General features: G+C 43.5%; 2 protein-coding genes and 1 non-coding gene across 3 annotated transcripts; 2 read left to right on the forward strand and 1 right to left on the reverse strand.

The window, feature by feature from the left end:
• Positions 1-12,695: 12,695 nt before the first annotated feature.
• LOC136149255 (C-C motif chemokine 2-like) lies at positions 12,696-14,575 on the forward strand. The gene is made up of 3 exons (XM_065909379.1): positions 12,696-12,853; positions 13,591-13,708; positions 14,046-14,575. The coding sequence occupies exons 1-3, from the start codon at positions 12,778-12,780 to the stop codon at positions 14,149-14,151; spliced, it is 300 nt and encodes a 99-aa protein (XP_065765451.1). The 5' UTR covers positions 12,696-12,777; the 3' UTR covers positions 14,152-14,575.
• Positions 14,576-41,567: 26,992 nt separating this feature from the next.
• Positions 41,568-43,650, forward strand: LOC136149812 (eotaxin). The gene is made up of 3 exons (XM_065910397.1): positions 41,568-41,691; positions 42,898-43,009; positions 43,398-43,650. The coding sequence occupies exons 1-3, from the start codon at positions 41,616-41,618 to the stop codon at positions 43,501-43,503; spliced, it is 294 nt and encodes a 97-aa protein (XP_065766469.1). The 5' UTR covers positions 41,568-41,615; the 3' UTR covers positions 43,504-43,650.
• A 126-nt stretch (positions 43,651-43,776) lies between these two features.
• On the reverse strand, positions 43,777-43,848 carry TRNAY-GUA (transfer RNA tyrosine (anticodon GUA)). The gene has a single exon. It is a non-coding gene; the product is annotated as a tRNA-Tyr (tRNA).
• Positions 43,849-72,089: the final 28,241 nt, after the last annotated feature.

Raw genomic sequence — 72,089 nt, forward strand, 5'->3', positions numbered from 1 at the left:
GATACATCTTCAGACAGGTCAGGGATGTACACACAGCATTCGTGCAAGTCCCTACTTGGGCTGCTGTGAGTATGTCTAATGCCATCCTATTTTGAATTACTGCCTTCCTTATCTGAATTTATTCTTCGTTCAAAGCTTGAATGGCTTTTGTACTGTCTAAGAGGGCCTGTTTAGTGAAATTAGTTAAGGCCTCCACCTTAACCATGATATCCATTGTCCCTACAGAGGGTACAAACAAGGCAGCAAGATAGTCATACCATTGGAACACAGATCGTGTCCATCTTGCATGCAGATAAGGCAGGTTTACTGGAGGCTGGTGTAGGCTACGCTTAATTCTGCCATAGGCAAAAGCAAATCCTAATGTGCAACGCCCCACCCAGCCAACTGGTAACCATGGCCATAAGTTAAGCCCACAGAGCCGCTGGGTCCCATTGGGGGCTACCCAGCGGATTCCAGGCCAGTCGGAACCGGGCCACTGAGCAGACTGATTGGGGTGATAGGTAACTTCCAAGATTTGTTTACATTGTTCAGGGCACAAATAACAATTCTTTTGGGTCTAGGGGACGGTCTCCAAATCCAACTCTCTGTTCTTTTTGTTCCCAGCAAATAGTAGCAGGGGCAATCAACTGTCCTTTCTCAGGAGTCATCCAGAAATATTCATCCCAGACCTGGTAGCATTGCTCAAGGTACCGGGAGGCCTGTCCCCCTTTTGTAAGGGAGCCCTTTTCCTCTTTAATTCTCATATATGAGGTATAAGCCTTTGTTATCTCCATAAGGCTGGTGTTCATGTTAAATGTAACCCTATGTCCCTGGCCTATTGATGGCTTCTTCTTACACCAGGAGAGCAAAGAAAGGTTATGGTTGGTGAGAGAGAGGCCTTTCTGTTGTTAAAGTCCCCATAATGGAGTGGCGATACCCACCAGGGGAGTCTGTCTATTACTGACAGGGGCATAGCCCCACATACCCAAGTTCAGAATTGCATTGGTGAGGCCGAGCAGCAGGAGTCGTTTACCCAGCTCCATCCTGTAGAGGCCTCGTCCGGGACCTTGTTTTCTTCTTCCTCCTCAGAATGATCTTGGTTTCCCGTGGGTCGGTGGGGTCCTTCTGGGTGGTCCACTCGGCGTCCATGTGGTATGCCTTCTTTGCTCTGGTGTGATGGATCAAGGGACAGTACCTGCAACTTTAACTGCAGTAGGGGTAGTTAGAATAACATAAGGGCCCTTTTACCAAAGGGCTAGCAAATCATGTTTCCAATCTTTGACCCATACTTGGTCACCAAGTGTAAACTCATGAATCTGTTCCCCAAGGGGGAACGGCACCCTTTCTTGTACAAACTTAAAGGCCTCCCATACACAATTTTGTTTGGAGAATAGCCTTGGGACTGTGGGGTCATCCTGAGTCTGAGCAGAGCCATTGGCAGCAAGTCCACTCAGGAGCAGTCAGTCTCTCTGATCCACTTGGAGAGTCTCTTTAAGTGTCTGGTTGGTTCATTCCACCATCTCAGAACTCTGGGCCTATATGCAGTGTGCAGTTTAAAGTTTTGCTTACGTGTTGTACTAAATCAGCTACAAAAGCCGGGCCACTGCCTGATCCAATGCTGGTAGGAAATACTGTCCTGTCCCTGGGCCAGATGAGGTTTTCCGGTGGGCCCGAGATAGACTTTCCCAGAGCAGCAGCTTGCACTGTAAGTCTCTTGTCTGTTCTCTTTCGTTCCCTCCGGCTCTCTGGCAGAGCGTAGTCTCTGCTTAATTCCAACGTCTCCCTCCCCTTCTTGTCAGTACTCACCGGGAGAGGCAGGTATAGCTTGGGCGGTTCGGTTGGAGCCAGATCCTGGAAGTGTTGGCCAGAGGCTTCTGTCACCGGGATCGGAGCCTGCCCAAACGGCGGCTCTGCGAACTCCGGGAGAGCTGGCAGCGGAGCAGCGGCTACTGCAGAAACTTCACCTGGCCCTGGATCGGGCATTAAGGCAGCCTCTGGTCCTGGTGAAGCACTGGGAGGCAGGCGTGTCATTATCCAGCATGGGGGAGGGGTCAGGTCATCCCCGTCCAAACCCTGTAGAATTTCTTTTTTTTATCATCAGTCAATTTTTCTGCCATTAATATTTTTCCCTTTCCCTTCTGGATACAGAACCTTGTCCAAGTAGGAGGGTCTCGAGCTAACCCTAGCCATGAGTCAATAGATGGATATTGATCCAGGTGTCCTGGCTCTCCTGTGACTACTGTATAGATTGAAGTTCACGGTGTTCTCTGGTGGCCATCCTGCTCCCAAAGGGGTCCATTCGACCTCACAGAGTATGTGGAGGCAGTTAGGCTTCATCTTCACCCCATAGTCTCCTCCTAATCCTTTCTTTAAATTTTTCACTCCAATACAGTTGCCTTAGATTCACTTCCCCCCATCTTGCTTACCTTCTCAGACCTTCTTCTACTTTTCCTTTTAGTTCTGTCTACGAAGTTCTCAGTACCCCATGTACTTCTGATATTTCCACTCAGTGACACTTAAATTGCCATTCTGTCTCCTTCCTAATTGGGGTGAGAAGAGCCTTACCTGCCAGACCCCAGAGGGAGAAGAGGGATTGGCGTGTCTTCACCTGCAGGTCAGCACAGCTGAACCAGAACATCACATGGTCCAAGACTGTTTCTCCCTTGAAGTCCATTCTGCCTTGGTGGGCTTGAAAACACAGGTGGGTTAAATATCCCATGTCCCAGGCCATCTCTGGAAAAGCCAATTCATACTCACTTCTGTATCCCCCTCCTTCTAGCCTAACAATTCCGAGGGGGTCAAGAATTTCACAGCAGACAGGACACCTCCTGGGGGAGGGCAGAATACGAGCATACAAGGACTAGTTTCCTATTCTAAAAATCCCCTGGTGATCACTTGGTAATAATTTTCCCCGAGACGCCGTGGACACACCTCCTAAATGACCTTCACAAATTTCCTTCCTAAACCCTAGCACGCTTGTCGACCTGTGTACCAAGCAATCGCCGCCTGCCTATTCCAGGCTCCTATGGGTCCCCGCTCCTTCTAGTCCCTCCCAGGGGGGTGGTCAGGTCCCCTCTTCCACCTTGCTGGGTGGGTTCCTCCTCACCTGAGCGCTCAGTTCCCCTGCTGCCATCCACTACTTGCTGACATGAAAGGTCCGGGCGTTGAAAAGCAGAATCCTTCCAGAAGGGCGAGGCGCCTTCCCCCCTCTAGGAGATTCAAGCTACAAAACCTCGGGGTGGCCTCAAATGAGACCTGTCTACTCAAAGTGAGGAGTTTCCCGGCCAACGCACCAAATGTTGTAGCCATGCTTTCCGGGAAACAAACTCACTCAGAAGGACAATGCAGATAGTGGAGTGAAGTTTATTACACCGGCGGGCCCAAGGCAGAGTCTCCTCTTAGCCAAAGACCCTGACCAGCTTTTGTGAAAATCTTTTATACCCCATGCGTACGTGTCCAAACCCACCAGCCCAAATCCCTTGAGGCTTACAAAGGAAGGGTAAATACAATCACAATAACCCCATCATTCACGTGTTATGTGTTCAAACAGTTAATAATCAATAACCCTGTGGTTACATTCTGATAGATACTGTCCGGAGGCAGGGGTGATTAGTGTCTGTTTTCTGTTAGGCAATGAGTAACCTGGATGTGATCTTCAAGATTCTCCTACCCAGAGGGGGTCTTATCCTTTCATTGTCATTCCCACAGGCACTAAGCACAGAGTTCAGAGTCCATTGGAGAGGCGGCCTAGCACGATCAGCATGGACAGGCCTGAGATGGAGTCCAGGCCCTATGAATTCCTTCTTCATTCCAACAACACAGGAGAAGACTCTACTCATGGACATCACCAGATGATCAACACTGAAATCAGATTGATTATATTCTTTTCAACCAAAGATGGAGAAGCTCTACACAGTCAGCAAAAACAACACCGGGAGCTGACTGTGGCTCTGATCATGAACTCCTTATTTCCAAATTCAGACTGAAATTGAAGAAAGTGGAGAAAACCACTAGACCATTCAGGTATGACCTAAATCAAATCCCTTATGACTATACAGTGGAAGTGAGAAATAGATTTAAGGGACTAGATCTGGCAGACAGAGTGCCTGTTGAACTGTGGACAGAGGTTTGTGACATTGTACAGGAGACAGGAATCAAGACCATCCCCAAGAAAAAGAAATTCAAAAAAGCAAAGTGGCTGTCTGAGGAGGCCTTACAAATAGCTGTGAAAAGAAGGGAAGGGAAAGGCAAAGGAGAAAAGGAAAGATATACCCATTTGAATGCAGAGTTCCAAAGAATACCAAGGAGAGATAAGAAAACCTTCCTCAGTGATCAATGCAAAGAAATAGAGGAAAACAACAGAATGGGAAAGACTAGTGATCTCTTCAAGAAAATTAGAGATACCAAGGCAACATTTCATGCAAAGATGGGCTCAGTAAAGGACAGAAATGGTATGGACCAACAGAAGCAGAATATATTAAGAAGAGGTGGCAAGAATTCACAGAATAACTGTACAAAAAAGATCTTCATGACCCAGATAATGGTCATCACACGATGGTGTGATCACTCACATAGAGTCAGACATCCTGGAATGTGAAGTCAAGTGGGCCTTAGGAAGGATCACTGAGACAAAGCTAGTGGAGGTGATGGAATTGCAGTTGAGTTATTTCAAATCCTGGAAGATGATGCCATGAAAGTGCTGCACTCAATATGCCAGCAAATTTGGGAAACTCAGCATTGGCCCCAGGACTGGAAAAGGTCAGTTTTCATTCCAATCCCAAAGAAAGGCAATGCCAAAGAATGCTCAAACTACTACACAATTGCAGTCATTTCACACGCTAGTAAAGTGATGCTCAAAATTCTCCAAGCCAGGCTTCCGTAATACATGAACTGTGAACTTCCAGATGTTCAAGCTGGTTTAAGAAAAGACAGAGGAACAAGAGATCAAACTGCCAACATCTATTGGATCATCAAAAAAGCAAAGGAGTTGCAGAAAAACATCTATTTCTGCTTTATTGCCTATGCCAAAGCCTTTGACTGTGTGGATCACAATAAACTGTGGAAAATTCTGAAAGAGATGATAATAACAGACCGCCTGACCTGCCTCTTGAGAAATCTGTATGCAGGTCAGGAAGCAACAGTTAGAACTGGACATGGAACAACAGACTGGTTCCAAATAGGAAAAGGAGTATGTCAAGGCTGTATATTGTCACCCTGCTTATTTAATTTATATAGAGTACATCATGAGAAATGCTGGGCTGGACGAAGCACAAGCTGGAATCAAGATTACCGGGAGAAACATCAATAACCTCAGATATGCAGATGACACCACCCTTAAGGCAGAAAGTGAAGAACTAAAGAGCCTCTTGATGAAAGTGAAAGAGGACAGTGAAAAAGTTGGCTTAAAGTTCAACATTCAGAAAACTAAGAACATGGCATCCAGTCCCATCACTTCATGACAAATAGATGGGGAAACCGTGGAAACAATGGCTGACTTTATTTTTCTGGGCTCCAAAATCACTGCAGATGGTGACTGCAGTCATGAAATTAAAAGATGCTTACTCCTTGAAAGGAAAGTTATGACCAACCTAGACAGCATATTAAAAGCAGAGACATTACTTTGTCCACAAAGGTCCATCTAGCCAAGGCTATGGTTTTTTCAGTGGTCATGTATGGATGTGAAAGTTGGACTATAAAGAAAGCTGAGAGCTGAAGAATTGATGCTTTTGAACTGTGGTGTTGGAGAAGACTCTTGAGAGTCCCTTGGACTACAAGGAGATCCAACCAGTCCATCTTAAAGGAGATCAGTCCTGAGTGTTCAATGAAGGACTGATGTTGAAGCTGAAACCCCAATACTTTGGCCACCTCATGCAAAGAGCTGATTCATTGGAAAAGACCCTGATGTTGGTAGGGATTGAAGGCAGGAGGAGAAGGGGACGACAGAGGAAGAGATGTCTGGATAGCATAACCAACTCAATGGACACGGGTTTGGGTAGACTCCTGGAGTTGGTGATGGACAGGGAGGCCTGGTGTTCTGTGGTCATGGGGTCACAAGGAGTTGGACACGACTGAGTGACTGAACTGAACTGAACTGAGGGCTGGCCCTGAAGGCAGTGTAAGGGACAAACCCCCAACCACCCTCTGGTCTTGCCTGAGATCCCACTCCCTCCCCCAGCCACCCTGGGTTGGGCCACTGCAGGAGGATTTTTCCCTTTTGTTCCCATAAGCTATCTCCTCCTGACCCCCTCCCAAACATCCTTGGTTCTTTCATGCATATAAACCTTGGACAGTTCCGCCAAGCACACAGGAAAAGTCTGGATGCTGAACCTTGGGGTGAACACTGCTTTGTTTTATTTTCATACCCAGCCCACCATACCATGGATGCTCAGTCATCTCTTCTGGAAAGCAGGTTGTATATTGGGTTCACTTTTCCCATCTTCCACCCCCAGCCCACTACCTGGTGCTCTGCATAGAATAGATGCTAACTGTTTGCATGTCCTAACAAGGAGCCAGTACGGCATCTGAGAGGGGGTGCTATGTTGAGAGCCCAGATGTGGACAAATCTCCACAAACTCTGCCATTCGTTTACCATGTCCCTTTGGGCCTGTCACAGCCACTTTCTTGGCCTCAGTTTCTCCATTTGTGAAATGGGAAGATTATCTGTAAGATTCTGCTTTTATCTGACATTCTGTAAAAGAATAAAGAATGGGGACTTCCACGGTAGTCCTGCAGCTAAGACTCTGTGCTCACACTGCAGGGGGCCTGGGGTTCAATCCTTGGTCAGGGAACTAGATCCCACATGCTGCAACTAAGACCTGGCACAGCCAAATAAATAAATATTTCAACAAAGAGTAAAGAATGAATTTCTCATCCTTGAAAGGCAAGGGATCTCAGAGTTGGGGTCCCAGTAAAATAAGCACTGATCTCCCTAAAGCTCAGAGCTAATGTGGAGCAGCTAAAGAAGCCTGGGGAGGGGTCTAGAGAGTACATAAGGGGCACAAAGATTCCTGTACATCTCACTCAAAGGCCTGAGCTGGAGGAGCGTTGCAAGCAGAGGGAAGTGTGCCCTTGCTAGGGGCAGAGGGGAAGCAAGCAAACGGGAGAAGGGACCAAGACAAGAGTTAGATGCTGGCTTCAGATATTTCTAGAAAGCTCACTCTTTATTCCTCTTTCCTTTACCCCTGACCCTGAGTGGGAGTCTGAGCTGATGATCAAGGTCCACTCGGAGGATCCCTGGTGGGAGGTGGGGGTGTCAGCCCACTGGGAGGAAGGAAGGAAGGATTATTCATCGTGAGGAACTTTTCCATTCCTCATCTGTACGTTGTTGAGGAGGGGGTCCCAGGGGTACTGGGGATTCTGGAGAACAGCAGAACCTTGGCTCTGCCTCCTCTCCACACACACCCCTCCCCGGCCTTTCCCTTGCATGCCCCCAAGCAGGGGCCCAAGCCAGACCTTGCGCTGGGATATTTCCAGCACAGCCCCACGTGAGATGTCTCTGGATGGCTTCAAGCCCAGCATCTGGAATGCAGGCTCTGGCCAAGTTTTTTCTCCAAGGAATCTGGGAACTTCCAAAGCTATCTCAGAGTGGAAATTTTCACTCATTTCTCCCGCACGGTGACTGGCCCTTCAGCTGGGAAGAACAGCTATTCTTGACAGAGCAGAAGTGAGAGGGAGATGGCTACCACCTTCCAGAAGACTTTCTCTTCTGACTCATAATTTCACCTTTGATCCTGCTTATCGCCTGACACTTGCAGTGACCCAGTCACTTTCCAAAAATGGTGATGCCTTCCTGAAGCAGTGACACAGGTTTAAATACTCAGAAATCTGTCTGAAAACTCAGGGGAAAAAAAACAGAAAACTTCTCTGAGTGACCATGTGCAAACAGAGGCCAGCTTGACCTGTTTCTGCCTGTAGCAAGAATCTGATCTCCTTACACAAAATGAGGAGATTTACTACAGAATGTCTACAGGGCCTTTGGTTAGGGAACAAGGCATGATAATAGCCTGGCAGAATCAGGAGAAAGCAGTCTCAAGATCTCAACACCTTTATTTATTTATTGAGCTATCATAGTCCAATTCAGCTTTAAAAAAAACTCTTTATTTTATATTGGAGTAGAGCCTTGGTTTCTAAGGCAAACCACTCAACATCACAGTAATCCAAGTCTATGCCCCAACTGTTAATGCCAAAGAAGCTGAAGCTGACCAGTTTTATGAAGACCTAGAAGACCTTCTAGTGTGTGTAATTGTTAGTCACTCACTCATGTCTGACTCTTTGCAACCCCATGGACTGTAGCCCGCCAGGCTCCTCTCTCCGTGGAATTCTCCAGGCAAGAATACTGGAATGGGTTTCCATTCTCTTCTCCAGGGGTCTTCCAGACCCAGGGATCAAACCCAGGTCTCCTGCACTGCGGGCAGATTCTTTACTGTCTGAGCTAGCAGGGAAGACTGACCTTTTAGAACGAACACCAGGAAAAAGATGTCCTTTTCATAACAGGGGATTAGAGTGAAAAACTAGGAAGTCAAAAGATACTTGGAGTAACAGGCAAGTTTGGCCTTGGGGTACAAAATAAAGCAGGGCAAAGGCAAAGAGAATTTTGTCAAGAGAACACATTGATCATAGCAAACATCCTTTTCCAACCACACAAGAAGTGACTATACACATGGACAGCAACAGAAGGTCAATACCAAAATCAAACTGATTATATTCTTTACAGCCAAAGATGGAGAAGATCTATAGTCAGAAACACAAGACCTGGAGCTGACCATGGCTTACATCATAAGCTCTTTATTGCAAAATTCAGGCTTAAATTAAAGAAAGTAGGTTAGGTCACTAGGCCATATGGGTATGATCTGAATCAAATACCTTATGTTTATACAGTGTAGGTGAAGAACAGATTCAGGGAATTAGATCTGAGTGCCTGAAGAACTACGGACAGAAGTTCATAACACTGTACAGGAGGGGATGACCAAAACCATCATCAAGGAAAACAAAAGCAAGAAAGCAAAGTGGTTGTCCGAGGTGGCTTAACAAATAGTTGAGCAAAGAAGAGAAGTGAAAGACAAGAGAGAAAGAGACACCTGATTGAAAGCAGGGTGACAGAGAGCAGCAAGGAGAGATAAGAAGACCTTCCTAAAAGAACAATGTAAAGAAACAGGAAAACAATACAATGGGAAAGACTAGAGATCTCTTCAAGAAAATTGCAGATATCAAGGGAATATTTCATGCGAGGATGGGCACGATAAAGGACAGAAATGGTATGGACCGAACAGAAGCAGACATTAGGAAGAGGTGGCAAGAAAACGCTGTACAAAAAGGTCTTAGTGACCAGGATAACCACAACGGTACGGTCACTCACCTAGAGCCAGACATCCTGGAGTGTGAAGTCAAGTGGGCCTTAGGAAGCATTACTATGAGCAAAGCTAGTGGAGGTGATGGAATTCCAGCTGAGCTATTTCAAATCCTAAAAGATGATGCTGTGAAAGTGCCGCACTCAATTATGTCAGCAAATTTAGAAAACTCAGCAGTGGCCACAGTACTGGAAAAGGTCAGTTTTCTTTCCAATCCCAAAGAAGTACAGTGCCAAAGAATGTTCAATGTACCGCACAATTTTGCTCATTAAACATGCTAGTAAATTTATGCTCAAAATTCTTCAAGCTAGGCTTCAGCAGTATGTGAACTGAGAACTTTCAGATTTACAAGCTGGATTTAGAAAAGGCAGAGGAATCAGAGATCAAATTGCCAACATCCATTGGATCATAGACAAAGCAAAAGAGTTCCAGAAAAGCATCTACTTCTGCTTCATTGACTACACTAAAGTCTTTGGCTGTGGATCACAACAAACTGTGGATAATTCTTAAAGAGATAGGAATACCACCTCACCTGTCTCCTGAGAAACCTGTATGCAGGTCAAGAAGCAATAGTTAGAACTGGACATGGAACAACAGACAGATTCCAAATTGGAAAAGGGATATATTAAGGTTGTATATTGTCACCCTGCTTATTTAACTTATATGCAGAGTATATCATGCAGAATGCTGGGCTGGATGAAGGACAAGCTGGACTCAAGATTTCCAGGAGAAATATCAACAAGCTCAGATACACTAATGATACCACTCTAATGGCAGAAAGTGAAGAGGAACTAAAGAACCTCTTGATGAGGCTGAAAAAGAAGAGTGAAAAAGCTGGCTTGAAGCTCAACATTAAAAAATGAAAATCCTGACATCCAGTCCCCATAGAAGGGGAAAATATGAAAACAGTGACAGGTTTCATTTTCTTGGGCTCCAAAATCACTGAGGATGGTGACTACATCCATGAAATTAGAAGACACTTGCTCCTTGGAAGGAAAGTTTTGATGAACCTAGACAGTATATTAAAATCAGAGAGGCCATTCCAGATTCTTGGGTGTAATTCCAAAAGGCAGGACAAAGAGAACAGATTAACTTGTGCACTTCTTTGCTTCCACTCTTCTTGGAGCCCTATTTGCCTTCTGTCTGACTCTTTCTAACTTCCTCCCACTGCGCCCCCAACTTAGGTTGAAATCTCTGTTTGGCTCAGTGCTCTGCCAATGACTCAGTCCACTCTTACTGAACGAATCAAGAGTTTTCAGGAATGGAGACTATGCGTAACTTCAGGCATGTATTCCCAGACCATCTCTTAGATTCTCCAGGAAATCAATATCCATCCTGACACATTAAGCCTTGTGCCAGGAAGTATCTGGTATCCAAGTGTCCTGGATGAGAATCTCAGCCCCACCTGCTACTACCTGTGAGATCCTAGACAAAGCTAGTTAACTTCCATTTCAACATAAGGCAAGTTGGGTTGTTTGGAGGACCAATGAGACAAGGTCGCCAGTCACCCCAGCACAGGGTCTGGCTCCTGGGAAACACTCGATGATGTCAGCTACTCCTCTTTGCCATTACTGACCATTAACGAGGGACCAGACACAGTCATTTGTTCAATAGAATCTATTTCTTATTAGAAATACAGTGATCCTCTGCTATATTTACTAGATGGATAACCAACAAGGACCTTCTGAATAGCACAGGGGACTCTGCTCATTGTTATGGGGCAACCTGGATGGGAGGGGAGTTTGGGGGAGAATGGATACATGTGTCTGTATGACTGAGTCTCCTTGCTGTCCACCTGAAACTACCACAACATTGTGAATCAGCGATACTCCAATATAAAACAAAAAGTTTAAAAAATAAACAGAAAAAAATGCAGTGATTGGCAGACAGTTCTTCCCAAAAGTTCCATATGTTTCAAAGACATTGTCTTAAAGACTCTTCGAGAAAGAAGGATCAGCAGGGCCTTCCATGCCCACTGGGCAAAGCCAAGCAAACTCAGAATCACAAGGCAGTGGAATCAGGAGAGTTGAAGCCTGAATCTGAGGCTTGGCTCAGCCACCAGCATGCCTCAAGGAATTCCATCATATTTGTGAAAGAAAAGAGTTCAATGAAATAAACACTACGGATTCTGGGGTTTCTGAGGAAGTCTAAGGTGGAGTTGCAGCATGAAGGCAGCCGTTCTAATGCAGGAAGACTGTTCTTTGGCTCACGCCTTCTCCTTGGGAATCCTAAAGAAGCTGGGATAACAGTTGCCATAGCCGAGGACACGCCTCTTACTTTGTCTTGTCTGCCTGCCATGCTAACCACAGGTTCCAGATTCCTGTAATAACTTAACCGCAAGGAATGTCCTCAACTCCCTTTCAGATGTCTGCTGATTGGCAGAGATTGAGGCCAGAGGGCATCCAGATATATGATCAGGCAGCCAGCTAGAGAATGTGCCCCTTCATCTCGAAGTATGTCCTAGCCGTGACAGCCCAGACACTGGGTTTTGTTTGGGGGAACTTGAACAGGTTCCTTAACTCCTCTGTACTTGGGCTTTCTGACTATAAAATGGAAATGAACAATACCTATGGATGGGGTTGGAGTACTGAATATTCCCAGTGCAGAGTTAAGTACTGCATGAGTATTATATCTGCATGATCTAGATGGCTTCTTCCACATCTTAAATCTGATGATCTTATTAATAGAATTCAGTTTTATAGTTTAAAAAAACCCTATAGTTCTACTAAGCTTCACTTGTACCACCATCCTACATTTTAAAGAGCAAAAGGATTTCATACGCTATTAGGGGTGCCTGCCAAGACTTTAGGACTCCTCCTTGGCTTGAAGGTCCCTGGACTGTTGTTTGAGGGTGGACCAGTCATTTGCTCAATAGAACCCGTTTCTTACTATGCACATAAGTGATTCACTGCTATATTTATTAAATGGATAACCGACAAGGACCTTCTGAATAGCACAGGGAACTCTGCTAAATGTGATGTGGCAGCCTGGCTGGGAGGGGAGTTTGGCGGAGAATGCTTTCTTTCAGCATCCTTGTGACTTCTACCTCCCTGGCTTCCTTTCTTTTCTGCAGTTTTCACTTCAGAAAAGGGGAATCTTAAGAATAAACCATTTGGTTTACGTCTGCGGTCTCAGGATGTAACTGCACCCTGCCCCTCCCCCTTTCTTTTGATCTCAGCTGCAAATGGAAAATTGCCCAGTCCTGACCCACCGCTTGCCTCTCCTACTTCCTGGAAATGTCCTGGCTGCTTCACTTGCTCAGCACATTTAAGATTCCACTTCGTCATTCATTGAGGAGGATGCCGCCAGGGGCCAGCCTCACTCTCTCAGGGACTCCACCCTCTTGGTTGTTCAATAAAAGGCAGGCAGAGCCACTGGAGGAGCAGAGAGGCTGAGACCAATCCAGAGACCCACAGCTCCCACGCTGAAGCTTGAATCCTCTCGCTGCAACATGAAGGTCTCCGCCGCCCTCCTGTGCCTGCTGCTCGCAGTAGATGCCTTCAGCACCGAGGTGCTCGCTCAGCCAGGTGAGCCTCCTTCTTCCCTCTGAAGCCCATCGCCCCCTCTCTGGGCCACGATGGGCCAGCAGAGCAGAAGGGTATCTGCATTCTCACTTTAACTACAAGATCAGGAAAGTCCGAGAGGCGTAGGGGTGAGCTTGATCACACAACTTCTCTTGGACGGTGCCTGGATGAGAATTCCAGCTGTGGACCTCAAATCCCGCTCCTTCCAGGATTCCGGCTCTGGAAACCTGAGCCCAGCGCAGTTACTGCCCTGGCTCCTTCCAGCAGCATGTGGGGGCTGGGATACAAGGAGAGGGGGTCTCCGGCAGGGTATATCCAGATACTACAGAGGCCAGAGGAGAAGATCCGAAATCTGGACTCCAGAGACTCAGTTTTGTGGGTATCAGGGAAACTCACAACCAAGCACCCATTTCTTCTTACCTAAAGAGGACCCTTAGCTCACTTTGATAACTTGGATTATTTGCTCCTACTAATAGAATTTACCAAAATTATCTAGTTTTAACAAAGCTCCCTTCCTTCAGTTCATTGTCAGTGCTACATGCCCATTTTAGGGCTTAGGAAACTGAGTCCATCTGATACCGTAGCTTTGAAGCACAAGCTGAAATATTAGGATTGAAAGGGTTCTCCCTGCACCCCTGATGCCATTTTGCCTTCTCTTTACTCCTCTTTTCTGCTCTGATTGAGATCGGAAAGAACCTAGTCCATTCTAAAATGTTTTTTCCTTGTGGTTCTATTTCCAGATGCAATTAACTCCCAAGTCACCTGCTGCTATACATTCACCAGTAAGAAGATCCCCACACAGAGGCTGACGAGCTACAGAACAGCCACCAGCAGCAAGTGTCCCAAAGAAGCTGTGATGTAAGTTGAGGACACCAGTCCTCCGGGTGTCCAGTTCTTCCTCAGGGTGTAAGGGGCAAGGTTCACACAAACGTGACATCAGAGAGTTACATCATCTAATCCAATATTCAAAAGTGCCCCCAACATCACACTCCCTCTGGCCATCCCAGTTTCTTTAGCCTGAAGTCAGGATGGTTTCAACTGGGACATCTATATGATCAACCTGCCATGGGCTCCCTCCTTCCACCTGCTTTCCTCCTTGAGTTCCCATGGCAGCTTTGGGGCAAATGGGCTACATTTGTAGGCTGAGATTTCAATGGAACTCCATCTAATCTTACCCTCTCTCTCTCCTCTGCAGTTTCAAGACCATCCTGGGCAAGGAGATATGTGCAGACCCCAAGCAGAAATGGGTCCAGGACTCCATAAACCGTCTCAACAAGAAAAACCAAACTCTGAAGCTTTGAGCACTCACTCCACAACCCAAGAATCTGAAGATACTTTGTGTTCTTCTGGCTTTCCCTAACTGCCCTCTGATATTACCTTATTATAATTTTAAAGAGTATGAACTTTATTGATATGAAACATGATGCCTTAAGTAATGTTAATCTTATTTAAGTTATTGATGCTTTAAGTTTATCTTCCATGACTACTAGTGTTTTTTTGTTTTTGTCTTCTTTTTGGTTGTTTGTTTGTTTTTATGGAGATTTGGGCAAATTGCTTTCCTCTGTGAATCTCAATTCTACCCCTGGGATGGTGGAAGAGACCTCACAAGAATGATTAATGCAAGAACTTTTGGTTTTACATTCTATGTCATTGCTAAAACTGCTATTGTGGAAATATATATTATGTAACTATTGAAAAAATACACATATATATTTTTGTACAAAACCTGACTGTTGGCCTTTTCTTGAAGGAAACTTAAAAAATGAGTATAATCTTGGTTGATGGGGGAGGAGCAGGGTTTCAAAGTTTGAGGCTCATGTTTGGGAAGAATAAGAAAGTGAACTGGCTGTGGTCTGTTTCACCAGGTGAGCTCATGTGAGTTCCTACAGAAGAATTTTTAAGGCAGGACGCAATCAGGCATTTCATCACTGTCATGCCAGCATCATCTGCCCCAATCCCAGTGACTCTTGTTCCCTGTGTAGCAGCAGCCTACTCAGCACCACTGTTGTCTTCACAGCCCTCACCCTCTCTCACAATCTACTGCAACTTCCCCCTAACTCGGTTACTTTCCCTTAATTTCTGCCCCCCCTCCCCAATTAATCCTCCAACTTGGAGTGATACACACACTGGAGACATTGGCAAATGACCATTGCTAAGATTAATTAAGTAGATATGACTCAGACTTTGCCATCCAATGCACGGGCTGCAAGTTCAATCCTTAGTTGGGGAGCTAATACCCCACACACCTCAAGGCCAAAAAAAAAAAAATTAAAAAAACAGAAACAATGTTGTATCAAATTCAATAAAGACTTTAAAAATGGTCCACTTCAAAAAATCTTTAAAATAAAGGAAGACATGACTTGAACTTATCTTTGATGATTGAATGAGACTTTTCTAGAGAAATTTCCAGATCATGAAGAAAAAGAGAGGGAATTCCCTAGTGGTTCAGGCATTAGGAGCCCATGCTCTCACTGCTGAGGGCCTGGGTTCAATCCCTGGTGGGGAAATGAAAATCCCACAAGCTACGTGGGGTGAAAAGAAATAGAAAAAAAGGAAAAGGAAAAGAGTGAGAGCAAATACCTAGAGGTAAAAGTGATGTTGACGTGTCCATCAAAGAGGGAGAAAAACAATTAGATGGGAATTGAGGTCCATGCCTTTCAAGTGATGGATAAGATGAGAAATAAAGCTTGAGAAGAGAGTTTTAAATATCAAGGTGGCAAGTTAATACCCAACTTCGTAGGTTAAAAGGAGATGTTGGGAATGATTGGTCCAGTGAGAAAGGACATGCTCAGAGGTTCAGACATAAGTTTCAGTAAATGTACCTCATGGGCTTCATGCAGACCTGGATAAGTAGCGACAAGAGAGAAGTTACTGCTGTGGTCCAGGCAGAAAATGGCAAATGTCTGAATATGCAGTCTAAGAGGTAACACTGGAAGAATGAGCTGGGCAGAGTGAAAGGCTGGGTGTTTTAGATGGAGCAGAAGGACCGTGGCTTAAGAGGAAGTCCCTTCTATAACCCACATTTTAAGGGGACAGCTTGTCTGAAACCAGAATGCATTGCTCCCCACCACTATGTCCCAGTCCCAACTCCAGGAACCTGCAAACATCCAGTTAGATGGATGAGCCTCTTTTTCCTGAGTGTCCACCTAAGGTGTCTATTCTCTTGCATGGCATTTGATCTCCTTGTGAGGCATTCGATCCACATAGACACAGACAGCTCCTCCACTAAAGAAAGTGGATATCTTGCCCTATTGAATAAACTCTGCATGGTGAAATTGCAGATTCCCAGGCCACTCTGGTGGGGAGATGGGTGGTGTATCAAGTTAGATCAGGCAGTGCCTTTGGCAGCAGGGAGACCATTGACTGACAGAAGGACACTGGGGTCCTAATCCCAGAACTGGCACTGACTCTCACCTAGGGCAGGTTGAATATTCTGAGTCTCCATCAATAAAATGGGGATAATGGTGGACTGCTTCCCCAGTGGCTCCGTGGTAAAGAATCTGCCTGCCAATGGAGGAGATGCTTGTTCAATCCCTGGGTCAGAAAGATCCCCTGGAGAAGGAAATGGCAACCCACTGCAGTACTCTTGCTTGGAGAATCCCCTGAACAGAGGAGCCTGGTGGGCTACAGTCCATGGGGTCACAAGAGTCAGACACGACTTAGTGACTAAACAACAAAACAACAATGATGTGTTACAAATAGAAACTCAGCAGAACCTCGGTTTTGAGATCAAGTAGTGTGTCTTTTGGAAAGCTTTCATTTCTACCACCTAGAGCGGAAAAGGAAGAGGGGATTCTGCTTTCCGACTCCTGAGCTTGTCCCGGAGACCTTGATTCTGGCTGAGGGATTCCATCAAAGCCCCAAGGAATGCTCCCCAAGTGCCCTGTGAGTCTATCAGTCAACAGACAATTCATTGGCAGCTATTAAAGGCACTCGTTGACCCTTGTGCCAGGTCCGACAGTCTCCCTTGCCCCTCCTTCCCTCCTCCAATCCTCAGCCTTGATCACTCGACTTCCAGTGGATGCCAGGAGGCAAAAACAGAGTGAGTGCAAACAGAGGGGGCATCATCATTTGCTTACAGGGCATCAGATCTTCTAATGTCAGGCAGATTTGAAATGGAGGGTCTGCAACCACGGGAGGCTAAGAGAGAGGCCATGCATGTGCTCAAGTTCCCAAAATAATCTGTTCACATTTCCTTTTCAAGGCATATCTATTCACTTTCAGAAAACCTTGGGTCCATCTGTTTCAGTGCCAGCTAAGCATGGGATTCCTTGCTCCTTGCACAATGAATCTCTGGGCACAAAGCTCTGGCAAGAGGCCCTGTTTTAGGAGGGAATGCCAAGTGTAGTGAATTCATATCCTGTAGCAGCCAGGAGTCTGTTCCAGGAAACCTAGGCTTTTCTTACCATTCTCAAAATTCTTCCAACCTCTTCTCACTGCCCCATTCTAAAGCCACTGCTATATTGTCCCGTGTTTGCTCTAGCAGCACCCCTGGCTACCCAGGTGGCGTAGTGGTAAAGAACCTGCCTGCCAACGCAGATGTAAGACACTTGGGTTTGATCCCTGAGTCGGGAAGATCCCCTGGAGGGCACATGAACCCCCTCCAGTATTCTTGCCTGGAGAATCCCCTTGGACAGAGGAGCCTGGTGGGCTATAGTGTTGCAAAGAATTGGACAGGACTGAAGCAACTTAGCATACACGATTGCCTAGCAGCACCCCGGTTCCAGGTACCAAAATCTGTACATATTTCTTATCGCCACTTAATAAACTAACATAAACTTCATGCCTTAAAACAACACAAATGCATTATCTTACAGTGCTGGAGATCAGACATTTAAAGTAGGTCCGGAGGGCTTCTAGAGGGCTTCCTTCTGAGGCTCTAGGGGACAATCGGCTTTCGCACCTTTTCCAACTTCTAATACTTATTTATTTTTACTTAGGTATTAGGCAGCTCTGTCTTAGTTGTCACAGCTGGGATCTTCAGTTGCAGCACCTTTTCTAACTTCTAGAGGTTTTCTGCATCCCTTAGCTTCCGACCCCGCTTCCTCCATTCATAGCAACTTTAAGCAGGGGTAAGGATGGAGTGCTATATGTCAAAGTTCACATCTACTGTTGTAATTGTTGTTTAGTTGCTAGGTCACGTCCAACTTTTTTGCGACCTCATGAACTGCAGCCCGCCAGACTCTTCTGTCCATGGGATTTCCCAGACAAGAATACTGGAGTGGGTTGCTAGGTCCTTCCCGAGGGGATCTTCCCGACCCGGGGATGAAGCTCGTGTCTACTGCCTTGGCAGGTGGGTTCTTTACCACTGAGCACCTGGGAAAACCAGTATTGAAATTAGGATGGTGTTAACCTGAGCTAGGTGCTTACAGATGACAGTAATAACAGCAATCTTTGTTGTGCCCACTAAGACAATAACTCAAAAATATATAATAAAAGATAAAAGGAAATGAAATAGTACACCAGCAACTATGTAGCCCACAAAAGCAGTTTTAAAAGTAATGGAAAGAAGACTGAAGTCAGGAAGATGGCCAAAGAAGATGTCCCTTGCTCACATATCCCCGTCAATGACTTTTGCACCCAGCCATGGACAAAAGTGCCTTTTTGGAGCTGTGAGATCCAGCACCATATGCCAAGTGACCTGGGAGGAGTCCTGCCCACCCATTCACCCATGCTAGGTCAAAAGCACACAGATCATGGTCTTGACTGTGAGATCTGCGGTAGCCGGTGAATTGGCACCTCATCTGTGGTTTGGAAGCCCTTGGAGAACAGTGTCTTAGACAATCACCCATAGATGAGAGAGCCTTTGTGGAAGCCAGGTTTGTAGTGGCGAAGTCCAGGTTTGCACACCACACAGTTGGAACAAAATATTCAAGTGTGGATGCATTGGAGACAGTAGGAGGCCCAGTTTCACATGACGTGCATCACCCTTCCCCCAAAGCGGCACAGCTCAGCGCCAAGAGAAACCTTCTTGGCTGGTGTGATTATTCCTCCTGGGAGGTTGGTGACTGGGGGGTGGGAGGGAGGAGCGGGAGTGTGATCTTCTCCAGTTTCCCAGCTATGTGGACACTGCTATGGAGACCCACTTCTTTCCCGCTCCACACAGAGTACTGAGTCCTGAACTGCATGACCAGGGTTTAAGAAGAGGTTGGGAAAGCAGCAGGTAGAACTCTGGGGGAGGGACTTCCCTGGTGGTTCAGTAGTTACGACTTCACCTTGCAACGCAGGGGGTGCAAGTTCGATCCCTGGTCAGGGAGCTAAGAGCTCACATGTCTCTGGGCCAGAAAAAAAAGCAAAGCTTAGAGCAGAAGCAACATTGTAACAAAAATTCAATAAAGACTAAAAAAACGGTCCTCATCAAAAAATATTTTTAAAAAAGAATTTTGGGGAGGCATCAGAGGGAGGCGGATCCTAGTAATTGCATTGCAGACCCCAAAGATCTCAGCTGCAGAGCCCTCTAAGTGGCCCGCATCACCGCATGAGTCTCACCTACACCCATACCCATCCTGTGGCTGGTTCCCAGTGATGATTCCTGAAAATGACTAGAGTGAGCTTCGGCAGACACCTAGTGAGCACGCGCAGAAAACCCGCCTGAATCTGCGCGCCAGGCAGAGACCTACCTTGGCTTTAGTTCTGCCCTTGAGAAAGCAAGCCAGGCTGTCAGCACTTGGCCTGGTGTGTTGCAGGCTTGAGAGGAGGCAAGCAAGTTGAAGGATTCTGCCACAAGAGGGAGCTTAAAGCATGGAGCAACCATATATTTAGAAATTCTGAGACAGCGTCAAAATCCCTAGCAGTGCCGATAGAAAAGTATTTCTCTCCTGAAATCACTCAGTTACGACCTGAGAGAGTGACTGAGTCTTCAGATTCAAAGAAAGTGGGACTTCTCTGGTGATCCAGTGGCTAAGACTCTGTACTCACAGTACGGGGGGTGTAGGTACAATCCCTGGTCAGAAACTAAAGATCCTGCATGCTGCAAGGAAGAGCAAAGATCCTGAGGGTGGCAACTAAGACCTAATGTAGCCAAATAAATAAATATTCTAAAAAAAAAAAAAAAAAAACAACTTTGAAGAAAGTGACACAAGACTTCAAGAAATACGAAAAATCAAGGAACTTGACAGCGTCAAAGGATCACAATAATTTTCTAGTAACTGACTCCAAAGACATGGAGATCTATAATTTCCCTGAAAAGAGAATTTAACGTGGCCTTTGTAAGAAATCTCAATGAACTACAAGAATGTGAAGAAAGACAATTCAACAAAATTAGGCAAAAAATGCACAAAATGAGAAGTTTAACAAAGGAAAACTATTTTTTTTTAAATTATGGTGCTGGAGATACAGTGAATGAAATGAAAAAGGCAATAGGTTCCATCAACAGCAGAATGGGCTGAGAAGAAGAATTTGTAAAATAGAAGACAGAACCTTTGAAATTATCAATCAGAGGAGAAGGAAAAAGAAAAAGATTGAAGAGTGACTTTGTGGTCTACAGCGTAAAGAAACAATCTGTGAATTACTGAAGTCCTAGAAGGAGAAGAGATGGGGGAATGGGAAAGAAAGTTTATTTAAAGAAATAGTGGCTAAGAACCTCCCAAATCTGTAGAGACATTTAGATATTCAAGTTGATGAAGTTCATAGGTCCCCAAGCAAATTCAAAGAGACCTTCTCCAAGACATATTTTAATAAAACTGTCAAAAATCAAAGAGAGAATTTTGAAAGGAGCAAGAGAAAAGAAGCTTGCAACTTTAAAAAAGCAACACCCATAAGACTGTCAGTAGATTTCTCATGAAGAAACTAACAGTCAGGAGAGTGGGATGTTACCATCAAAGTGCTTAAACAACAAGGACAGCAAAACTGCCAATCAAGAACACTCTACCTGGAAAAGTTGTCCTTTAGAAATGAAGAAAGAGAAAGATTTCCCCAGATAAACAAAACCTGGAGGAATTTACTACCACTAGAACTGCCTTAGAAGAATGGCTGAAAGGAGTTCTGTAAATGGAAATAAAGACACTAATTAGTTATATGAAAATATACAACCCGTAAAGGTAAGCATATAGTCAAATTCAGAATACTATAGTTCTGTGTATTAACCACTTAACTCTAATACCAATGCTAAAGAACAAAAGTATTAAAAAATAAATACAGCCACAATAATTTGTTATTGGTTATAAAACATACAGAGAGGCTAATTGTAACATAACAAATATAAAAAGAGGTTAAGTAAGTAGATGGAGAAGCTGTATAGAGTCAGCAAAAACAAGACCAGGAGCTGACTGTAGCTCAGATCATGAACTCCTTATTGCCAAATTCAGACTTAAATTGAAGAAAGTAGGGAAAATCACTGGATCATTCAGGTACAACCTAAATCAAATCCCTTAGGATTATGCAGTGGAAGTGACAAGTAGATTCAAATAGATTCAAAATCTGATAGGCAGAGTACCTGAAGAACTACGGATGGAGATTCATGACATTGTACAGGAGGCAGTAATCAAGACCATCCTCAAGAAAAAGAAATGTAAAAAGGCAAAATGGTTGTCTGACGAAAACTTACAAATAGCTCAGAAAAAGAAGAGAGGCTAAAGGCAAAGGAGAAAAGAAAAGATATACCCCTTTGAGTGCAGAGTTCCAAAGAATAGCAAGGAGAGATGAGAAAACCTTCCTCAGTGATCAATGCAAGGAAATAGAGGAAAACAATAGAATGAGAAAGACTAGAGATCCCTTCAAGAAAACTAGAGATACCAAGGGGACATTTCAGGCAAATATTCATGGGCACAATAAAGGACAGAAATGGTAGGGACCTAACAGAAGCAGAAGATATTAAGAAGAGGTGGCAAGAATACACAGAAGAAGTATACAAAAAAGATACTCATGACGCAGATAATCACAATGATGTGATCACTCACCTAGAGCCAGACATCCTGGAATGTGAAGTCAAGTGGGCCTTAGGAAGCATCACTATGAACAAAGCTAGTGGAGGTGATGGAATTCCAGTTGAGCTATTTCAAATCCTAAAAGATGATGCTGTGAAAGTGCTGCACTCCATATGCCAGCAAATTTGGAAAACTCAGCAGTGGCCACAGGACTGGAAAAGGTCAGTGTTCATTCTAATCCCAAAGAAAGGTAATGCCAAAGAATGTTCAAACTATGATACAGTTGCACTCATCTCACATGATAGCAAAGTAATGCTCAAAATTCTCCAAACCAGACTTTAACAGTACATGAACCATGAATTTCCAGATGTTCAAAGTGGATTTAGAAAAGGCAGAGGAACCAGAGATCAAATTGCCAGCATCTGTTGGATTATCGAAAAAGCAAGAGAGTTCCAGAAAAATATCTATTTCTGCTTTATTGACTATGCTAAAGCCTTTGATTGTTTGGATCACAACAAACTGTGGAAAATTCTTAAGGAGATGGGAATACCAAACCACCTGACCTGCCTCCTGAGAAATCTGCATGCAGATCAGGAAGCAACAGTTAGAATCCAGACTTGGAACAACAGACTGGTTCCAAATTGGGAAAGGAGTACATAAAGACTACATATTGCCACCCTGCTTATTTAACTTACATGCAGAATACATCATGCGAAATGCCAGGCTGGATGAAGCACAAGCTGGGATCAAGATTGCTGGGAGATATATCAATAATCTCAGATGTGCAGATGACACCACCCTGATGACAGAAAGTGAAGAAGAACTAAAGAGCCTCTTGATGAAAGTAGAAGAGGAGAGTGCAAAAGTTGGCTTAAAACTCAACATTCAGAAAACTAAGATCATGGCTTCTGGTCCAATCACTTTATGGCAAATAGATGGAGAAACAGTGGAAACAGTGACAGACTTTATTTTGGGGGCTCCAAAATCACTGCAGATGGTGACTGCAGTCATGAAGTGAAAAGATACTTGCTCCTTGGAAGAAAAGTTATGACCAACCTAGACAACATATTAAAAAGCAGAGACATTACTTTGCCAACAAAGATCTGTCTAGTCAAACCTATGGCTTTTCCAGTAGTCATGTATGGATGTGAAACTTGGACTGAAAAGAAAGCTGAGCACTGAAAAATTAATGCTTTTGCACTGTGGTGTTAGAGTGGACTCTTGAGAGTCCCTTGGACTGCAAGGAAATCAAACCAGTCCATCCTAAAGGAAATCAGTCCTGAATATTCATTGGAAGGACTGATGCTGAAGCTGAAACTCCAATACTTTGGCCATCTGGTGCGAAGAACTGACTCATTTGAAAAGACTCTGATGTTGGGAAAGATTGAAGGCAGGAAGAGAAGGGGATGACAGAGGATGAGATAGTTGGATGGCATCACAGACTCAATGGACATGGGTTTGAGTAAACTCCGGGGGTTGGTGATGGAAAGGGAGGCCTGGCATGCTGCAGTCCATGAGATTGAAAAGAATCAGACATGACTGAGTGGTTGAACTGAAGTAGGTAGAGTTTTGGTATGCAATCAAAGTTGTTATCAGGGCAAATAGACTATCTATAATTTGTATTATGTGAGCGTCAAGGTAACCACAAAGCAAAAAACTACAGCTGATACATAAAAAATAAAGAGAAGGTAATCAAAACTCACCACTTTGAAAAAGTACCAGTTCACAAAAGCAATGAGAGAGGAAGAAAGGAACCAGGCAACTACAAAATAATCAAGAAACAATGAGATGGCAGTTTAAGTCTTTTCCTACCAATTGTTACTCTCAATGTGAATGGATTAAGTTCTCCATAAAAAGCATAGTGTGACTGAATGGATTACAAAGACAGGATCTGACTATATGCTTCCTACAAGTAATTCACTTCAGTTTTAAGGACACATACAGGCTCTAAGTGAAGGGATGGAAACAGATATTTCATGCAAGTGGAAACCGAAAGAACCTAAGTAGCTATACTTCTGAGTGTATATATACACTCCCAGATGGCACTAGGGGTAAAGACAAAATAGACATTCAGCCCCAAAATGAAAGAGACAAAGAAGGTCATTGTATGATGACACAGGTGTCAATTCATCAAGAGAGCATAACAATTATAAGTACATGTGCACCTACCATTGAAACAAATAAATATTCATATTAAGCAAATACTAGTAGATCTAAAAGGAAAAATAGACAACAATACAATAATAGTAGGGTACTTAAATTCATCATTTTCAACAATAAATAGGTTATCCACATAGAAGATCAATAAGAAAATTTTAGACTTGAGCTATACTTTAGATGAAATACTCCTGACAGGCAAAGCAGAAGCAGAATATACATTCTTCTCAATCATACACAAAACATCTTCCAAGGTAGATTATATGATAGATAAAAAAAAATAAGTCTCAATAAATGTGAGAAAATTGAAATCATGGCAAGTATCTTTTCTGAACACAATAGTATAAAGCCATAAATAAATAACAGGAGAAAAAGTGGAAAATTCACAAATATGAAAATCAAACAAACCCTCCTAAACAATGGGTAAATGAAGAATCAAAAGGAAAATCAAAAGATATCTTGAAACAAGTGAAAACGGAAACTAAAACATATAAGATGCAGCAAAATATTCTAAGAGGAAAGTTTATAGTGACTAATACCTTCACCAGAAAAAAAAGATCTCAAATAAACAATTTAACTGTACACTTTAAGAAACTAGAAAAAAGAGGAACAAATTCGGCCTAAAACTAGCAGCAAGAAGGAAATAACAAAGATCAGAACAGAAATAAATTAAATTGAGTCCAGAAAAACAACAGAAAAGATCAACAAAACTAAGAGCCGTTTTTTTTTTAAGATAATCAAAACTTGACAGTTTGCTACACTAACTAAGATAAAGAGGGAAAAAAGACTCAAACAAATAAAATCATAAATTAAAAAGAAAACATTACAATAAATACTACAGAAATGCAAAGGATTACATGGGACTACATGAATAATTTACACCAACAAATTAGATAACATAAAGTAACGGGTAAATTCCTAGAAACATGCAACCTACAAAAACACAAATTAGGAAGAAACAGAAAATCTATAATAAGTAAGGAGATTGAGTCAGCGATCAAATCTTCTAACAAAGACAGGTCCAGGACGAGAAGGTTTCCCAGATGCTTTTAATCAAACATTTAAGGAAAAATTAATGCCAATGTTACATAAACTCTTCCAAAAAACCAAAAAGGAAGAAACATGCTAAAACTAATTTTATGAGGCCAGCATTACTTTGATATCAATGCTGGATAAAAATATTACAAGAAAAAAAGAATACAAGCCCATGTTCCTGATAATATAGATGCAAAAATTCTCAATAAAATATCCCAAGCTGAATTCAAGAGCACATTAAAAGGATTTTATACCACTATCAAGTGGGATTTAACCATGTAAAGGTGATTCAATACACACAAATCAATAAATATGATGTACCACGTTAATAGAGTGAAAGATAAAAATCATACAATTCTCTCAATAGATGTAGAAAATGCATTTGATGAAATACAAAATCCTTTCATGATAAAAACTCTCAACAAATGGGATATTAAAGGAATATACCTCAACGTAATAAAGGCCATAGATGACATGCCCAGAGCGAACATCATACTCAGCAGTGTAAGGTTAATAGCTGAAACAGTCGTCTTAATACATGTCTGCAACTTATTTTACACTCCTTGCATTTACACATGTGGCCTATGTTCACTTCCCTTGCATCCGGGAGCCTAAAAGGAAAATGGGGAAATTCCGTGCATCTCCTTGACCTTGGTACCCCTATTTCCTTCCTTTTTCTACAGAAAGTGTTTTATTTCCAAAAAGCAGAAGCTTTAATTTCAGCCAGAGGTCACATCTTGTGGTCTGACTGGCCGTAACTCCCACCTTCCCTAGCACTCCTGACCGGAGAATAAAAATAGGCCAGTGTCAAGTCACACTTTTCTCTTTCACATCTTAACATCCTCCTCAGGACAGGGTGATGGCTCAGCAGATTTGTCACTCCATCTTGTGATTCATTCCCAAAAATAAGGGCCTCTCACCCACTGACTTATTCCTTATTCCTATCTGTTCTCTGTGAACGACATGCAGAGCCACTAGAGGAACAGAGAGGCTGAGACCAACTCAGAAACCAGCAACTGCCACGGCAAAGCTCAAGTCTTCACCCTCCATCAGAGCCCTTCTGTGTCAGCTGCCTTCAGCATCCAGGTGCTTGCTCAGCCATGCAAACACCCCTCTTCTTCCCTCTGAAGCACATCACCCCACTCTGGGTCATGATGAGCCATCAGAGCAGAAGGGAACTCACACTCTCACTTTAACAACTGATTTTACAAGATCAGGAAAGGTCTGAGATGGGTAAGGAGCAAGCCTGATTGCACAGTTGCTCCTAGGCAGAGCCTGGGTGAGAATTCCAGCTGTGGACATAAAATCCAGCTCCTCCCAGTACAGTTCAATTCAGTTCAGTTGCTCAGTCATGTCCAGCTCTTTGCAACCCCATGGACCACAGCACGCCAGGCCTCCCTTTCCATCACCAACTTCCGGAGTTTACTCAAATTCATGTCCATTGAGTCTGTGATGCCATCCAACTATCTCATCCTCTGTCATCCCCTTCTCTTCCTGCCTTCAATCTTTCCCAACATCAGAGTCTTTTCAAATGAGTCAGTTCTTCGCACCAGATGGCCAAAGTATTGGAGTTTCAGCTTCAGCATCAGTCCTTCCAATGAATATTCAGGACTGATTTCCTTTAGGATGGACTGGTTTGATTTCCTTGCAGTCCAAGGGACTCTCAAGAGTCCACTCTAACACCACAGTGCAAAGGCATTAATTTTTCAGTGCTCAGCTTTCTTTTTAGTCCAAGTCTCACATCCATACATGACTACTGGAAAAGCCATAGGTTTGACTAGACAGATCTTTGTTGGCAAAGTAATGTCTCTGCTTTTTAATATGTTGTCTAGGTTGGTCATAACTTTTCTTCCAAGGAGCAAGTGTCTTTTCACTTCATGACTGCAGTCACCATCTGCAGTGATTTTGAAGCCCCCCAAAATGAAGCCTCTCACTGTTTCCATCATTTCCCCATCTATTTGCCATAAAGTGATTGGACCAGAAGCCATGATCTTAGTTTTCTGAATGTTGAGTTTTAAGCCAACTTTTGCACTCTCCCATTCTACTTTCATCAAGAGGCTCTTTAGTTCTTCTTCACTTTCTGCCATCAGGGTGGTGTCATCTGCACATCTGAGATTATTGATATTTCTCCCAGCAATCTTGATTCCAGCTTGTGCTTCATCCAGCCCGGCATTTCGCATGATGTATTCTGCATGTAAGTTAAATAAGCAGGGTGACAATATATAGCCTTGACTTACTTCTTTCCCTATTTAGAACCAGTCTGTTGTTCCATGTCCAGTTCTGACTGTTGCTTCCTGACCTGCATGCAGATTTCTCAAAAGGCAGATCAGGTGGTCTGGTACTCTCATCTCTTGAAGAATTTTCCACAATTTGTGGTGATCCACACAGTCAAAGGCTTTGGTATAGTCAATAAAGCAGAAATAGATGTTTTTCTGGAACTCTCTGGCATTTTCATAATCCAGCAGATATTGGCAATTTGATCTCTTGTTCCTCTGCCTTTTCTAAATCCACTTTGAACATCTGGAAGTTCATGGTTCATATACTGTTAAAGTCCAGTTTGGAGAATTTTGAGCACTACTTTACTAGCGTGTGAGATGAGTGCAACTGTATTGTAGTTTGAACATTCTTTGGCATTGCCTTTCTTTGGGATTAGAATGAACACTGACTTTTTCCAGTCTTGTGGCCACTGCTGAGTTTTCCAAATTTGCTGGCATATGGAGTGCAGCACTTTCACAGGATCATCTTTTAGAATATGAAATAGCTCAACTGGAATTCCATCACCTCCACTAGCTTTGTTCATAGTGATGCTTCCTAAGGCCCACTTGACTTCACATTCCAGGATATCTGGCTCTAGGTGAGTGATCACACCATCATGATTATTTGGGTCATGAATATCTTTTCTGTATACTTCTTCTGTGTATTCTTGCCACCTCTTCTTAATATCTTCTGCTTCTGTTAGGTCCATGCCATTTCTGTCCTTTATTGTGCCCATGAATATTTGCCTGAAATGTCCCCTTGGTATCTCTAGTTTTCTTGAAGAGATCTCTAGTCTTTCTCATTCTATTGTTTTCCTCTATTTCCTTGCATTGATCATTGAGGAAGGCTTTCTTATCTCTCCTTGCTATTCTTTGGAACTCTGTATTCGCACACCAGCTTGGGAAACATGATCTCAGGGCAGTTACTACAATGGTTCCTTTCGCTGGTGTTTGGGGACCAAAATATCAAAGAGGGGGCCTCTAGCAGTCATTGTGCAGAATATTTCCAGATATGTTGGAGGGCAGTGGAGGAGACCAGAATCTGAACTTCAGAGACACAGCTCTGCAGAGGCAGTGGGAATCAAGAAAATCCATGATGGAGCAGAGATTGGCTAGAGTCTAATAGGCGACCCAAAGCTGAGAGCCCCTGACCCTAAAGAATTGTAATGCTCTATTTGCTACTCCAAGCATGTCAGCCCAGAGTTGTCATCAGTTTTTCTCCCACTTTATAGTCCATGCAAGTGAAACCAAGAGTTTAAGGAACATCTTAAAGGGCAGAGTCACTAGATTTAGGATGAGCAATTTCCCTTTTCTTTGACTCCTCCTTCTATGATTTTCTATACTTTATAAGCAGAAAGATCACATCCTGAATCACCTTTCTTTTGTTGTTTTACTGTAAAGGAATTAATTGTTCAACTGCCTACTGCTCTACACTCACCACTAAGAAGATCTCTATCCAGAAGCTGGAGACCTACCGAAGAATTACCAGCAGCCAGTGTCGCTGAGAAGCTGTGATGTGAGTGGACCATGACCACCCACACTCAGCCCTTGATCCTGAGTTCTTCTGTGCAGTGAACAGGATTCTTATCAGACTGAGTTGGAGATGCTTCAAACCATCTCTAACCCAATCCTTCCTTAGTGGCTCAGACAGTAAACAATCTACCTGCAATGCAGAAGACCCAGGTTTGACCCAGGTTCAAGAAGATCCCCTGGAGAAGGGGATGGCTACCCACTCCAGTATTCTTACCTAGAGAATCCCATGGACAGAGGGGGCTGGCAGGCTACAGTCCATGGGGTCACAAAGAGTTGGACACGACTGAGTTTCTGATCTGATCTGAACCCAATCCTAGAAATTTTCCCATGGGAAAACAGAATTCAGGAAAATAAATGGACTTCCTCCTCCCAGATCCTGTCCAGTCTTCGGTTCAGCTTTCAGTTCCTTCATGCAGGAGACACAGTGGCTTCCCTTGGGCCAACAAAAGCAGCTGCTTCTCCTGAGGCCCCATTCTTCCTCTTCTATCGCTGGGGTGGCCCCAGCACCCTGACTATCAGACCAGGCATGTTTCCTATATGGTAGTGACACTCCCAGGCTGAACACTCAAGGTTCTCCATCTAACTGTGCCCTCCTATCCCCCACAGCTTCAAGGCCAAACTGGTCAAGGAGACCTGTGCTGACCTCGAGCAAAGTGGGTCCAGGATGCCAGGACAAGAAAACTCAAACTCCAAAGCTTTGGTACTCATGCCTGCACTGAAGCCAAGCTGGCATCTGAGAAATGATTAATAGTTCCTATTCTTCCCCAAAGAATAGTCTAGTCTAGTCAAAGTTATGGTTTTTCCAGTAGTCATGAATGGATATGAAAGTTGGACCATAAAGAAAGCTGAACACCAAAGAATTGATGCTTTTGTACTGCTGTGTTGAAGACTCCTGAGAGTCTCTTGGACTGCAAGGAGATCAAACCAGTCAATCCTAAAGGAAATCAGTCCTGAATAATCATTGGAAGGACTGATGCTAAAGTTGAAGCTCCAATACTTTGGCCACCTGATGCAAAAAGCTGACTCATTAGAAAAACACTGATTCTGGGAAAGATTGAAGGCAGGAGGAGAAGGCGATGACAGAGGATGAGATGGTTTGATGGCATCACCAACTTGATGGCCATGAGTTTATACAAGCTCTGGGAGTTGATGATGGACAGGGAAGCCTGGCATGCAGCAGTTCATGGGTTTGCAAAGAGTCAGACACAACTGAGAAACTGAACCGAACTGATTCTTCCCAAGATGTGTCCTGAGATAATTTTATTATAATTCTAAGGAATGTGAGTTTTGTACAATTATTTGAATCATATTTTTTCTTAAGTAATGCCCTTTTTAAGAGTTGGTATTGTAATTTGACGTAACATGAAATTAACTCCATTAATTACTTCAATAAAATGGGTTTTAAATGTAGACCCTTGGAAACATCCATCAGTACCCTGAAAACTGCAGGACGCTCCTCTCCCCTCTATCTCACTGATTTGCCTTTAGAAACCTAAAATGTGTGGTACTGATTAGATATTCAACAGTAAAGAAGCTAATATTTTGTGTTGAAAAGATGGAGGTTCATGTTACAAAGAGTCAAAACTGTGAGGTCCTGTCTGCTGAAGTTGTAGCTTTAAGAATGAGTATGAAAAATATACATTAGTCATGTACTGGTTGCTTTTGTCTGCACCTGTTAAAGTATTGCAAGAAAGGGATGAGTTCAGGAAAGAATGGACTGATTTTAAGTGAAATATAATTAAGTACCCAAATCTTAGATCTGAGATTATTGGGAAAGCTATCTATTTCGAGTCCCAAACATTAAAAGAAGGAATTTAAGGGAGGAAAGTAAAAGGATTTCAGTAATAAAAATCAGAAAAAAAAATTCTTACTTGGATGAAGTGACTTAGGGCAAAAATCAGATTGAAGCTGGAGTCTTGCCATTTCAAGCCCCATTAAGATCAAGGAGAGAGGGAGGGAGAGAGAGAGAGAAAGAGAGATGGAGGGAGGAAAGCAGAAAACCATTTAATAAGTTTATCTAGAAAGAAACATGGGCTGTGGTTACTGGCATATGAAATTGACTGAGTGGGAAGGTATCAGCCTACTAAGTTATCAAAAGAATTATACTATATCACCATAAAAGCCATGACTGAATGATTGTGGACTGGAAAAACAAAAAGAGAAGCCACTGACAGATCAAAATGAAAACAAATTCCGAACCCTACAGTGCAACAAGCAGTCATCAAAGGCTGCAGGGCCCCCTAGAAGATCATATCTCTCTATAACACCCACTTCAAAGGTGGCCAAGGGGAATAACGTAAAAGCAGCATCCTTACAAGGGCAATCAGGAGCCAGGATCAAAGGGACAAAGGAGACTCTCCAGATTGCAGAATCAAGCCTCATCAAGGGCAGGGACTTGATGAGTCCCTCCAACCTCTGCCTGAAGGACTGAAGGATTGCTACAGAACAATACCCACTGGTGTCTGCCATCTTCCCCTCCATGAAAGAGGGTGTGGGTGGCAAGAAGCCTGTCCCCTGCAAACACAATACATTGCATCAGGAGCAAATAGCTTGTCTTTTTAGTTCATGGGTCACTGGACAAAGTATTGTTGTTGTTCAGTTGCTCATTCATGTCTAACTTTTTGAGACCCCACGAACAAAAATGTACTGAGTTGGCCGAAGCGTTCCTCCAGTTTTTAAGTAAAAATAAAATACACACTTGTCATTTTCACCAAGAATTTTATTGAACAACATGTTCACCATTTTGCTCCACTATTTTGTGCCATTTTTCCAGGGAATTTCATAGTCCCATCCTCCCAAAGCTATTTATTTTTTTTGAACAAAGAACTGTTCCAGGTGCCTTTTATAGTCTTCCAAGGAACTGAAAGTTTTTCCATTAAGAGAATTTTGTAAAGACCTAAATAATGGAAACCTGAAGTTGCAGTGTCTGAACTTTCCAGCCACGCCATTAACAGTTTTTGCTTGATCATCAAAGAAACACAAGGTCTTACGTTATCCCAATGGAAAATTATGCATTTTGTGTTGACTAATTCCAAACGCTTTTCATCTAGTTCTGCCTTCTGTTGGTCTAATTGGAGTTCATTGTAATTAATCGTCTGGTTTTCTAGAAGGAGCTCTTAACAGAGGACTCCCTTCCAATCCCACCACGTACAGAACATCACCTTCTTTGGATGAAGTCAGGCCTTTGGTGTGGTTGTTGGTGGTTCATTTTAGTTGCCCCATGATCTCTTCCATTCCACATTATTTTACAGTATCCACTTTTCATTGCCCATGACAATTTGCTTTAAAAACAGATTTTGTTTTTTAATGTTTAAGTAGAAAATCACACTTGGAAATACAGTCAAGAAGGTTTTTGTTTTTGTTTTTTTTTTGCTGAACTTACGTGGAACCCAAACATCAAAGCAATGAACAAAGCTAAGCTAGTGCAAATGATTTTCAGTGCTTAATTTGGATATTTGGAGTATATCAGCTATCTTCCACATGGTATAACATTTGTTCTCAATTAATGTCTTGATTTGATCGCTATCAACTTCAACTGTTATACCCAATCATGGAGCATAGTTCAGCAAAAAATCTCCAGCATGAAACTTCAAAAACAAATTTTGACATGTTCAATCAATCAGTCACAGCTGGAAATACCAGACCACCTTATCCATCTCCTGAAAAACCTACTTGTGGGTCAAGAAGCAACAGTTAGAACTGAACATGGAACCACAGACTGGTTCGAAATTGGGAAAGGAGTACGTCAAGGCTGTATATAGTCACCCTGCTTACCTATCTTCTATTCAGAGTACAGCATGCTAAATGCCAGACTGGGTGAATCACAAACTTGCCAGGAGAAATATCAACAACCACAGATACACAGATGATACCACTCTAAAGGCAAGAAGTAAAGAGGAACTAAAGAGCTTCTTGATGAGGGTGAAAGAGGAGAGTGAAAAAGCTGGCTTAAAACTCAACATTCAAAAACTTAAGATCATGGCAACCGGTCCCATCACTTCATGACAAATAGACGGGGAAAAAGTGGGAACAGAGACAGATTTTATTTTCTTGGGCTCCAGAATCACTGCAGACAAGTGACTGCAGCCATGAAATTAAAAGATGCTTGCTTCTTGGAAGGAAAGCTATGATAAACCTAGACAGTATATTAAAAAGCAGAGGCATCACTTTGCCAACAAAGGTCCCTATAGTCAAAGTCCAGTAGCCATGTATAGATGTGAGAGCTGGACCAGAAAGAAAGCTGAGCACCGAAGAACTGATGCTTTTCAATTGTGGTGTTGGAGAAGACTCTTGAGAGTCCCTTGGACAGCAAGGAATTCAAACCAGTAAATTCTAAAGAAAATCAGTCCTGAATATTCATTGGAAGGACTGATGCTGAAGCTGAAACTCCAATATTTTGGCCACCTGAAATGAAGAGCTAACTCATTGGAAAAGACCCTGATTCTGGGAAAGATTGAGGGCAGGAGGAGAAGGGGGCAACAGAGGATGAGATGGCTGGATGGCATCACTGACTCAGTGGACATGAACTTGAGCAAACCCCAGGAGATGGTGAAGGGCAAGGTAGTCTGGCATGCTGCAGTCCATGGGACCAAGAAGAGTCAGACATGATTTAGTGACTAAACAGTAGCTTCCTCTGTATGTTGAACTAACCTTTATGTGCATTTTAGTTGTTCTTTTCTTTATTGAAATAATAAAGCATAATATGCTGAAAATGTTTTTTTCCTTCCAACTTCCATATTAAAATGGCTACACAAAAATTCACCACTTTTGATAAATATTTTTTAATTCATGCTGATGTGACAGCTGTCACAGTGCAATCTAGCAAGATTGTTTCAAATGAAGTTAAAGACAAGCAAACACTACTAGAGCCACCTTATGGAAAAATCCAAATGAACTATCTGGTCAACCCAATAGCTCCATATCCTCACCTGGTAGAGAGGACGACCAGTCTGTGGTTACATGTCCAGTTCTAACTGTTGCTTCTTGATCCAGAGATCCTGAACATTTCGGTGGATGCAGTAGCTACGTAGGACTTTGGGTTGTCTGTCTCAGGGATAGGTTAACTGTGTTAACTGATGTTGAGAAAAAGCAAGCAAAGGACAAACTATGATGGAAACTATTAGCCCTCACCAAAATTCATGTGCTCCTCTTCATTTCTCAGCCTCCTTTGCACTTAGACTAGATCCATATAATAAGTGAAAGTCAACATGATGTAGACAGATGTGATACAAGCTGTGTCCATGCCTGGTTCTTTAAAACATCTTACACAGTCTATCTGCTCTCTCCCCTTGCTTCAGTGAACTTGGAGGCTCCAGGTTCCAGATGGTGGCTGTAATTTACAAACCAGTTGTATCTCAGAATCACTCCTCAGAAAACAGCACTCTTGGCAAGGTGACACAAACCAATATTTCTGTGACACAAACAGAAAATAAATATCTGTCACAATAAGCTACTGAGATTTTCGTGGTTGTTATTGCTGAAGCATAGGCTAGCTTTACTGTGACTAATGGCTCAAGGAAATACTTCCAGCATTCCGTTGCTTCAGATTTATCCTTTGCACAAAAAGTTAAAGTTGATTGCTCCAAAAAAGATTATATGGGATAACATAGCAAATGAGTCTTTTAGATACAAGACTTTTAAATGTACGGTCTTTACTTACTTTTATTTATTTATTAAAATTTTTATTGGAATATAGTTAATTTACAATGTGTTAGTTCAGGAATACAGCAAACTGAATCTGTTTGCATATGCATTTGCATATGTGCATGCTTGGTCGCTTCAGTCGTGTCTGACTCTTTGTAACCCTATGGACTGTAGCCCACCAGGCTCCTCTGTCCTTGGGATTCTCCAGGCAAGAATACTAAAGTAGGTTGCCATGCCCTCCTCCAGGGGATCTTCCAACCCAAGAATTCAACCTGCATCTCCTGCATCTTCTGCATTGCTGGTAGATTCTTTACCCACTGAGACACCTGGGAAGCTTATATATACATATGTGTGTATATGCACATACATATATACATATGTGTGTACATGCATATACATGTATACATACACACATATATCCACTCTTTTTTAAACTCTTTTCCCATATAAGCCATTACAGAATATTGAGTAGAGTTAGTTCCCTGTGCTGTACAGTAGGACTTTATTAGTTATCTATTTTATATATAGCAGTGTATACACGTCAATCTTCTAATTTATCCCTCTCTCTTCTTACCTCTCAGTAACCATAATTTAAGTTTCTACATCAATAACTCTATTTCTGTTTTGTAGATAAGTTCATTTATAGCCTTTTTTAGATTCCATATATAAGTGGTATCATATGATATCTGTCTTTCTTGGACTGACTTACTTTACTCAGTACAACAATCTCTAGGTCCACCTGTGCTGCTGCAAATGGTGTTATTTCATCCTTCTTATGGCTTACTAATATTCCATTGTATATACGTACCACATCCTCTTTATCCATTCCCCTATTGATGGATATTTAGGTTGCTTCCATGTCCTGGCTATTATACATAGTGCTGCAGTGAATATTGGGGTGGCTGCATCTTTTCAAATTATGGTTTTCTCCAGATTATATGTCTGGGAATGGGATCACTGGTTCATAGCTTGATTTTTAGTTTTCTAAGGAATCTCATACTGTTCTCCATAGTGGCTGTACCATTTACATTCCCATCAACAGTGGAAGAGGATTCCCTTTTCTCCACACCCTCCTCAGCATTTATCATTTGTGGATTTTTTCATGATGGCCATTCTGACCAGTGTGAGGTCACTAAGGAAACAATCTCATTTACCATGGCATCAAAAAGAACAAAATACCTAGGAATAAACCTACCTAAAGAGGAAAAAGAAAACTATAAGATACTGATGAAAAAAATAAAAGATGACACAAACAAATGGAAAGATATACCATGCTTTTGGATTAGAAGAATCAATATTGGGAAAATAGCTATACTACCCAAAGCAATCTATAGATTCAAGCAATCCTTATCAAATTAATTTTTCACAGAAGTAGAATAAAAACATTTTTTATAGTTTTTATGGAAACATAAAAGATCACAAAGAGCTAAAGCAATCTTGAGAAAGAAAAATGGAACTGTAAGAATCAGGCTCCCTGACTTCAGACTATACCTAAAAGCCACAGTCATCAAAACACTATGGTACTTATGGCACAAAACCAGAAACAGATCAGTGAAAGAGGACCGAAAGTTCAGAGATAAACCCATGCATCTACGGTCACCTAATCCATGATAAAGTAGGCAAGAATATACAATGGAGAAAAGACAGTCTCTTTGATAAATGGTGCTGGGAAAACTGGGCAGTTACATATAAATGAATGAAATTAAAACACACCCTAACATCACACACAAAATAAACTCAAAATGGATTAAAGGTGTAACTCTAAGGCCTGATACTATAAAACCTTTAGCAGAAAATATGGGTAGAACACTCTCTGACATAAATCACAGCAAGATCTTTTTAATTCACCTCCTAGAATGATGAAAATAAAAACAAAAATAAACAAACAGGACCTAATTAAACTTAAAATATTTTGCACAGCAAAAGAAACCATAAGCAAAATGAAAACACAACTTTTAGAATGGAAGAAAATATTTGCAGACGAAGTAACCAACAAGGGATTAATCTCCAAAATACTGAGATCACACAGCTCAATAAAACAAATGAAAAAAAGACCCAATCAAAACATGGGCAAAAGATCTAGATAGAAATTTCTCCAAAGAAGGCATACACATGATTCAAAATGTTCAACATCACTAATTATTGGAGAAATGCAAATCAAAATATAAGGCTTTTATATAAAAGGCTTTTTTTTTTTAGGGCAAATTTTTATAAATGATTTCACAAAAAAGGAAGTCACTTGAATTCCATAAGTCTCTGTTTTCTCCTCTTTCAAATGAACTTGATTTGAATACCTGCCTCATATACATGCTGGTAGGATTCAATGAGTCAACCCATGTGAAGTGAAATAATATGGCAGCTCACATAGATTACAGAAGTTAGCACTGTTATTGAAAACTTACTATTTTTTTAGACATGTTAGACTTTATACACTAACGTATACTCGTAACATTTCATACTAACATTTTCCTCCAAAAGTGCACACTTGGTCTCAGTGACTCTTGAGAAAGAGAGGTGTGCACATGTGTGCTAAGTTGATTCACTTGTGTCTGACTCTTTGTAACTCTATGGACTGTAGCCCACCAGGCTTCTCTGTCCTTGGGATTGTCCAGGCAAGAATACTGGTGTGAGTTGCCATGCCTTCCTCCTGGGGAGCTTCCTGACTCAGGGATCATGTTTGCGTCTCTTATGTCTCCTGCATTGGCAGGCTCTTTACTACTAGTGCCGCCTGGGAAGCCCAGAGAAAGAGAGGTAGCAGACCCTGATTTGCACTTAGGAAAACCAGGGTCCAAGGGCTTTGTTATGGTGCAATTGTCACCAGACAGGTTCTAGAATCAGTTCAGCCTAAAACACACCACCTTGCCTTAGGGATTTTGTTACTGGTTTCCTTCCAAGTCTCAGATTTCTATATTATTTTTTTTTCTTTTTTAAAATAGAGAATTGGAATAAAATGAAAGTTAACTTCTAGGAACCTGGTGGGCTACAGTCCATAGCGTCACAAAGAGTCGGACACGACTGAAATGACTTAGCACACACACACAATGTCTCTCAATTCTGTGTATAAATTTGCATTATTAGAGGAACTATGGAACAGAACTGCAAAACAAACAAGGAGCCCTGATTCCCAGGATCCTTGCCCACTGATCATTCATCATTCTTTGGAAAACACTCAGGACGGGAATGGCAATCCACTCCAGTGTTCTTGCCTGGAGAATTCCATGGACAGAGAAGCCTGGCGGGCTACAGTCCATGGGATCACAAAGAGTTGGGCACGACTGAGCAGCTAATACACACACACACACACACACACACAGGAAGCTAAGATTTCCCAATGACAGGGATGGGGGGGACCCCTGCCCTGCCCATCACTCAGAATCATTCCTGTCCAAGGTCCCACATCTATCAGGCTCCAGGCCAGAGGCAAGTATCAGATCCAGCTCAAGTCACTGCTGAGTGCTAGTTCCAAGGAAGAGAGACACAGTAGCCAAGGAAGCTGCCTCCACTTGTAAGAGACAACCAGGCAGCTGGATGGAACAGCTGCTGAACTTCAATGATTTGCGATTTTGGTTTATTTATTCCCACTGAGGTTTCTCTGATTCAGATGCAATCCAAACCTTTGGAAGGAAACACAAAAATGTGAAGTCATTTGCTCATAGGGCCCTCAAAACACCCAGGAGAGTTCTAAAACTATTCCTATTAAGGACACATATCACTCAATGGCATCCACCAAACACCTTAGAGGTCAGGAATGTTCCCAACTTGTTATACTGACACAGCTTTGGAGACCTCACATCCTCCACATGTGTAACTCAGGCATTCTTGGGAACTATCCTTACTGTAACATGCTTTTACTTGGAAGCCGTTAGGAAAATTGGGGTGAAGACATGGAGGAAGCCATCTGGCTAGCCTCAGGGCCCTTTTCTAGCACCGACTGGCTAACAAAATCTGACCTATTTCTTAATATATGAACTTCCACTTACTGAGTAACACAGTAATCACTGCACTGGGTTGGCTCAGCTGGTAAAGAATCCACCTGCAATGAGGGAGGCCTGGGTTGGATCCCTGGGTTCGGAAGATCCCCTGGAGAAGGGAAAGGCCACCCACCCCAGTATTCTGGCCTGGAGAATTCCATGGGCTATAGTCCATGGGGTCACAAAGAGTCGGACACAACTGAGTGACTTGCACTCACTTTTATTATCTTACATTATATGTATGTATAGCCATGTATATATGTATAAGCCATATATATATATGTGTGTGTGTGTGTATAGCTTCTCAAGTAGTGCTAGTCATAAAGAACCCCACTGCCATTGAAGGAGACATGAGAGACGCAGGTTTGATCTCCGGTTTGGGAAGATTCCCTGGAGGAGGGCATGGTAACCCACTTAGGTATTCTTGCCTGGAGAATCCCAATGACAGAGGAGCCTGGCCGGCTGCAGTCCATAGGGTTGCACAGAGTCAGACACGACTGAAGCAACTTAGCCTGTATATATATATAGAAAGATAGATGGATAGATAGATAGATTTATTTCACACAATGATCCTCTAAGATAGGCATAGTTAGTATTTTCATTTTAACCTAGCAGAGAGTGGCTAATAAGTTGTCCATGGTATCAAAGCTAATTAGTGGCAGAAAGTTGAAAGTGAAAGTAGTTCAGTTGTGTCCAACTGTAAGACCCCATAGACATAGTCCATGGAATTCTCCAGGCCAGAATACTGGATTGGGTATCCTTTCCCTTCTCCAGGGGATCTTCCCAACACGGGGATTGAACCCAGGTCTCCTGCATTGTGGGCAGATTCTTTTCCAGCTGAACCACCAAGGAAGCCCATTAGTGGCAAAGCCATCAGGATGCTGATTTCAAAGTCTATACCAGACCACCTCAACCGGAGCTGAGCAGGAAAGAACAAGGAAGATCCAGATTTCCTGGCCTCTACTTGGTCCCTTCTTAAGTAATTGGAGACCAATTACTTTAGATGAGAGCTTAGAGACCATGCAGGCTAGTAAGGGGACTCTTTTAATCTTGTGCCCATGATGGACATGACCAGTCAGCCACATAACTGCAATCTACTAATGCCAGCCAAGTTCTCAGAGTCCTTCTCAATACACCTCTCTGTGTAACTGTACAAATTTGATACATGAATGTAAAGGAAAAACCTGCAAACAGTCTTGCAATGACTCCATATCACTATTCAATTCTGTATTCACCACAGTGATCCCATTAAGGACTCTAATTAAGGACTTCATTAAAGACCCCACTAATGATGACTTCCCCTTACTCCATCTTCTGCTAGGGAGCATAATGTTATGCCTGAAGAAGATACATGTGGGTTCTTGTCTCCTTTTCCTCGTTGGTGTTTTTAGCCATCAGGCACCTTGTCTGCAGTGTGTGCTCAGGGAATAATAAGAACTAGATGGCTGGTTTTTCGAATGTGCTCCTTGAATCCTTGGGGTAGGGTGGCACGTTGTCTTTGTCATTTAGTCGCTAAATGTGTCCGACTCTTTTGCAACCTCATGGACTGTAGCCTGCCAGAATCCTCTGCCCATGAGATTTTCCAGGCAAGAATAACTGGAGTGGCTTGTCATTTCTTTCTCCAGGGGATCTTTCTGACCCAGGGATCGAACCTGCATCTCCTGCATTGGCAGGTGGGTTCTTTACCACTGAACCACCAGGGAAGTCCTGTGAGGACAGGGGGTCACTTATTCTGCTTCAAACAGAACCTATCCATGACAGTGTATTTGATGAACAGAATTTGGCTATTTTATTTTGATTGGAAAAAGGCTTTAGCAGCTAAGTGAATAGTTTAGAAATGCACAGGAACCTCCATACTGTTTTCCACAGAGCACACTCACCAATTTCCATGCCCATCAACAGTGTACAGAAATTCCCTTTTCTCCACATCTCGACAACATGTACTGTGTCTTGTCTTTTTGATAAAAACCATCCTAACAGGTGTGGAGTGATATCTCCTTATGGTTTTGACTTGCATTTCTGGGGTGGTAATTGCCAAAGTATACAAACATTCAGTTATAAGATGAATGAGTTCTGGGGGTCTAAGGTGACTCAAGTTAATAACACTATATTATATACTTGAATAAAATGGAATTGGAAGGACTGATGCTGAAGCTGAAACTCCAATACTTTGACTACCTGGTGTACACAGCTGATTCACAGGAAAAGACTTTGATCCTGGGAAAGACTGAAGGCAAAAGAAGAGGGCAGCAGAAGATGAGATGGTTGGATGACATCACCTATTCAATGGACATGAACTTGGGCAAACTCTGGGAGATGCTGAGGGACAGAGAGCCCTGGTGTGCTGCAGTCCATGGGGTTGCAAAGACTTGGACACATCCTAGAGACTCAGCAATAGCATCAACAATATGCTTGAAATCTGCTAAGAGAGTAGATTATAAGTGTTCTCACCACACACCCCCCCCCCCCACCCAAGAAAAGTAACTACGTGTGATGATGGAGGTGGTGGATGCATGAGTTAACTTGCTTGTGATAATAATTTCCTAATGCATATAAATGTCAAACCATCACACTACACCTTCAATACATAACAGTCTTTATTTCTCAAATATTCCTCAGTAAAGCTGAGTAAAGACTGCACAGGAAGAGGAACTATTCAGTTCTGATGTTCCTGGACACTAAATTATCAGGGAACTAAGATTCTCTGACCACTAGATTGAATTATGTGGGTAAGATTCTCAGGTGCTAGAGTTTATGGGTTCCCAGAGTCCTGGAAATGTTCAGAGTTGCTGAGATCTCCTGCATTAGGAAGGGAGCCTAGAAGAAGTCTTAGGGCACCTTTCTAACCTTCAAAATCCTAAAGACCACCACATGAACATAGGGACCAGGGAAGGTACTTGAATCTCCTTATCTCTTCATGCCCTTGGTCTCCTGGATTCTTTTTCCACTGCATAAGGTTCATTTCAGAGAAAGCAGAGCTTTGTAAAAATGACCCTCTAGATTACCATCTGTGCTCAGTCATTCCACAAACATGGTTTAAATGGAAAAAAAAAAAAAAGTGTCAAGTCCCACCCCCTAGTTTACCTCTTCTGTCCTGTTAACTTGCGGGAATCTGTAACAGCAATTTGGGACCTGCCTTCATTATGATTCATTCATGACCCTGGCCAGGCAAAAGCTTCCCTGGATGCTCTCACAGACCCTGCGCGGTCTTTAAAAGGCACACAGAGCAGCCAGAGCTGCAGAGAGGCTGAGACAAACTCAGGAACCAGCAGCTGTCAGGCTGACGCTGGAGACCTCGCCCCTCGACATGAAGGTCTCTGCAGTGCTCCTGTGTCTGCTGCTCACAGCCACCCTCTGCAGCATCCAGGTGTTGGCTCAGCCAGGTAAGCTCCTCTCTCTGTGAAGAAAACTGATCACTGCCTTCACTGTCGGATCAGCAAGAATCTTCAGAGGCTTGCTGCAAACTCCCACATTTTAAACATGGAAAAACAGGTTTCATGAGTGGACAAGAAGAGCCTCAGCCTCACAATCAGAGCAAAAGACAGAACTAGAAACCCAGGCCACTGAGCTGGTACCCCTGTTCTTTCCTGACATGAATGTTGAGAGCAATGCTGTATCCATCCATGATCTGGATGCCCTTGCATGTTTGAGGCTGGGGGCACATGAGAGAATGACTTCTCTTACTAGGGGCATAGAGGGGATTTTTGTCAGTGATGGAGAGAAAAAGAAAATCTTTTGTTTGTACACCCCAGATTTTTACTGGACTCTAAGACAGCCTTTAGGATCAATGGTTAGGGGAAGGGCATGAGGTTGCCGGGAATCTCTCAAGGTGATGTGTTTTGATTCTGTTTGGGAAAAATATCTTTACGCTTGTACATAATTCATGTTTTCACCCTCTGATGACTTAGATTTTTGTATCAGTCTGAACAAGGCAATGCACACTGGGGTAACAAACAAACCTAAATTATCAGTGGCTTAAAACCACAGAGGTTAATTTTCTTACCTGTACTGAACATCCATACTGCATTGGCTAGAGCTTTGACTTCATATACTCAGGATTCTGGATAGATGGGGCAACTGATGGATTGGGAACATTACTGCTTATTGTAATGAAAGAAAAGAAAGATCTCAAAGGTCTTGCACTGGCAACTACAAAAATTGGCTTAGAAATGGCATTTGTCACTTCGTCTCCTCACTTTTTTGTCAAAATTAGCTAATGGTTCCAATCAACCAAGAGTGGCAGAGAAATGTGAGTCTACTATGTGTCCAGAAAGCAGAGAATGGAGACTATCTGTTGAGCGGTATTATGACTTTGGCACAACTACGTAACTCTTTGTGAAGACAAAGTTGGAGTGTATGGCACAGACCAAGCTTTTCCCAAATCCTTGCCTGTAGCAATGGGTCTCCATTGCATAGCTGGGGACACCTATCAGCGGCAGAGGTACAGGATCTCAGAGCAAAGAGATTCTGTCTCCATCTCTTACATTTCTTTGCCTTCTCTTAAATTTCCTTCCTTACAAAGTCATGCTTAAAAATTATCTACATATCGTTAGTGCTCATGCTTTCTGTTCACTTCTCCCCCAATTCAGCTTCTATTCCAACCATCTGCTGCTTTAAAGTGACTGGAAAGAAGATCTCCATTCAGCGACTGCAGAGCTACAGTAAAATCACCAGCAGCAAATGTCCTCAGAGAGCTGTGATGTAAGTAGACAAAGCTTACCCTCTCCCAGTCCCAAACTTCATTTCTGGGGGAGAGAGTTCTTGAAACAACACTAGAGCTTCCTGGAACTCTGCACTTAGTTTCATCTCTGTCATCCAATTCCTGAGTTTTCACAACAGGAAATTTTCACTCTAGCTCTCTACGTGGACGTTTGTTCAAGTCATCCCAGTTCCTTTGAGTCAAGAGCAAGGATGGCTTTACTGATCCATCAGGAGCAGCCACTCAGCGTCAGAATCACACCCTTCTTCTCTCCCCTACTCCTGCTCACTCTGCAGGCCCTTTATCCCATGGCAGCTTGTCCTGAAAGGTTTAGGATTAAACAAGCACAATTTTCAAAGAGGATCCTTAATATTTTCTTCTCTCCCACAGATTCAACACCAAACAGAACAAGAAAATCTGTGCTGATCCCCAGGAGAAGTGGGTCCAGAATGCCATGGAGTACCTGAACCAAAAATCCCAAACTTTAAAGTCATAAATATTCACCTTTTAAAGAGCCTCAAAAAGCTTGGTTCATTTTCCTGTTCTTCCTAAGATGTATTCTGAGATAATCACAACTTCATTCTAAAACTAATGGCTTTTATTTAATAATAATAATAAGTAAAAAAAAAAAAAAAAAAGAAAAGAAAAAGTGCTAAGTCGTGTCCAACTCTTGCAATCCCATGAACTGCAGCCCGCCAGGCTCCTCTGTCTACGAGATTCTCCAGGCAAGAATACTGGAGTGGGTTGCCATTTCCTTCTCCAGGGTATCTTCCTGACCCAGGAATTGAACCCAGACCTCCTGCATTACACGCAGATGCTTTACCAACTGAGCTACCCAGGAAGCCCCTTAATAATAAACCATGTATGCTTTATTTAAGACATTCTCCATTTAAGTTATTAATGCTTTTAAAAGTTCTTCACCATAAATTTTTGCTATTTTTAAAATGTAAAGCTTTGGTTGGGTCCCTTTCCTTCAGTGAACCCCAATTCAATCCCCTGCAAAGGATGAGGAATGTTGTCTCTTTCTTCCTTACCTCCCTGGAATCTTGTAAGGGTCCTGGCAACGATCATCAAAAGGACAGTGTTTTGTATTTTTAAGAAGATGTCGCTCAAGGAAACAATGGGATGAATTGAGAGAATAGCATGGAAACATGTACATTATCATACACAAAATAGATAGCAAGTGAGAATTTGCTGTGTAGAACAAGGACCTCAACCCAGGGTTCTGTGACAACCTAGAGGGGTATGATGGGAGATGGGAGGGGAGTTCAGGACAGAGGGGGCATGTGTACTTGTGGCTGATTCGTGTTGATGTGTGGCAAAGGCCAACACAGTATTGTAGAACAATCGTCCTCCAAACATTGCATTTTATTCTATACTTCTCAATAGTCTACAATGATAATCTCTGATAATTATAAAAAAGAAGACATCAGTGTCGTAAACCAAAGGTATGACTCATAACGTTAAATGGAAATACATGTTATTTTAGGGATTTATAAAAATACATTTTTATTACCATCTGTGGTTGTACTCTTTGTGGGGAATCCACATTGATCTGGGAGAGAGAAAGATAGAAGAGATGAGAGGTATGGTTATGGAGGGGAGACTGTGTTCCTGAGACATAGTCTTTTGGTTCTGCTGGTTTTCAATGAGATTCAGGGCAGGGGTTGGGGTGGGGTGTGAAATGAAGACGGCCAGACCAGACAAAACCTTTCTATCCCTCTACTTCCCAGTCTCCCAGAGAGGTTTCCCAGACCCCAAGTACTTTAGTCTCTTATTTAGCAGGACCCTCACTACCATTCCTTTCCTGGTCAGCGCCAAGTTTGCCCCAGATTTTCCTCCTGTGACCCACTGCCGCCTGTGATATCCTCCCATGCCTTCTTTATTCCTCTGGTCATTCCCCTACCCAGGATAAATGGAAAACAAACACCATGAAGTCAGACAATCCTTGACAACAGGTTTATTCAGACTATAGCTTTATGAGCACTTAAGGAGGATTCATCGTGGCACTTAAACCTGGTCTTCATGGATGGAAAAGCACAGGGGCTCTTTGAGAGGGTTTTTGAGTGGCTCAGATGGTAAAGAATCTGTCTGCAATGGGGGAGACCTGGGTTTAATCCCTAGGTTAGCAAGATCCCTGGAGAAGAGAATGGCAACCCACTCTACTGTTTTTGCCTGGAGAATCCCATGGATAGAGGAGCCTAGAGGGTTACAGTCCAAGAGTCAGACACAACTGAGCGACTAACACTTCTGTCTCTGCCGTAGCGGTTATCTAAAAGTGTCCACAGGAGGCAAAGGTCAGCTGTTGGGTTGGCCAAAATACTCATAACATCTTGTGGAAAACCCTGAACAAACGTTTTGGCCAATCCAATATTGGCGCTAGTGGTAAAGAACCTGTCTGCCAATGCAGGTAGATGTAAGAGACTCGGGTTCGATCCCTGGGCCGGGAAGATTCCCTGGAGGAGGGCATGGCAACCCACTCAGGTATTTTCACCAGAAGAGCCTGGTGGGCTACAATCCATGGGGTCGCAAAGAGTTGGACACGACTGAAGCAACTTAGGACCCAAGATCGCAATATTTACTCTGTCCTGTTGTTATTTCCATCTAGAAGTGCAAACAGAAGGCTGGGTGTAAGTATCTAGCCTAGAGCCCACCAGCCTCCTTCCTTAGGAAATGTAAGCAGGAGGCTAGCTGTAAATGCCTAGCCTGGAGCACATCTATCTCCTGCCTCATGATCAAAATTTAAGACATTGGCACCACTGCTAGCAACTGCTCTGCAGTTCTCACAGCTTTTGTCTATCCTCTGTGTGGCATTCATAAGCCAGGACCTTTTTATAACTTCATCTCTGTAATATTCACAGACCACAATTTTAGGTTCACCATTTTTAAGTTGGCTATTTTTCTCTTTGTTCCTTTTCCTGACATTCTAGTCATAAAGAGAACACAACACAGCCGGGAGATTTCCATGATTATTATAAGCCAGATAATCTCTAATGTTTGGAATGCACTTTGAGCCATGGTCTCTAAGACCCAAACCAATCAAAATCATATGTCAAAGAAAGACCCATCAAAGGAGCCATCTTCCAAAGCCAAGTGGCTGGCTCAGTGATTTTAACATAACCCTCAGCTTCACCAGAGGGGTTAATCCAAATGCAGCAGGCAGTGTTGATCACAGTGCAGACCCCTCCTTGTTCAACTAAAAAAATAATCAAAGGCTATTCTGTTATTAAGAGTAACCTTGGACAGAGAGTTTAAGGATAATTGTTGGACAGCACTTGTATTAAAACATGTAACATCTGCAGGAGTTAGGAGGGGTCTTGAGCCTAATGTCATTTGTAATTACTCCTAACCAGGCAAGTGTGGATCTGCCAAAGGAAGTGAATCCTGTCGTGAACATCTGCTGATATTTCCTTTCTAATGCAATGGTGTGAGTCCAGAGAGGTCAGTCAATGAGATGACAACTCATTTGTGGTAAGTTAGGGGCACCATTAGATAATCTAGGAGGCATTGCCTGGCTGTGTTTCCATAGGTCGAGGGAGAATGAATACAACCACAGAGAGGGACAAAGCGTGTTGGGGCACAGACCATTCCAGGTACTACTAATGGACTTATTTACAGGGTTTGCTGCATTTACCCATCCAAGCCAGGGGTCAGTCAGGTCCTCAGCACATGTGAGAAGAGAATCTCCTAGCCTGAAATAAAGAGCCATCCTAAATGTCTCACAAAAATGTGCAGTGCTGGCGAGATGTCTCAGTGAGTGGGAGACCAATCTGATTTAGACTATCTTGGGAACGTGGGGTTGCAAATGCATTAACACTAAGATTTGTGTAGGTGTTTGTATCTAATTGAGTGCATACAGTTATGATTGGAGAAGGGGAAAAGCAAGGCTCTGGATGTTTGGGTTGTAAGAGTTGAACTAATAGGGAGTTCCACGTGGGGGTTAATTGTTGTTTGCAATGACACTGGGAACAGAAGAGAAATTGGTCAAGAGGGTCTCTAGCATCATGGATAGATTAGAATCTTTGATGACAGACTGAGCATTCTGAAAGGTTTACTCCCCTTAAAAATGGCCTGGGAGATACAGATGAGGGTGTTATCCTTCCAAGCCAATGCCAGAGGAAAAGAAAAAGAAGAACAATTTTTTCACATCCAGGTAAAGGATGAAGTCCTGCTCCACCATCTTTTGTCTACCTTGAAGCCAGCTGCTTCTCTCTCTTATGGATTTGGTCCAGGGATCTCCAGCATCTGCACAGGACCAGATGTTGGGTGGGGCCTTCCTTAGCCATGAGGTGTGTACCCAAGGCTCAATGCCCTCTAGTTTCACCACAGCGTTAGTGTCAGGAGCACTTGGTAAGGTCCTTTCCAACAGACTTTGAAGGCTATTTTCTTCTGATGACGTTTCCAGAATACTCGGTCATCAGGCTCCAGACTGTGACCAAAAGGATCTTTTGTACTGGGATCCAGGAAGCCTTTAACCTATTGATAGACTTTAGCATAAGACATAACCCTTACAGGAGCTAATCACATTAACAGGAAACAAGGGATCAGCCAAAGTTTTATACCACGGGACTTTGGTCTATTAAGTGACTGTCTCAAGTGAAAGGAGTTTATAGTTCCCAAAGGGTGTATTATAAATGGTCAGCAAGGCCAGAGGCAATATTTTAGGCTAAGGGAGTCTAATAATTTCAGTAAGTTTAGAGTTTTTTTCTTTTTCTTTTTGGCCACACCACATGACATGTGGGATCTTAGTTCCCTGACCAGGGATCAAACCCGAATTTTCTGCCTTGGAAGCATGACAGGGAAGTCCCAAGTTTAGAGATTTGAAGTTTGAGGATTCCATTAGTTGTCTTGGCCTTGCCTGATGATTGAGGGTGACATGGACTGTGATGACTCCAAAACTTTTGCAAAGTTTTCACTAAGGTTCACCCAGAGAAGTGGGTGCCTTGATCACTGGAGATAGTGGAAGTTTTACCTCAAGTGGAAAACACATTTTCCCAGTTTTTTTTTTTTTTTTCCATTGTGAAAGCATCAGACTTGTGGCAGGGAAATGCTTCGATCAATCCAGAAAACATACACACAATAGCAAGAACATAGAAAACCACTGCAGATGGTGATTGCAGCCATGAAATTAAAAGATGCTTACTCCTTGGAAGGAAAGTTATGACCAACCTAGACAACATATTAAAAAGCAGAAACATTACTTTGTCAAGAAAGGTCTGTCTAGTCAAGGCTAAGCTTTTCCCAGTGGTCATGTATGGATGTGAGAGTTGGGCTATAAAAAAAGCTGAGAGCTGAAGAATTGATGCTTTTGAACTGTGGTGTTGGAGAAGATTCTTGAGGGTCCCTTGGATGGCAAGGAGATCCAACCAGTCCATCCTAAAGGAGATCAGTCCTGGGTGTTCATTGGAAGGAATGATGTTGAAGCTGAAACTTCAATACTTTGGCCACCTGATGCAAAGAGCTGACTCATTTGAAAAGACCCTGATGCTGGGAAAGATTGAGGGCAGGAGGAGAAGGGGACGACGGAGGATGAGAAAGTTGGATGGCATCACCGACTGAATGGACGTGAGCTTGGGTAGACTCCGGGAGTTAGTGATGGACAGGGAAGCCTAGTGTGCTGCGGTTCATGGGTCCCAAAGAGTCAGACATGACTGAGCGACTGAACTGAGCTGAACTGAGATAACCCATTCCAGGTGGCAATTGAATGAAGTCCAGTTTCAAGTGTAAAAAGGTCCAGAGGGAAGAGGTCCAAGTCTCTGGGAACAAAAATAATTTTTTCAGGATTAGGGCCCTGACAGGTCAGGCATTGCTGGTAATAAACTGTTTTCGCAATTGTATAGACATCTCCCACCCCAATGTTTATTTATCATCTGAATCATTTTAAATACACCATAATGAGTGAAAGAATGCAAACACTGAAAAAAATGAGATTAGCCTGGGAACCGAGAAGAACTAAGTAGCTGCCTTGAATTTCCTGTAACTGTTTATTGAATTTACAACCGCAGTTTGCCCATATTAATTTCTCTGACTCAAAAGCAGACTGTTGCTGTGTTGCAAAGCCATCTGCATGGCAGAAGTCTGGCGATAAGAGGTCAGAATATAGAGGCAGAATGGACCAGCCATGTGGGCCACAACTTTTACAGACACTGTTGGTACGACATTTGCATAAAAGCCAGCCAGGGTGTCTCCCTGATATTCAGGTTCAGTTCTGTTAGTGTGAGCCTTGATTTTCATGAAGGCAATTTCGGAAGCTAAGAGAATAGCAGTAAGTAGGCCCTTTACTTGTTGTCCGTGTTTGATAGGGGTGCCAGAGAATGAAAGAAAACCTCTTTGTTTCTGTAACTTCCCCAAATCATGGATGACACCAAAGACATAACTGGGTGTCAGTTTATCCTGATCCTGTCATGGAGTTTGGCTCACTGGGCTGATTTAGTCTGTGGGAGATTTTCCCTCTCAAGTAATAGTAAGAGCATCACCAGTGTGGAAATTCCTTTTCTCATCTTTTACAAACCGAACCATCCACAAGCAAAATCAGATCAGGATGAGTCAACAAGATGTCTCACAAATCAGGACATCATGTCACAAAAAGGGACATTAACAGCTCAAAGTCATGGGGCTCACCTTTGTCAGGTAAGAGATAGTAACACAGCAAGATGAAGGATGCTGTTAAAGATCAGGTGGTGAGAACAGAAGGATATTGTAGGAAATTAGTCTGCTTGCAGAGAAATGTTGGCTCAGTCCAGCATTACGAAGACTTTGGACCGAGTAAGAAACTTACAAACATTTCCTAGAGTTAGGTCCGCTGAGGCTCTACTAGCTTTGCAGCTGTGATTACAGCCCTGAGACAGCTGGGGTGGCAGGAACAACAGAATCAAGCAGATGCTATCAGAGGCCTGTGTTTATTGCCAAGCTCTCAATATTCCTAGGGTCTGGTTCTCTCTGTCCTGCATAGATAAGGTAGCCCAAGACAGGAGGTTCTTGTTTCAGTCTTAGAAAACCCTACTTATGTTTATCCTGCCATGGAAGGAGTTCAAGGACAGAAATTTGAGTAAGTTCATAGAGTAGGGAGAGAATAATTAAGAACCCGTAAGGTCTGTATAGTCAAAGCTATGGTTTTTCCAATAGTCATGTACAGATATGAGAGGTGGACCATAAAAAAGGCTGAGCACTGAAGAATCATTGCTTTTGAACTGTGGTGCTGGAGAAGACTATTTAGAGTTCCTTGAACAGCAAGGAGATCAAACCAGCCAATCCTAAAGAAAATCAACCTTGAATATTCATTGGAAGGACTGATGCTGAAGCTGGAGCTCCAATACTTTGGCCACCTGATGCGAAAAGCTGACTCATTGTAAAAGACCCTGATGCTGGGAAACATGGAGGGCAGGAGAAGAAGGGAGTGACAGAGGATGAGATGGCTGGATGGCATCACTGACTCAGTGGACATGTGTTTGAGCAAACTCTGGGAGATCGTGAAGGACAGGGAAGCCTAGTGTGCTGCAGCTCATGGGGTCGCAAAGAGTTGATGACTTAGTGACTGAACAACAACCACAAATAGCTGGCAATAGTCAGCTAGACCGAGAAATCCAGGAAGCTGTCTCTTAGTTGTGAGCCCAGGAAATCCTCGAATTAGCTTCACTCTTTTCGAAGACAGGTGGATTCCTTCAGCACTTATGTTATGATGTGATAATGAACAGTGTCTAGAGCCAATTGTAACTTTTACTTACAGCAAATAAGTGGAATCCTTTACGGATGCCTCTTTGGTAACTAAGAACAAGAGGTAACCTACTTACCGTAGAAGGTTGATTTCCTGGGACTGGAGGGTCTTACATTTTGGGAGAGACAGGAAGTGGCCTCAGTGAACCCTTGAGGTGTGACTACCCAGGTACATTGTTGATTGTTCCAAGTCAAGGTGAATAGATATTGGCTATAGCGGTCCACAGGGATACTGACAAAGGCCCAGCAAAGGTCCATCGCAGTGAACAAAACCTTTTGTGTCTGGTAGAACTTGTGATAAAAGGAGGATCAGCACTGGAATGACTGGGACACAGGGAACAGCTATCTTGCTGATGGTTCTTAAGTCCTGTACAAATCACCATCCACCTATTAGGTCTGTGGACTGAGAGAATCTGCATGTTTCAGGGGTTGATACAGGAAAAATCAGCCTCAGGGTGATTAAGTCTTCTGCTGTGTGACAAGGTGAGAGGTCTTGTATAGCCTCAGGTGTTAATGCACAAGGAGGCATTTTAGGAAAAATTCTAGCCAGATCCACCTGAATATGTACTGTATGCCTTGTATTGAAATACTTTTTATTCTACCAACATCAGTACCAGAAGTAGCCCACAGATTTTTGAGCACCTTGATTAAATAAGGGGATTTGTGCTGGATTTCTTCTTCTAATTCAAGGACAAATTGTAAAGAACATATGAGATCAGGTTCAAACCGGTCAGGAAATTCTAAGGTGAAGTCTCCATGGGAAGCAAAAACTATTGGCCCTTTTCATTTGGAAAAGAGGTCTCTATTTAATATTGATACATTGACTGGGACTGTGTCACACTGTTAAAAAGAATGCTTTACCCAGAATCACCTTGCATTGGTTGAGATAGAAATTCTCTCTGAACATTATTAGACAGAAACCTTTTTTTCATAGGATTTGTCCAATGAGAATGGCGGAGAGTGCAGTCCCAGGACCTATCAGAATTTGGCAAGATTTCTATCAGTTTCTGCTCTGTTTTTAAACTTTTTATATTATATCGGGGTATGAAAGTGTGAAAGTATTAGCTGCTCAGTCAGGTCCTACTGTTTGTGACCATATGGACTGTAGCCCTCCAGGCTCCTCTGTTCGTGGGATTCTCCAGGCAAGAATACTGGAGTGGGTAGCGATTCCCTTCTCCAGGGGACCTTCTCAACCCAGGGATGGAACCTAGATCTCCCTCATTTCAGGCAGATTCTTTACCATCTGAGCCCCCAGGGAAGCCCTGTATTGGGGTACAGCTGATTAACAATGTTGTGACAGTTTCAAGTGAACAGCAAAGGGATTTAGTCATCTTTATACGTGTATTCATTCTCCCCGAAACACCCCTCCCATCCAGGCTGCCATATAACCTTGAAATTTTGTCTCCCTTGGGCTGCTTAAGGGTTTTGTTTATAGCACTCTGCCAGAGGGTGCCCTGGGGCCCCATCAGTTTTGGGAGAAGCCTACATGGGGGCTCTCTCTTGGGGGGCATTTGGGTGGCTATTGAGGAATTTGTATAGGACTCTGCACACAATTTTTCTTTCCCAGTGCCCCAACTGACTACAAATGAGACATTGCTTCTTGGGTGGGCGCTTTAATGATGGACCCTAGCAGGATGCGATGTGGGAAGCCCAAGTATTATTTGAGATCTGGTCTTGGAGCTGTTGTAGTTAAAAGGCCAATAATGCATCAGATCTTTGTTTATCATCTTATTCCATAGTCCTTTCAAAGTACTCAGCTATAATCATGACTTTGCTTGTGCCAGTGGCCTCCTATTTAATTTTCTGCCTTTTTAGTTAATTCACTCATCTCACAAGATATTCTGTTTACAAATAGGCCACTGGAGCTGCTTAGGCACTTAGACAACACCATTCATTATATGAAACCACAAATGCCACAGGACAAGCATTCTTTCTTTGCATGCTTGAATAGCAGAACAGATAGTGTGGGGAACATTCTAGGAATAGCTTGTGAAAAGTCAGTGGCTATTTCACAAGTTTTTCTGGTTGAGGATCTCAAGTATCATCCTCAAGGTTTTGCTGTTCTGTTTTCCCATCCATCTGGGGACTTCCCCAGGTCCTACCATCCCGCTCACAAGCCAATAAAGGTCTGGCACCCCAGGGTCATAGGCTTCAATAAAGATTCTAAATGAAAGTTGCTCAGTTTCATCTGATTCTGCAACCTGGTGGACTGTAGCCAGCCAGGGTCCTCTGTCCCTGGGATCCTCCAGGAAACAGTACTGGAGAGGCTGCCATTCCTTTCTCCAGGAGACCTTCCTGACCCAGGGATTGAACCTGGATTTCCTGCATTTCAGGCAGATTATGTATTGTCTGAGCCACCAGGAAAGTCCACAGAGATTCTAAACTCTTAAAAAAATTCTTGGACTCTTCTTAGGGTTTAGGAAATCCTTTAACTATAACCTTTACTTCAATCTAACTATTACCCTAGTTCAATCTTTAAGGAATAAAAGATATCTGAGGCAGGTTGCCTGCAACCTTGGGCAATTTTATTTGAAAAAAATAACTACTTACTAGTCTTAGAATAAAAAGGAAATCAGAGAATTAGTAAAATCTGAGTTTCCAGATAAGGAAGGACAGAGGAGAGCGGGGGGAGTTGTGCCAGTTCTATTGTCTTCTGTTTTAGTACCTCCAGTGTCTTTAATTTTTTATTCACCTTTTGCAATGTTTTTTTCTCAATTTTTAAATTGAGTTATTTAAATTTTTATTGAAGTATAGTTGGGTTAATTTCAGATGTACAGGAAGGTGATTCAATTTTATAATATATGTATATATTACACATATATATGTATTAGTTGCTAAGTCGTGTCTGACTCTTTTGTGGCCTCACGGACTATATAGCCCGCCAGGCTCCTCTGTCCATGGGATTTCCCAGGCAAGGATACTAGAGTGGGTTGCCATTTCCTTCTCTAGGGGATCTTCCAACCCAGGGATTGAACTCCATGGCTCCTGTATTGAAGGTGGATTTTTTACCACTGCACCACATGGGAAGCCCTATATGAGTATATATGTGTATATTCTATGTAACATATATGTGTATGTGTGTATACACACATACATATATATCAGTAATAGTCTATACAACTAAATATACACATATGTGTATATATCATTTATATTCTATATAATATGTATATACCTATACATTCTTTTCAGATTCTTTTTCCTTATGATTTTTTAGCAGATACTGAATATAGTTCCCTGTGCTATACAATTGGATCTGATTGTTTATGTGTCTTATAGGTAATGCTGAGTATCTGTGAATCCCAAACTCCTAATCTATCTCTCCTCACTCCTTTTACCCCTTAGTAAACATAAGTTTGTTTTCTCTGTCTATGAGCCTGTTTCTGTTTTGTAAACAACTTCATTTGTATCATATTTTAAATTCCACATATAAGTGACATCATATGGTATTCGTCTTTGTCTGATTTACTGTACTAAGTATGATAATCTCTAGGTCATCCATGTTGTTGTGAATGACATTATTTGATTCTTTTTTATGGCTGAGAAGTATTCTATTACACATATTTACGACATCTTAAGCCAATTTTCTGTAGACAGGCACTTGGGATGTGCCCACCAACAGACAAACAGGCTATTTTGCAATCTTGAAACCTTTTGGAGGCCTCTGCATATCAGGTGAAATAGGTATCCCTTTCTGTTTTTTTAATTCAGGAATTCTTATTTCAAGAGCACTTCTTAAATGAATGATGATGCCTAATTAAAATGTTCCCCATAACAGTCATTGTAATTTCTAAGCTATTTTTGGTAAGATTCTGCCATTTTGTAGATACTTATAGCTCCCAGGATCATACTTCTCAGACATAAAAGTTTCTGTATCTTGACCACTTTAGATGGTACTGCTATGAACATTTGGGTGTGTGTATCTTTTTGAATTAAGAGTTTTCTCTGGGTATATGCCCAGGAGTGGGATTGCTGGATCATATGACAACTCTGTCTTCAGGTTTTTGAGGAACCTCCATCCTGTTTTCCATGGTGGCTGCCGATTTACATTCCCACCAACAGTGTAAGAGGGTTCCCTTTCTTCCATACTCTCTCCAGCATTTGTTATTTGTAGACTTTCTAATGCTGAGGTATCACCTCTCACTCTGACAAGTGTGAGGTGATACCTTACTATAGTTTTGCAATTTTCTAATAATTAGCAATGTTGAGCATCTTTTCATGTGCCTATTGGCCATCTGGATGTCTTCTTTGGATAAATGTCTATTCTGCCCATTTTTTGATTGGTTTGTTTGGTTTTTTGTTATTGAGTTGTATGATATGTTTTTACATTTTGGAAATTAAGCCCATGCTGTCACATTGTTTATAAATATTTCTGTTAAATGGTCTCTTTGTTTTGTTTGCAATTTCCTTTGCTATGCAAAAGCTCGATGAAGTTTCATTTGTGGATTTAGCATTTATTTCTGTTGCCTTGGGAGACTGACCTAAGAAAACATTACTATAATTTATGTCACAGAATGTTTTGCCTGTGTTCTCTTCTAGGAGATTTATACTGTCATGTCTTACATTTAAGCCTTTAATCCATTTTGAGTTTATTTTTGTGTAAGATGTGAGGATGTATTCTAAATTCATTGACTTACATGTGTCTGTCCCCTACTTGTTAAGGATACCGCCATTTGTCCATTGTAAATTCTTGTATATTCTTGCCTCCTTTGTAAAAGATTAATTGACCATGGGTGTGTGGGTTTATTTCTGGGTTTTGTATCCTGTTGCAGTGTTCAGTGAGGCTATCTTGGAATCTTGAAGGCTTTTGGAGATTTCTGCATACCAGGTAAAATAAGTATCCCATTTTGCTTGTTTAATTTGGGAACCCTTACTTTCAACTGCACTTCTTAAATGAATGATTACATCTAATTAAAATGTTCCCCATAGGGACTTCCCTGGCAGTCCAGTGGTTAAGAATTCACCCGCCAATGCAGGAGACGTGAGTTTGATCCTCAGGGCGACTAAGCCTGTGAGACACAATTACTGAAGCCCATATACCCTAGAACCCATGCTCTAGAAAAGCGAAGCCACTGCAATGAGAAGTCTGTGCAGAGTAACTAGAGAGTAGCCCACATGTTGGAGAAGGCAATGGCAGCCCACTCCAGTACTCTTGCCTGGAAAATCCCATGGACGGAGGAGCCTGGTAGGCTGCAGTCCATGGGGTCGCTAAGAATCGGACCCGACTGAGTGACTTCACTTTCACTTTTCACTTTCATGCTGTGGAGAAGGAAATGGCAACCCACTCCAGTGTTCTTGCCTGGAGAATCCCAGGGACGGGGAGCCTGGTGGGCTGCCGTCTATGGGGTCGCACAGAGTCGGACACGACTGAGGCGACTTAGCAGCAGCAGCAACAGCCCACATAGAGCAACAAAGATCCAGAGCAGCCAAAATAATAATAAATAGATAAATTAAGTAATTATTTTTAAAGAAGAAGTTGGGGGGAAAATAGATTATTTTTTAAAATGTTCCCTATAATGACTATTGCCATTCTAGGCTATTTTTGATAAGATTTTGCCATTTTTGTAGATATTTGTAGCTTCCAGGATCATATTTTTCAGACATAAAATAAGCAGATGTGTGAAAAAAAATGGTACATTTGACTCTTCAGAGTCTAAGGATCCCATTAGCTAAGACTTTGGGTTTCCTGGAGATGGCTAATGCCTAAAAGCAATGTGCTGCTGAGTGGGATTATATGGTATTTTACAGTGTACACAGTCACGTGGAAAATTTCTTGAGGTTGGTGACTGACCTAGTGTCAGTCTGACCCACTTCGTGACAAACTTAACCCAACACAGAAGTGTATGGGTTTGGGGGCAAGTGTTTTCACAGCTCTTATGTGCTTCACCTGTGCCCACCAATTTTTTCAGCTTTTGGGCCTCCCAGATTCCTATTAGCTATAGCCTTTATCTACACAAGAGGAGTTCCAAAGAATAGCAAGGATAGATTAAAAAAAAAAAAAAAAAAAAACCTTCCTCAGTGGTCAATGCAAAGAAATAGAGGAAAACAACAGAATGGGAAAAACTAGAGATCTCTTCAAGAAAATTAGAGATACCAAGGGAACACTGCATGCAAAGATGGGCTCAGTAAACGACAGAAATGGTATGGACCTAACAGAAGCAGAAGATATTAAGAAGAGGTGGCAAGAATACACAGAAGAACTGTACAAAAAAGATCTTCATGACCCAAATAATCACGATGGTGTGATCACTCACCTAGAGCCAGACATCCTGGAGTGTGAAGTCAAGTGGGCCTTAGGAAGCATCACTACGAACAAAGCTAGGGGAGGTGATGGAATTCCAGTTGAGCTATTTCAAATCCTGGAAGATGATGCTGTGAAAGTGCTGTGCTCACTATGCCAGCAAATTTGGAAAACTCAGCAGTGGCCACAGGACTGGAAAACGTCAGTTTTCATTCCAATCCCAAAGAAGGGCAATGCCTAAGAATGCTTGAACTACCGCACAATTGCACTCATCTCACATGCTAGTAAAGTAATGCACAAACTTCTCCAAGCCAGGCTTCAGCAATATGTGAACCATGAACTTCCAGATGTTCAAGTTGGTTTTAGAAAAGGCAGAGGAACCAGAGATCAAATTGCCAACATCTGCTGGATCATTAAAATGCAAGACAGTTCGAGAAAAACATCTATTTCTACTTTACTGACTATGCCAAAGCCTTTGACCACGTGGATCACAATAAACTGTGGAAAATTCTGAAAGAGATGGGAATAACAGAACATCTGATCTGTCTCTTGAGAAACCTGTATTCAGGTCAGGAAGCAACAGTTAGAACTGGACATGAAACAACAGACTGGTTCAAAATAGGAAAAGGTGTGTGTCAAGGTTGTATAATGTCACCTTGCTTATTTAACTTATATGCAGAGTACATCATGAGAAACGCTGGGCTGGAAGAAGCACAAGCTGGAATCAAGATTGCCCGGAGAAGTATTGATAAACTCAGATATGCAGATGACACCACCCTTATGGCAGAAAGTGAAGAGGACCTAAAAAGCCTCTTGATGAAAGTGAAGGAGGAGAGTGAAAAAGCTGGCTTAAAGCTTAACATTCAGAAAACTAAGATCATGGCATCTGGTCCCATCACTTCATGGGAAACAGATGGAGAAACAGTGGAAATAGTGACAGACTTTATTTTGGGGGCTCCAAAATCACTGCAGATGGTGACTGCAGTCATGAAATTAAAAGATGCTTACTCCTTGGAAGGAAAGTTATGACCAACCTAGACAGCATATTTAAAAGCAGAAACATTATTTTGCCAACAAAGGTTCCGTCTAGTCAAGGCTATGGTTTTTCCAGTAGTCGTGTATGGATGGGAGAGTTGGATTATAAAGAAAGCTGAGCGCTGAAGAATTGATGCTTTTGAACTGTGCTGTTGGAGAAGACTCTTGAGAGTCCCTTGGACTGCAAGGAGATCCAACCAGTCCATTCTAAAGGAGATCAGCCCTGGGTGTTCATTGGAAGGACTGATGCTGAAGCTGAAACTCCAATACTTTGGCCACCTCATGTGAAGAGTTGACTTATTGGAAAAGACCCTGATGCTGGGAGGGATTGGGGGCAGGAGGAGAAGGGGACGACAGAGGATGAGATGGCTGGATGGCTTCACCGACTCGATGGACATGGGTTTGGGTGGACTCCGGGAGTTGGTGATAGACAGGGAGACCTGGAGTGCTGCGATTCATGGGGTTGCAAAGAGTCAGACACGACTGAGCGACTGAACTGAACACAAAATAAGGGACTTCCCAGGAGGCTCAGTGGTAAAAGAACCTGCCTGCCAATGCAAGAGACACAGGAGACGTGGGATCGATCCCCAAGTCAGGAAGATATCCCCTGGAAGAGGAAATGGCAACCCACTCCAGTATTCTTGCCTGGAGAATGCCATGGGCAGAGGAGCCTGGCAAGCTATGGGCCATAGGGTCACAAACAGTTGGACACAACTGAGCACACACACACACACACAAACACACACACACACACAAGACAAGCAAACATGTGCACGTTAATATATCAGCAATAACCAAGAGAGGTTACTGTACCCTGGGCCAAGAAAAGGCCCTGTGCATACCAACAGCGATGAAACTGGGGGATGGGCAAAGGATTGAACTAGCAAAACCCCAAAGAACGGAGACTGTAGGCTGACTCTAAACAAATGTGGAAATGCAGACTAAACTGCTACATGGAATCTGGAGGCCAAACCGAGAGTTTCAGTTTCCAATCAAACAGGGAATTGTGATCCAAACTACCAGCAACTCCCAACCTAAGTTAATTAAATTGGGAGCTCAATGCAAAGAGCTGCTGCTGCTGCTAAGTCGCCTCAGTCGTGTCCGACTCTGTGCGACCCCATAGACGGCAGCCCACCGGGCTCCCCGTCCCTGGGATTCTCCAGGCAAGAACACTGGAGTGGGTTGCCATTTCCTTCTCCAATGCATGAAAGTGAAAAGTGAAAGTGAAGCCGCTCAGTCGTATCCGACTCTTAGCAACCCCATGGATTGCAGCCCACCAGGCTCCTCCATCCACCGGATTTTCCAGGCAAGAGTACCGGAGTGGGGCGATGCAAAGAGAGAGATGCCCAAAGTCAAGAGGAAACTTACCCTCAGGATTTCTGAGCGAGACAGTGAATTTAAAGGATTCATAGGGAACATGCAAGTCTCCTTCAGTCCCACCATGCTGCCAAATCCATTAAACAACAAAAGTTGGACGAAGTGAATTCAAAGATCAAATTGACTTTTTTCAATGGTTGGTGAGTAAGGCAGCATGCCATCTAGCAATAGAGAGGTGCTCCCCCAAGCTGAGGAAAAGAGATATTTTTTAAAGGCAGAGAGGGGTTGGGAAGAGGAAATTATTAGCAAAGAATGCATTATTTCAGGCAAAGTTGCCTTTCTAGAGGGAATGGAAGGGCCTGTTAGGGAGACCATCTCACTGGTGTTGACCAGTGAGAAATTCAACCTGGAAATTCCAGGTTGACTGGTTAAAGGTTATATTCCTGGGGGATTGAAACTGCAGTTAGATTAAATATTAAATCCCCATTTGGGCATGCTTTCTTCTTTTAACAAGGTAATGGGGGATGGAACCAGGGAACTGGTAGATGAGGCGGATGGGGAGAGAGCAATTGTAAGAAGAATGTGACTAGGTCAAGAGAAATGTTGAATGTTGTGGATAGAGAAAGAGAATTAGTGATGTGGGAACTTCTGAAACTCCACAAAGCTGCAATTAAAGGTCGACTGCTTAGACCCAGAAAATTCACTTCCCTCCATCAGTCTTCCCACTACACCCCAAATTTCCAAGTTCGAGAGCTGCCAATAAAGTGAACAGGATCCCCACTTCCTATGTCAGCGGCTCCAACTGGGCTTCCCTTGGACCATATGAAATCAACTGGCATTCTGTCAGTCATGTGATCCCTGGACACAAAGACCCACCGTTTCTAGTGTAGGAAAGGATCACAGGTGCCCCCTGGTGGTGTAATTCTACTCAGCCTGATGCTGCCAATCTGGACAGGCAATGGTCTGTTGCAAATCGTGTTCCATCCAGCAGGGTCACTGCATCGCATAACTCCATGGGGCACACATTCACGCCAAGGTCCCCTTGGTCCATTATATGTGGTAGTCAGGGCACATGGCAATGTAGATGGTGGCATGAGGCTGTGAGGCGAGCAGAAGTAATGCCATGGCAGGCAGCTTAGATTAGGAGTAGGACTTCCTACTTCTGGGTGGTAAGATTATCAGGCCACCTGGATCAGCTTTCGCTTAACACTGACCGCTGTTTGCCAATTAGGAACGGGGCGGAAACCTCTGGGAAAGTCCCGGGCGTGCGAAAGTTTTGACCAATGAAATTGCTTTGCAATCCGCTTAAACCAACTACCAACGGCGTGTGCTCACCCTATAAATTTGTGTAACAGCTTGGGCTCGGGACTCTCTGACCCCACACCACTGCGTTGGATGCGGCAGGAGCCCTGACTCGAGTCAGCAATAAACTTCCCTTTTTGCGAGCTGCATTGTCTTGGAGGCCTTCTCTTTCCCCGCTCGGGGATTCGGACATCGGGCATAACAAGGCATCAGGAAGACCACTTACCTGGGAGGCAGGTGACTGGTCTCTCTCACTGTTTTACCTTGGGCTTGATTGAATGAAAGAAGTTGCTCAGTCGTGTCCGACTCTTTGCGACCCCATGGACAGTAGCCTACCAGGCTTCTTCATCCATGGGATTTTCCAGGCAAGAGTACTGGAAGTGGGCTGCCATTTCCTTCTCCATGGGCTTGATTACTCTCTCCATAATATGAAAATAATGAGGTTTTAGGTGTCGATTGAAAGAAAACACACAGTACAAGGGCAGTGAGTTTATTCAGGGACTTTAAGGACTAGAACCTGGGAGACAGCCTCTCAGATATCTCTGCAGAACTGCTCCAAAGAGAAAGGCATACACACACACACACACATAGATATGTATTTTTAACCTGGGAAATGCATGTAGTCATGTATACACCTAGGGACTTTCCTGGAGGTCCAGTGGTTGAGACTTCACCTTCCAATGAAGGGGGTGCAGGTTTTGATCCCTGATTGAAGAGCTAGGATCCCACATACCTTGTGACCAAAAACCCAAAACATAAAAAAGAAACAACAGAAGCAATATTGTAACAAATTCAATAAAGTGCTTAAAAAATGGCCCACATTAAAAAAAAAAAAAAGCATACATCTTGGTAAAAGATTACTGTTAATTACAAAAAACAAATATCTCAAGTTAATGATTTTATTAATAGTGCACTGCTATGTATGAACATGGGCAAGAATCTTAGGTCACTGAAATTTTTCCTTAGATATGCATCTTAACCATCTTGGGGCTGTATATCCAAAAGTCAGAATGCTTCTCTGTTTTTCTCCATCTCAAACTTTCCTCACACTGACAGTTTGCGTGCTTGACCCTTGTCTGATTATGAGAGCGTGAGCACAACGCCCCCATTCAAACTCCCCCGCCCCTGTGTGTGGAGATAGCAATGCTTTCCTAGAGAAAGTGCTCGCAGAGCAGAAGATCTTGTAGGACCATCTATTTGATTCCTTATTCCTTCCTTGTATCAACAAAAATAACAAGAGTCTCATTTGCCCTCCAGTTATGCAAAGGATTAAGTCGAAACCCATTGACAGTGGGCCCAGAGGAAAATCTGTGATCCATTCATGGGCATTCTTCTGATTGGTTGGTGGTGAGGTAACCAGGAGTCAACATCAACCTTCTGGTTCCCATCTGCCTGGGGTCTCTGCTGTTTGTGGAAATCGTCCAGTTAACTTCTTTTACGTGGTTGAGGTTCAGTATCTACAAAACAGCCAAGGACTTGGCACAGAAGACTATCTAAAGCCCTCGAGGAGGACCTAAAGGTTCTTGACTTTGTTTAATGGCTGAACTATTATTATTTTTGCCTTGCTTGACTGATGTCCTTTCTTTCTGCGTTTTCTCACTTCTCTGAGTAAAATTATTCTTTGATTAAAGTTTTTCTATAGACAAGAGGCAAGCAGAAGACCTGAGGGGAGGGGTCTATAGTGGGAAGGCCCCACAGGGTCCCGCTTTGGTTACACACATCCCCCAGCCAGGGACCAGGAATGCTATCAGAAGATTTCTCTGGGAAGCAAACTCTTAGATGCAAACTCTTCACTACTGCAGCTGGTCTTGAAGTTGTGTATGATACTATGACATTGCATATATATCTTACGTGTATATGGCACTATGATACTAATAATAAGAAATATATGTTCTTGGCACTGAGCTTCTAAAACCCTTGGGATTTCCCATGATGAGAGTTATTAGGAGCTGTTATGCTAATGAGGTTAAGAGCCCAAGGATGGAGGTGCTCTGTCCTTGCTCGATCCAAAGGCGCTGTTTCCATCTCACGATGGATGGGGGCGCTGCTGCTGGGCCCACCTGGTGTTATAACTTGGGTTTGACTGAACTCAGCTCATGATGAGCAGTTCCAGCTGGAAGTTCACTTGAAATCATCTGACCAGGCTCTTTGTCTCTGCAGTTGCCAGTAACACACTGGGAACTTTTTTTTCAGAGGATGCAAACTCTCCTCTTTAGATGGCATGGCCTTGGTCCAAAGCCCAGGCATCTGTTTTGTGATTCTCTGACTGTCGTAGACTCCATGGGGCACAGACCGTTTCTCCCCCCACTGCTTCTGCTGTTTCATCGCTAAGTTGTGTCTGACTCTTTGCCACCTCATGGACAGTAGCCTGCCAGGCTCCTCCATCCATGGGATTTTCCAGGCAAGAATATTGGATTGCATTGCCATTCCCTTCTCCAGGGGATCTTCCTGACCCAGGGATCGAACCTGAGTCTCCTGCTTGGCAGGTAGATTCTTTACCCCTGAGCCACCTGGGAAGCCCTTTCCCCCAGCCCATTTTCCTCTAATACCTGGGTCTGGCTGGTTGAATGGCACAAGCTGCAGGATCACTTGCCCCACATCTAGACCTGCTGGAACCCGCTGGTCCTCTGTGCCTCAGTCACAACTGGAAGTCTTTTGTATATGTAGTCAGAGCAGTCTCCCCACATACAGAGAAGCTGACCCCCAGGTGCTGTGCCTCTTTTTTCAATGATGGGAGGCAAAGGATGCTATCGTTATTTCTCTTAGTTCAGAGGGGATATCCCAGTGTGCCCCCAGACTCATCCTGTGAGGTGCTCTGGAGCAGGGATGCTCCTTTAGAGTTGTTCCAAATAAAGAAAAGGGAACAGGCCTTTATCTGTCTATATCACCCATCACTGGATGTGGGAACTACTCCCAGAAAAGAGGATGTGACTTTGAGGAAGGGCTGTCCCTACAGCCAGAGACAGTTCCTAGAGAGGCACTTAGTGCAGACCTGTTGGTCATCAATGCTGCTAAAGTTGGGGGGACGATTCCCCAGGTCCTGATAAGAGGAGAGGGCTCTAGGCAGAGCAGTGTGGTAGCTGCTATAACAAAGCAGGCCTGGGCCTGAGGCGTGTCTGAGCCCTGGCGGGGCTGCTCCTCCAGCCAGTCTGGAAGGTACCTTTGGAAGTTCGCATTTCCTCCCTGCACTTTGGTGTACACGATCATAAAATGGACACTTGAACTAGATATATGACTTCTCATTGACTGTGCATTAGAATTGCCATGGACATAAAGTCACAGGTTCTTTTTTTTTTTAAATTTATTTTATTGAAGTATAGTTGATTTACAATATTGTGTTAATTTCTGCTGTATAACAAAGTGATTCAGTTATATACATATATATATTTTATAATATATATATATATATTAGTTGCTAAATCATGTCTTTTGCAACACCACAGACTGTACCCTGCCAGGCTCCCCTGTCCATGGTATTTCCCAGGCAAGAATATTGGAGTGGGTTGCCATTTCCTTCTTCAAGGGATCTTCCTAACTGAGGGGTTGAATCTGTGTCTCCTGCATTGGTAGATGGATTCCGCACCACTGAGCCACCAGGGAAGCTATATATATGTGTGTGTGTGTGTGTGTGTGTGTGTGTGTGTGTGTGTGTGTGTGTGTGTGTGTATGTGTATGAAGTGAAAGTTGCTCAGTCGTGTCCAACTCTTTGTGACCCCATGGACTATATAGTCCACGGAATTCTCCAGGCCAGAATACTGGATTGGGTAGCCTTTCCTTTCTCCAGGGGATCTTTCCAACCCAGGGATCAAACCCAGGGCCCCGCATTGCAGATGCATTCTTTACCAGATGAGCCACAGGGAAGATATATATATATGCATTCTAGCAGATGCAAACTATTATATACAGAATGGATAAATAATAAGGTCTTATCATATAGCACAGGGATCTATATTCAATATCCTGTGATAAACCATAATGGAAAAGAACATAATAAAGAATGCATATTGCATCTGCTAATCCTCCACCCCCAATCCTTTCCTCCTTCACTTATCCTCCTTCTTTGCAACCACAAGGCCGTTCTCTGTCTAAAAGCACAGGTTCTAAGTCATCTTTCCCAAAGACTCTGTATTAGAGTAATGTATTAGAGTGGAGGATCTAATCTAATAATGTATTAGAGTGGAGGATCTTATTCTACCTACTAGAATCAATTCACTTCTGGCTTGCCTGAACTGGTTGTGCGTTCTCCAGAAAATCATTTAATCTCTTAGGTAAACTGGGGATCAAGTGGCCTGTTACTAGAGAATGGTATGAAATAATAGACAAAGAGCACTAAAAAAGGTGTGTGTGCGCACATGTTTCCAACACAGTTCAAGGGCATGTCTGCACAGAGAGGCAGCTCTCCCTCTTCTGGGCTTTGTCCTGTATGAGGAAGGCTTTTGGCTTCTCTAAGCCTCACTTCTTTTATCTTTATAATGAGCATCATAAAAGCACTTATCTCAGATGTTGGCCAGGAAGATTAAATTAGATAACATGCATAAACTCTATAGTCCTTGACATGGAGAACAAAATCAACAAAAGCAGCCATCATTACTGCATTTTTATTGCATCAGCTGCAATGCTGAGCTTTACATGAAAATGAGTTTATAGACTCTTTCAAGAAGTTTCAAGAAACTTTGGGAAAGGCTGGTCCCAAACCTCAGCTGGTTCTCTTTTGTAGAAGGGAAAATTGAGCTTGAGAGAGTATAACACACAGTAAGTCCCCTAGATAGGAATCTTCAGGTGGTGACATTTCATAGACGCAAATGTGTATTTCATCAACATCAGGCCTGAGTGAAATCGCAGCTAGCCCTCCGACTCCATCTCCTATTGCTGATGATCCTTCAGCTCTACCATCTCCCATCCCTGGATCCTGGGACACACAGGCCTCTAATACCCTGCATGGCCTAATGGACTTGGTGTCTATCCAGGAAAGGGCAGGGTAGAAGACAATGAATTCTCGGGTCCTGTTTACTTCCTCCTCAGAGAATTCTGAGTCTGAGCTATAAAACAAGTCTGGGAATCTGGATTCCCAGGTTGCACTTCTACCTGATCATTCACCTGATATTCTTTTAGGGACCAGGTAAAAAGTCAGGACATCTGTTTCCATAGCGAGGGACTTATATCCTGCCCACATCAGAGTTATTCCTCATCACAGACTCCCCTGGCTACAGTCATGGGGTCACAAAGAATTGGACATGACTGAGCAACTGCCACTTCCTATGCAGGGGGTGCAGTTTCTATTCCCTGGTTGGGGAGCTAGGAGCCCATATGCCTCATGGCAAAAACACCAAAACATAAAACAGAACCAATATTGTAACAAATGCAATAAAGACTTTAAAAATGGTCCACATAAAAAAAAATCTAAAAAAAATAGAGAAATAGGGACTTCCCTGGTGGTTCAGGGGTTAAGACTGAACTCAAAGTGCATGGGGGCTAGGTTCAATCCCTGGTCAGGGAACCCGATCCCACACACCTCAACTAAAGATCTTGCTTATTGCAACTAAGATCCAGTGCAGCCAAATCAATAAACAAACATTAAAAAAAAAAAAAAGGGAAATAGCAGCCTGGTGTCACCGAATGCTCACCAGCTATGACACCAGCATCACTCAGAGCCGTTGTCCCTAGAATACATCGGCCACATTCTCTGAAACCTGGAGCAGTGAAAACATCTGATCCTGTCCATGATATCTGGGACCTTGCCCTTCTCTCTGGCATTCCTCTTGTTTCTTTTCCCATAACACAAGCTTTCTGAAAAAAAAAAAAAATCCCCTTTGCCACATGTCTCGATTTGGAACCTAGAGTGAATTTGGGGGAGAAATTAGGAGAATCCCATTGTCTTTCGCTCTGAGTCTCTTCCCAGAGACCCTCCCGGACATATTCTCTCTGAAGTCCCCAAAACTAAGGATTATTGAACTTATTGAGAACTTACCACGTGCCAGTAGCCACTGTTCAAAACGTTTTCTGTACGCCAGTGCATTTAACCCTCACAAAGTTGTATTAGCCCCATTTCCAGAAGTGCAAACTGAGATCTAGCTTCTGACTCCTCACTCTTCTCTACATCTCATGTGGATGTGCACAGGGCTTTGGTCTAGTGAACATTTTCCCTGGTCCCAGGACAGGGGCAATCAGGCCTGGACCTTGAGGAAGTTTCTAGAGAGAGGGGAATGCATCAGTTGAAGGTCAGTCACACCACAAGAGGTGTTCAGTCTCCTCCAGACAGGGTCCCTCTGCCATCCTCCACTTTCATGAGTTATCTGTAGATCTGGACAAATGTCCCTGAAATACTTCCAAGCCAATATTGGTGGCTCAGAGGTAAAGAATCCACCTGCCGATCCAGGAGACTTGGGTTGGATCCCTGGGTCGGGAAGATCCCCTGCAGAAGGAAATGGCAACTCACTCCAGTATTCTTGCCTGGAAAATCCCATGGACAGAGAAGCCTGGTGGGGTACAGTCCATGGGATGGCAAAAGAGTCGGACATGACTCAGTAACTAAACAACGAAACAGTTCTGGATGCAGTGTTTTTCTCTGATGCCCTGCATACACAATCCCCTGCTTCTGCACCAACTGTCCACTAGAGGGAGCAATTTCCCAGCAAGTAGAAACTACGTCTGGGCTGTGTTCACTCAGATTCTTGAAGTGTGTATTGGGAGGATGGGGGCGGGGATGATCGGGTCAAGGCATCTCACTCCGAGCTCTCTGGAAGCCTGGGTGTGACGGACAGGGCCTCCAGCTCCTGCCTCACGCAGACCACTCCACTTGCCCTGGTTGGTCATGGGATTCTGCCCATGATCTCACTTGGAGAAAAACTCAGACAACCAAGCTGAGGTCTGAAAACCACAGCACTCCAACATCTTTATCTGCCACCCAGCTCTGATCGCCTCTGATGCTAAGACCCAAGAGCTTTACAACCAGGATTCCTGAAGTCCTTCATTCGGCTCAACAGGAGGAACTTTGGATCTGCTCATTTCCCTTATGACCAGTTTCATTTCTTCAACTCCTTTAACTACAAAAAGATTTTCAGTGAAAAGAAAGTGGAGCCCCTAGGATGACCCTGCTCAGAACCTTTCCTGTTGTTTGTCTGGGCATGGCTACTCCGCCTCTTCCTATCTCAGCCGTTAGTCTGGTGCCGGATGGGAGACATGTCCAGTCCTGACCCACTGGTTCCCCTTCTTTCTTCCAGGAAACCTCCCCAGGACCCCACTGCTGACTCTGCAGATTTCAGGTCTCATTGCATCATTCCTTGACTGTGACCCTGCCAAAGGAAAGGCTTCTTTCCTATTTTTCCTTACTTTCTTCCTCCTATAAAATAATGAATCACAATTCTAAAAAAGCAGTTGTGCCAGAATGGCCAGAGGAGCAGAGAAGCTGAGATAAACCCGGAAGAATCCATGGTTTTAGGAAGTGGGGGCCAGGCCACTAACGAATGGCCTTTTGACTTAGCTTCTTTCCGTGTCAAGGTTCGGAACAGACAGGGCCATTCCAGCGCTGGGGTTCCAGTGCCTACGGCAGCTTACTGAGACTCCAGGACTCCATCTGTCCAGCACTGGCCCACAGCCATTTCCTTCCTCATCTGCTCACCCCTTCCTCCCACACAGTGAAAGCTACCTACCCCTTCCTGATCTGTTGCAATGACTTTCTCCGTTCTCTAGTCACGCCCTGGTGGCTCAGATGGTAAAGAATCTGCCTGCAATGCGGGAGACTTGGGTTCGATCCCTGGGTTGGGAAGATTACCCTGGAGAAGGGAATGGCAACCCACTCCAGCATCCTTGCCTGGAGAATTCCGTGGACAGAGGAGCCTGGCAGGCTACAGTCTGTGAGGTCCCAAAGAGTCAGACATGACTGAGTCACCAGCACTTTCATTTTTCTCACTAGTCACTCCCATCCATCTATGGTCAGTCCCGGAGAAAAAGTGATCTTATGTGGATTGAGACCTCAGAGGCAGTCTGGTGACAAGAGACTTTATAGTTAAGTGGCACTTTTTAGTAAAGAAGAGACATAAGCAGGACCTGCCTTAAAGGGTGGGGTGAAGATGCGGACATAGAGGACAGGCTTGTGGACACAGTGGGGAAGGAAAGGGTGGGATGAATTGAGAGAACAGCAGTGAAGAGTATGCATGACCAAATGCGAAATAGATAGCAAGTGGGAATTTGCTGTCTGACACAGAAGGCTCAACCCAGTGCTCTGTGACAACCTCGAGGGATGGGACGAGGAGGTAGATGGGAGGGGGTTTCAGGAGGGAAGGGACATATGTATGCCTGTGGCTGATTCCTGTTGATGTATGGCAAAAGCCAACACAATATTGTGAAGTAGCTATCCTCTAATTTTAAAAAAAAAATTGAGTGAAAAAGGAAAATAGGTGGGGTGAGATTAGAGAAGAGGGTTGTACAGATTTAGTTCAGGATGGGCAGAAGAACAGGCAAAAAGCAGGAATCTCAGTCTGCCGGAATTTGCTCCAGGAAAAGGAGGAAAGTTATTTAGCAATTTCAGAATTTCTAAAGGAGCTTGGAGTCATGTTTTCGAGCAGCAGTCCCCAGTCATTTTGGCACCAGGGACCGGTTTAATGGAAGACAGTTCTTCCACAAACTGGGGCGCCTGGGATGGTTTCCGGATGATTCAAGCACACTAGATTTATAGTGCACGCTTTTTCTATTATCATTACATCAGCTCCACCTCAGATCATCAGGCATTAGCTCTCAGAGGTTGGGGACCCCTGCTTTAGAGGATCTTGAATGTCAAGGTGGACAGTTTGGGTTTAATTCTGAAAGTGATAAGGAGATACTGAGGATGTTTGGCCAGAAGGAAAGCCGCAGTGCCATAATCAGAAGTGATCTCGTGGAGGAGAGAGCTGCGGGCCGGTTGGGGTGTGGGAAAGATGACCTGAGAGCCGGTCTCTGCAATGATCCAGGCAAGAAGTGATGGTGAGGGCGGAGGACGTGCCAGCCTATAGGGGATTTCTGGATGATCTCCAGTCGTGGGGACAGAGAGAAAGGTCAGTGATGTAGAGTCTCGAGCCAGCTCCCCCGACACCACAAGCTGGCATTTACAAGCATGTTCGCCCTATGCCTCAAATTCTCTTCCCTTTGTCACTATCTCCTGGAGTCCAGCTGCAAAGGTTTAAGAACGAGCATTTAAAGAGACAGGGTCTCCTTTTGATGAATGGTCCCCTAAGATGCCTCTGCAGTCTATGAGCTTGGTCTGCTCTTCTTTAAAAAATGGAACCCAGACTTGTATTGTATGGAAACTAGCCTCCCCATCAAAGTTTAAGATCAGCTAGAGGGCGCCGCCTACCTGCCAGTCTGGGGAGAGAGCACTGTGGTCAGTAACAGTGTACTCGGGAGCACGCGGAGCTGGAAATGTCCAGGCCTGGGAGGCGGAGGTGGTGGTGTTCATCACAAAAGCGGCATTGGCTGCCTGTGCACTTAGGCATGTCAGCTTCTCCTTCTGGGCCTCCGTTTCCCTCTCCATTCAGTGGAGATGATACTGTACCACAGGCAGGAAGTGGAAGAACTGGTAAGGGACCTCACCGTTTCCCACAGTCCCAGGAGTCATGTCTTGGGAGGAGCTGGAAGGCACCATGTTTCAAATCCACACTCAGGGCTCATCAGGGGCCTGGGTTACTATAAACCCACTCCTGGCTCAGTCACTGCCTGCCTAGACAGAGACATGTTTCATCAAAGCCTCCAAGAAGGCCCCCAAATTCTGGGAGCAATCAGCATCTTCATTCATCCTCAGGCTGGGTTCAGTAGTCCTGTGTGTCTCTTCTGCCACCAAGATCCCATCCCAAGCGGCCACTGAGAGTGACCCCTAGTGACTTCCCTGGTGGTCCAGTGGTTAAGAATCCGCCTGGCAATGCAGGGGACTTGGGTTCAATCCCTGGTCGGGCAACTAAGTTCCCACATGCCTCAGCACAACTACTGAGTCAGAGGGCCACAACTAGTGTTCATGCGTTGCAGTGAAAGATCCCCCAAGATGCAGTGAAGACCCTGTGTGCTGCAGCTAAGACGTGATGCAGCCAAATAAATAAATCTTTTTTTTAAAAAAGAGAGTGACCTTTAAACCTGGTGGCTCAGACGGTAAAAGCATCTGCCTACAATGCGGGAGACCTGGGTTCGATCCCTGGATTGGGCAGATCCCCTGGAAAAGGAAGTGGCAACCCACTCTAGTACTCTTACCTGGGAATTCCCATGGACGGAGGAGCCTGGTGGGCTAGAGTCCATGGGGTCGCTAAGAGTCGGACACAACTGAGCGACTTCACTTTAAACCTCCAGTGGAGTGGAGGCGCACACAGTGAGTCAAAGTCCAGATGACTAGGATGCCACCATATGGGTCCATACTCAGAAGCCTCTCTGGTGCTGGGCAGGTCTTGGGTAGAAGGTGGGGGATGGTGAGAGGCAGGGAGGGTGAGTTAGCTCTGTATGTACGACCACAAATAGAATCTGCTAGCACTCCGTTCGTAAAGCTATAGCTCTTCATTTTTAAACAGTCCTCAGCCCATTTGTCCTCCCACTCCTGTCCACGAACTTGTAAACTCTAAGCCCTGGAGACTCTGGGCCTCTGATAGAGAAGAGTTCCCATCAGGGGCCGGGAGCCAAACTCGGATGCATGGACACGTAATTGGATATCACCCCCTCTCTTCCTTAGGCTGTGCCTCTGCACTAAATTGCCAACTGAGTTATTGACAAATCATTTTCCTTCCATGACCCAGTGTACCCACCCATGAATGTGCTTCTGCCCTAGATCCATGGCTTCCAAACTGGCTGTGAATGGAAATCAGCAGGATTCCTTCTAAAAACACGGGTTTCCAGAACTTATCCCAAGATGCTGAGTCAACCCATTGGCTTACGGCTGTGTATCCATTCCGAGATTTTGATCAGTTTCCTTAGGGACCTGAGGCCCAGTTGGGATGCTTGCTGAGGTTCCTTTGTGCTGTTAATGCTTGGATTCTGCCCGCTTCTATCTTGAATTTGAACTTGCATGGTAGTCTTGGCAAGGACCTGCTCACCTCCAGTCCTGGCTCATCACAAACCAGCTGCGTCACCTGCTGAAAAGCACGTTATGTCTTTCTTCTAATACCTCTCTCCATCATTTCTGTGATTCTGTGATCTCTGAATAAACCTGGGGCAACGCTGTAAAATGTAGCTCAGGCTTGAGATTCCCAGGCTATTCGTCCACCTGACCTTGATGTGTGTCTTGGGAGTCACTTAAGAAGGTGGACACCAGCTTCCACTGCAGCAGCCTCATTTCTTTCCCAATATTAACCCCGCCCACTACCAGCTTATTGTCTAGACCACAGCCTTGCCATCCACCCACTCCTAAATGACAAGCACTGCTGTTGTTGTCTGTGCTTTAGTTAACAGCTAACTAGGAAGCCCCCCGGGAAAGGAGAGAGAGAGAGAAAAAAAACAACAACATAAGGATCCTGTCCTAGGGAGGG

This window comes from Muntiacus reevesi, chromosome 18 (assembly GCF_963930625.1).
Source record: "Muntiacus reevesi chromosome 18, mMunRee1.1, whole genome shotgun sequence".
Lineage (NCBI taxonomy): Eukaryota > Metazoa > Chordata > Mammalia > Artiodactyla > Cervidae > Muntiacus > Muntiacus reevesi.

Bases quoted from the DNA above. Each gene is read 5' to 3' on its own strand.
- LOC136149255 (XM_065909379.1), top strand. From the start codon at position 12,778: ATGAAGGTCTCCGCCGCCCTCCTGTGCCTGCTGCTCGCAGTAGATGCC. The intron at 12,854-13,590 runs GTGAGCCTCCTT...TTCTATTTCCAG, and splicing joins CGAGGTGCTCGCTCAGCCAG to ATGCAATTAACTCCCAAGTC. The intron at 13,709-14,045 runs GTAAGTTGAGGA...TCTCCTCTGCAG, and splicing joins TGTCCCAAAGAAGCTGTGAT to TTTCAAGACCATCCTGGGCA.
- LOC136149812 (XM_065910397.1), top strand. From the start codon at position 41,616: ATGAAGGTCTCTGCAGTGCTCCTGTGTCTGCTGCTCACAGCCACCCTC. The intron at 41,692-42,897 runs GTAAGCTCCTCT...CCCCCAATTCAG, and splicing joins CCAGGTGTTGGCTCAGCCAG to CTTCTATTCCAACCATCTGC. The intron at 43,010-43,397 runs GTAAGTAGACAA...TCTCTCCCACAG, and splicing joins TGTCCTCAGAGAGCTGTGAT to ATTCAACACCAAACAGAACA.